Consider the following 72,089-nt stretch of genomic DNA (forward strand, 5'->3'; position numbering starts at 1 on the left):
GGCGGCGCCTCCCCATTGTTCTCCGGAGCACATTTTCTCGGCTATTTGTCGAGACGTGTATCTGGAGAACAGCGGGGAGGTGTTGCCGAAATTTTGTCTCGGAACATGGTAGAATGGAGAACATACTCAATCTACACATCCTCGGGTGGGATTAGGACCCATCTTTACCTATTAGAGATGCAGGTGGATTCAACGCGGTAGAAACTGGAAATTTGATGTGATTAATTTAATTGAATCCTTAATTATGTTGTGTGGCTTGCAAAAAAGCAGAGGATGGCAGATAATCAGTGGATGTACAATGGTTTTATCCATCAGAATCGAGTAACATCAGAGTGGATCGCGAAAACCGATGTGTATTTGAAGGAGATATTCCGTCGTCCAATGAGAATTATCCCACCATGCCCCTGTGCGAGATGTGTCGGACGTCATCGTAGAAATCAGACGGACATGAGTGAGCACCTTCGCACGCACGGATATATGCCAAACTTTGACATGCCGCCGATAAACATAGCCGAGCAGGACCGTGGTAGAGAGGAGGTGATGCGACAACACATCAATGGATATGAGGACGACGGGGTCAGGGACATGCTAGATGATGTCATTGTTGCAGAAACGGCAAATGCGACACCTTTAGAGAATGAACCGGAGGATCCAGAGGCAACCGCAAAGGCCTTCTTGGAGGTCTTGGCCTCGTCGAAGAAACCTCTTTATGCGGGTGCAAAAATATCTTAGCTGGATGCCATCTCGCAACTGATTGCAGTCAAGGCTGAGTACGGCTGTAGCCAGAAATGCTTCGAAGCATTCCTGGGAGTATGGGCTAATAGCCTCCCTGAGGGTCATGAACTGCCGAAAAGCATGTACGATACAAAGAAAATCATGAAGGCACTCTCTAGTTAAACATTTTCAATTATACCTAGTTCAACATTTATTAGTTAACTAATGCACGCAACAATTTCAAGTATACTTGTAGGGAAAAGATCTGAACATATCTATGGATGATGAATTGAGATGGGTTTCCATGGGTTTTGACCCTGTCGTCATGACATGTTAAAAGTATGATGTGAATGGGTATTACTTCCATACAGAGGAGCACCAGAACAACCGGACTGATCCCAAAACTATAAATACCGGAGTGTACACCCCTGGTCAAAATTCAGTAGACTACTACGAAAGGGTACAAAATATATACGAGATTAAATTCCACTAGGGGTGCGAGACCCTAAGTCTGTCTGTGTTAAAATGTCGATGGTTCGATCCGCAGGAGGGGGTAAAACATATGCCTTCCATTGGTTTGGTCGAAGTTAAACCATGAACTGTCTATGCCGGAGCCGATCTCTTCATTGCGGCTACCCAAGCTACACAAGTATATTATCTGCCTTACCCATGCCAGAAAGAGTACCTAAAGGGTTGGGAAGTTGTGTTCAAGGTGTCGCCACATGGTAAGCTACCGAACCCGAATGAAGACGATTACTACAACATTAACCCCATGACATACGAGGGAGTGTTCTATCAAGAGCAACCTGATGATGATGATGTGGTTAGAAACGATGACGCTAGACCATTGGGTGATGATGATGTGGATCCAAATGACGACAATGCACGGAATGATGGTGAGACCATTGTCAATGAAAATGACATACTTATGCTAGAAAAGTTAAATGAAGACGCTGACGACGAGGAAGAGCCTCCACCTCCGTCAGACAACGAAGATGATATGATTGATAGTGATGATGAAACAGACCGAGAAAGAGGTTACAACAGTGATGATTCATATGGTTTCTAGCAGATGTACGCTTCAAGTCTTTTTTTCTATAGTTTAGGAATATGCCTTTTTATGCATTTTTATTAATGTGTTTATTATCATGCCTTTTCCTTCATTTCATTACTTTACTAATTGCTTATTCTGTTTTCAATGGGCAAGGGGAAGGCCGACGGCGTGGGTTTCCTATGCAAGGTCGTCGGCCTGCCTAGTCGGAGTGGTCGAACACGTAATCCTCCCCCCCCCTAGCTACTTGATGATGACTCCTCACAGGGAGGTCGAGGGAGAGGTGCCCCTAGAGGAGGAGGGGGCGGGGGGAGAGCCCCTAGAGGGCGAGGTGGTGTGGGGAGAGCCACTACAGGGGGTCGCGGCCAGAAAGAGCACACCCTCACCGACTTAGGGGTGTTGTCTTCGAGGCCCTCCTCTAGTAAGGTACCCTCCTCTAGTGAGGTATCCTCTGGCAAGGAGGAGGAGGACGACGAGGTAGGCGAGGAGGAGGAGGAGGTTCAGGATGGGGCCGAGGAGGAGGTGGAGGAGGAGGACGAGGAGGAGGAGGAGGAGGAGGAGGTTGGGGAGGGGGAAGCAGGCGAGGAGGAGGGTGGTGGCGGGGATGATGGTGGTGGCGGGGAGGGGTTTGACAACAAGGGGTGGCTGCGTGGTAACGCAAAGATACCAAAGCAGGTTCCTGCTACTAAGGAGCGGAAGTGGCTCATTGAGCTCAACGGGAAAGAGTAAGTGCCACTTTATAATAATTTCATTATTTTGCTTGTCACATGCTCATTCCAGTTGTTAATTATTTTGCTTCTCACATGCTAATAGTTCATTCTTTTGCATCAACTAGATATATTCTAAAGGGGTCCGTATTCCCAATGACCTCATCACCGTCTTGCTGAAGTTACACTGGCCGGGGTTGTACTATCCGGATCTAGTCAGTCACCTGGACCATCGGGTCTTGGCCATGAGTTGGGAGCACTGGGAAGCGGCCCTCCACGCGGACCATGGGACCCATGCCAAGGCCGTGATCACCACTTTCTGGGTGAGTTCTCTTCAGAAGAACAAGTCCATTCTAGTTTCATGAATGATTTAACTCATGGCTTCTTCCATCCTTGTTTCATGCATGATTGTAGAAATTCTATCGAGTTCTTCCGGAGCACAGGGCCAGAGCGGACCAGATCGTGTTGCGCCAATGCAAGAAGAAGGCCTGCCAGATGCAGTACGAGGTGCGCTATGTGGCCATCTCGACATACTATCACGACTATCTTGTTGTGAAGATGACCAAGGAAGAAGCGCGGAGGATGGGCATTACCTTGGAGAGGGACGAGTGCTTGAAGGTAAGTATAAAAGATTTTTCATTATGATTTCATTACCTTGTGGTACATTTCACCGTTTCGTGTTGACATGCCATTATGCTTTCATTATGTAGGTGTGTCCAAATTGGTGTTATGGAAAAGACGAGTCCTGGGCGGCATTGGTGGATCTTTGGTGTGATGAGGCTCGAGCCTGGTGATGACCCACAAGTATAGGAGATCGCAACAGCTTTCGAGGGTAGAGTATTCAACCCAAATTTATTGATTTGACACAAGGGGAGCCAAAGAATATTGTTGAGTATTAGCAGCTGAGTTGTCAATTCAACCACACCTGGATAACTTAATATCTGCAGCAAAGTATTTAGTAGCAAAAGTGGTATGATAGTAATGGTAACAGTAGAAACAGTAAAGATAAATGTTTTTGGGTTTTTGTAGTAATTGTAACAGTAGCAACGGAAAAGTAAATAAGCGAAGAACAATATATGAAAAGCTCGTAGGCAATGGATCAGTGATGGATGATTATGCCGGATGCGATTCCTCATGCAATAGTTATAACATAGGGTGATATAGAACTAGCTCCAATTCATCAATGTAATGTAGGCATGTATTCCGTAAATAGTCATACGTGCTTATGGAAAAGAACTTGCATGACATCTTTTGTCCTAACCTCCCGTTGCAGCGGGGTCCTAGTGGAAACTAAGGGATATTAAGGCCTCCTTTTAATAGAGAACCGGACCAAAGCATTAACACATAGTGAATACATGAACTCCTCAAACTACGGTCATCACCGAGAAGTATCCCGATTATTGTCACTTCGGGGTTGTCGGATCATAACACATAATAGGTGACTATATACTTGCAAGATAGGATCAAGAACACACATATATTCATGAAAACATAATAGGTTCAGATTTGAAATCATGGCACTCGGGCCCTAGTGACAAGCATTAAGCATAGCAAAGTCATAGCAACATCAATCTCAGAACATAGTGGATACTAGGGATCAAACCCTAACAAAACTAACTTGATTACATGGTAAATCTCATCCAAGCCATCACCGTCCAGCAAGACTACGATGGAATTACTCACGCACGGCGGCGAGCATCATGAACTTTCTCTCTGATTTTTTTCTCCCCGAGACGGTATATATGGAGTTGGAGTTGAGGTCGGAGGAGGTCCGGGGGGCCCACGAGATAGGAGAGCGCGACCCTAGGGGCGGCGCCCCCTGTCTCGTGGACAGCCCGTGGGCCCCCTGAACTTGATTCTTTCGCCAAAAATTCTTATTAAATCTGAAAAGTGCCTCCGTGGATTTCCAGGATGTTCTGAGAACTTGTCTTTTCTACACATAAAACAACATCATGGCAGTTCTGCTGAAAACAGCGTCAGTCCGGGTTAGTTTCATTCAAATCATGCAAGTTAGAGTCCAAAACAAGGGCAAAAGTGTTTGGAAAAGTAGATACGTTGGAGACGTATCAACTCCCCCAAGGTTAAACATTTGCTTGTCCTCAAGCAATTCAGTTGACAAACTGAAAGTGATAAAGAAAAACTTTTACAAACTATGTTTGCTCTTGTTGTTGTAAACTTGAAAAGCCAGCATTCAAGTTTCAGCAAATATTATGAACTAACCATACTCACAATAACACATAGGTCTCACAATTACTCATATCAATAGCATAATCAGCTAGCGGGTCATAATAATAAAACTCGGATGACAACACTTTCTCAAAATAATCATAACATGATATAACAAAATGGTATCTCGCTAGCCCTTTCTGAGACCGCAAAACATAAATGCAGAGCATCTTTAAAGATCAAGGACTGACTAAACATTGTAATTGATGGTAAAAGAGATCCAGTCAAGTCATACCCAATATAAACCAATAATAATGAATGCAAATGACAGTGTGCTCTCCAGCGGGTGCTTTTAATAAGAAGGATGATGACTCAACATAAAAGTAAATAGATAGGCCCTTCGCAGAGGGAAGCAGAGATTTGTAGAGGTGCCAGAGCTCGATTTTAAAATAGAGATTGAATAACATTTTGAGCGGCATACTTTCGCTGTCAACGCAACAACTATGAGATGGATGTATCTTCCATACTACATGCATTATAGTCAGTTCCCAAACAGAATGGTAAAGGTTTATACTCTCCCAACCACCAACAAGCATCAATCCATGGCTTGCTCGAAACAACGAGTGCCTCCAACATACAATAGCCCTGGGGGAGTTTTGTTTAATTATTTTGATTTGCTTTGATCTTTTTGGATCAGGGGACTGGGCATCCCGGTTACCGGCCCTTTCTCGTGAATGAGGAGCGGAGTCCACTCCTCGTGAGAATAACCCACCTAGCATGGAAGATATAGGTAGCCCTAGTTGAAACATGAGCTGCTCGAGCATACAAAACAGAATTTCATTTGAAGGTTTGGAGTTTGGCACATACAAATTTACTTGGAACGGCAGGTAGATACCGCATATAGGAAGGTATAGTGGACTCATATGGAACAACTTTGGGGTTTAAGGAGTTTGGATGCACAAGCAGTATTCCCGCTTAGTACAGGTGAAGGCTAGCAAAAGACTGGGAAGCGACCAACTAAGAGAGCGACAACAGTCGTAAGCATGCATTAAAATTAATTCACACTGGATACAAGCATGAGTAGGATATAATCCACCATGAACATAAATATCGTGAAGGCTATGTTGATTTGATTCAACTACATGCGTGAACATGTGCCAAGTCGACTCACTCAATTCATTCAAAGGAGGATACCATCCCATCATATCACATCATAATCATTCTAATAGCATGTTGGTATGCAAGGTAAACCATTATAACTCATAGCTAATCAAGTGTGGCACAAGCAACTATAATCTCTAAGTGTCATTGCAAATATGTTTATTTCATAATAGCTGACTCAGGAACGATGAATCATCATATTTACAAAAACAAGAGAGGTCGAGTTCATACCAGATTTTCTCATCCCAATAAGTCCATCATATATTGTCATTATTGCCTTTCACTCGCACGACCGAACGAAGTGTATAATAATAGGAGTGCACGTGCATTGGACTAAGCTGGAATCTGCAAGCATTCAAGTCAAGAGAGAAGACAAGTAATATGGGCTCTAAATATAAATAATCAATCATGCATATGAGAGCCACTAAGCATTTTCAATATGGTCTTCTCGACCCCCGGAAGAAAGAAAAGAAAATAAAACTATTTACACGGGAAAGCTCCCAACAAGTAAAAGAAGAACGAGAAATCTTTTTGGGTTTTCATTTTAATTTATACTACAAGCAAGGAAATTAAACTAACTATTTTTTTGGTTTTTCTTAAGGTTTATCAAACACACAAGAAGAAAACTAGAAAAAGAGATTTAAACTAACATGGATAATACAATGAAAGAGTATGAGCACCGACGACTAGTGTGTGAACATGAATGTAAAGTCGGTGAGAAATACGTACTCCCCCAAGCTTAGGCTTTTGGCCTAAGTTGGTTTAATACCAAGGACCGCCTGGCTGATATCCATAAGTGAAACTGGGATTGTACTGAGATGCAGAGGCAACAGCCTCCTGGGCAGCAGCGTGTTGGCGAGCTGCCTCCATTCCCCTCTCATATTCAATGGCTTCTTTCCTGGTGATAACACATCCTCCTCTTGCGGAGCTATATTAAGAAAATTTGACACACGGGTTGCATAAATTCCTCCAAAGAAATTTCCCTTTTTACTATTATTATGCAACCTACGTGCAACTATTGCCCCCAAGTTATAACCTCTGTAACCAGACACAACACTCTTGAGGACACAAAGGTCAGGGGCACACAAGTGACTTACTTCGTCCTTACCGTTAATGCATTTACCAATAAAGAGAGCAAAGTAATGTATAGCAGGAAAATGAATGCTCCCTATGGTAGCTTGTGTTACGTCCCTAGATTCTCCCACAGTAATACTAGCAAGAAAAATTCTAACTTTAGATTTGGGAGGATCAATAATATTACCCCATTGCGGGAGTTTGCAAGCAGTTGTAAAATACTCTAAATCCATGGTATAAGATGTATCATAAATATCAAACATAACACTAGGAGAATTACGCGAAGAAATATACTCGAACCTCTGCACAAAGGAATCAGTCAAATGATAATATTGAGGACACTTATCTTGTAAGAAGTCCTCCAGCTCGGCATTACGCACATACGTGTCAAATTCCTCCTTGAAGCCTGCTTCGACCATAAAATCATCAGATGGCCACTCGCAAGCCCGTACATTTGCGTCCCTTGGCAAGTTAACATCTTGTTCATGTATAGCAATCATGGGCCCTTTCTTTGCCGAGGAACCTCCTTGGTACATTCTTCTAAGCATATTTCTTTTTCTGAAAAAAATCTGAAATTTTAGTAACTCCAAAATAAAAGTGGATAAAACTAAACAAGATTGATAGCAACTACTCCTACAAGTGCCTAGAGCCTATATCATGCATTGGAATTGCTTGGGACCTCAAAAATTTAACATGCAAGCTCAAGAACAGGGTCACCAAGGCAGCAAGGATTTGCAATGAATAAAGCACTAGAACAAAAACTAATTGGACCAATGGAGGAGTCACATACCAAGCAACAATCTCCCAAAGCAGTTTTGCGAATGGAGCTTTGAGCTAAGAGATCGAAAATCGCAGCAAAATGAGCTAGAACTCGGGCTTGAGCTGGATGGGGATTTTTTGGGTAGAGGATGAAGTGTGTGGGTGCTGGCATAAGTGGAGGCGAGTCACCAGGGGCCCATGAGACAGGGGGGCGCACCCTCCTCTCTCGTGGCCTGGTGCTTGGCCCTCCTGCAGTGTTTTCAGTGGCTAAAATCCTCAAATATTCCAGAAAAAATCATACTAAATTTGCAGGGTATTTGGAGCACTTTTATTTTCGGACTATTTTTTTATTGCACGGTAAATCAGAAAACAGACAGATAATACTATTTTTTCTTTATTTATTCTAAATAACAGAAAGTAAAAGGAGGGTAGAGAAGGTTGTGCCTTCTAGTTTCATCCATCTCGTGATCATCAAAATGAATCCACTAACAAGGTTGATCAAGTCTTGTTAACAAACTCATTCCGAATAACACGGAACCAGAGAAATTTCAAATAACACTAAGTTACCTCAACGGGGATATGAAAATCCCCAACAATAAGAATATCATACTTTTTCTTGACAGTAGGGAGAGGAAATTCAAAACCTCCAAAAATGATAGTTGGAACTTTTTCAATAGAATTGATGCTATGAACTTGAGATTGTTTCCTCGGAAAGTGTACCGTATGCTCATTACCATTAACATGAAAAGTGACATTGCCTTTGTTGCAATCAATAACAGCCCCTGCAGTATTAAGAAAAGGTCTACCAAGGATAATAGACATACTATCGTCCTCGGGAATATCAAGAATAACAAAGTCCGTTAAAATAGTGACATTTGCAACCACAACAGGCACATCCTCACAAATACCGACAGGTATAGCAGTTGATTTATCAGCCATTTGCAAAGATATTTCAGTAGGTGTCAACTTATTCAATTCAAGTCTACAATATAAAGAGAGAGGCATAACACTAACACCGGCTCCAAGATCACATAAAGCAGTTCTAACATAATTTCTTTTAATGGAGCATGGTATAGTTGGTACACCCGGATCTCCAAGTTTCTTTGGTATTCCACCCTTAAAAGTGTAATTAGCAAGCATGGTGGAAATTTCAGCTTCCGGTATCTTTCTTTTATTTGTGATGATATCCTTCATATATTTAGCATAAGGATTTACTTTCAGCATATCAGTTAAGCGCATACGTAAGAAAATGGGTCTAATCATTTCAGCAAAATGCTCAAAATCCTCATCATCCTTTGACTTGGATGGTTTAGGAGGAAAGGGCATGGGTTTCTGAACCCATGGTTCTCTTTCTTTACCGTGCTGCCTAGCAACAAAATCTCTCTTATCATAACGTTGATTCTTTGATTGTGGGTTATCAAGATCAACAGCAGATTCAATCTCTACATCATTATGTTTGCTAGGTTGAGCATCAACATGAACATTATCATTAACATTATTACTAGGTTCATGTTCATCACCTGATTGTGTTTCAGCATCAGAAATAGAAATATCATTGGGATTCTCAGGTGTGTCTATAGTAGGTTTACTAGAAGCATGTAAGGTCTATCATTTTTCTTCTTCTTCTTCTTAGAAGAACTAGGTGCCTCTAAATTATTTCTCTGAGAATCTTGCTCGATTCTCTTAGGGTGGCCTTCAGGATACAAAGGTTCCTGAGTCATTCTACCAGTTCTAGTAGCCACTCTAACAGCAAAGTCATTTTTATTATTCAATTCATCAAGAAAATCATTTTGAGCTTTGAGTAATTGCTCAGCTTGAGTAGCAACCATAGAAGCATATTTGCTAACGCGGTGAAGTTCATCTTTAACTCTAGCCAGATTATCACCTACGCGTCCTATCTCGAAAGCATTATTCTTTAACTCTCTACCAACATAAGCATTAAAACTTTCTTGTCTAGCCATAAAGTCATCAAATTCATCTAAGCATGGGCTATGAAATTTAGTAGAGGGTATTTCAACTTTATCGTATCTATAGAGAGAATTTACCTTCACTACCTATGTCGGGTTATCAAGACAATGTAGTTCTTCAGGCGGTATATTCAGACCATGTATTTCTTCAATAGGAGGTAAATTCTTAACATCTTCAGCTTTAATACCTTTTTCTTTCATTGATTTCTTTGCCTCTTGCATATCTTCAGGACTGAGATATAAAACACCTCTCTTCTTCGGAGTGGGTTTAGGAATAGGCTCAGGAGTTGGCTCAATTGGTTCAGGAATTACTTCAGGAATTGGCTCGGGAAGAGTCCAATTATTTTCATTAGTCAACATATTATTCAATAGTATTTCAGCTTCATCGACTGTTCTTTCCCTGAAACACAACCAGACAACTATCCAAGTGGTCCTTGGAAGCATCGGTTAGTCCATTATAAAAGATATCAAGTATTTCGTTTTTCTTAAGAGAATGATCAGGCAAAGCATAAAGCAACCGGAGAAGCCTCCCCCAAGCTTGTGGGAGACTCTCTTCTTTGATTTGCACAAAATTATATATTTCCCGCAAGGCAGCTTGTTTCTTATGAGCAGGGAAATATTTAGCAGAGAAGTAATAAATCATATCCTGGGGACTACGCACACAACCAGGAGCAAGAGAATTATACCAAGTCTTAGCATCACCCTTTAATGAGAACGGAAATATCTTAAGGATATATAAATAGCGAGACTTCTCATCATGAGTAAATAGAGTGGCTATATCATTCAACTTGGTAAGATGTGCCACAACAGTTTCAGATTCAAGGCCATAAAAAGGATCAGATTCAACTAAAGTAATAATATCAGGATCAACAGAGAATTCATAATCCTTATCAGTAACACAGATAGGTGAAGTAGCAAAAGTAGGATCGGGTTTCATTCTAGCATTAAGAGACTGCTGCTTCCATTTAGCTAATAATTTCTTAAGATCAGATCTATCATTGCAAGCAAGAATTTCCATAGCAGCTTTTTCATTCATAACATAACCCTTAGGAACAACAGGTAAAACATAATCATTGGGGGAACGTTCATCATCACTATCATCAATAGCATCTTCAATATTTTCATTCCCCCTAACTCTAGCAAGTTGTTCATCAAGAAATTCACCTAATGGCAAAGTAGTATCACGCACAGAAGTAGTTTCATCATGTATAGCAGAAGTGGCATCATCAATAACATACGACATATCAGAATTCATAGCAGTAGCACGTTTAGGTGTCGCAAGCCTACTAATAACGGAAGGAGAACCTAGTGCAGAGCTAGATGGCAGTTCCTTACCTCCCCTCGTAGTTGAGGGCAAAATCTTGGTCTTAGCATCTTTCAAGTTCTTCATAGTGATCAACAGATATAAATCCCAAGTGACTCAGAAAATAGAGCTATGCTCCCTGGCTACGGCACCAGAAATTAGTCTTGATGACCCACAAGTATAGAGGATTGCAACAGCTTTCAAGGGTAGAGTATTCAACCCAAATTTATTGATTCGACACAAGGGGAGCCAAAGAATATTCTTGAGTATTAGCAGTTGAGTTGTCAATTCAACCACACCTGGATAACTTAATACCTGCAGCAAAGTATTTAGTAGCAAAAGTGGTATGGTAGTAATGGTAACAGTAGCAACAGTAAAGATAAATGTTTTTGGGTTTTTGTAGTAATTGTAACAGTAGCAACAGAAAAGTAAATAAGCAAAGAACAATATATGAAAAGCTCGTAGGCAATGGATCAGTGATGGATGATTATGCCGGATGCGATTCCTCATGCAATAGTTATAACATAGGGTGATATAGAACTAGCTCCAATTCATCAATGTAATGTAGGCATGTATTCCGTAAATAGTCATACGTGCTTATCGAAAAGAACTTGCATGACATCTTTTGTCCTACCCTCCCGTTGCAGCGGGGTCCTAGTGGAAACTGAGGGATATTAAGGCCTCCTTTTAATAGAGAACCGGACCAAAGCATTAACACATAGTGAATACATGAACTCCTCAAACTACAGTCATCACCGAGAAGTATCCCGATTATTGTCACTTCGGGGTTGTCGGATCATAACACATAATAGGTGACTATAGACTTGCAAGATAGGATCAAGAACACACATATATTCATGAAAACATAATAGGTTCAGATCTGAAATCATGGCACTCGGGCCCTAGTGACAAGCATTAAGCATAGCAAAGTCATAGCAACATCAATCTCAGAACATAGTGGATACTAGGGATCAAACCCTAACAAAACTAACTTGTTTACATGGTAAATCTCATCCAACCCATCACCGTCCAGCAAGCCTATGATGGAATTACACACGCACGGCGGTGAGCATCATGAAATTGGTGATCGAGGATGGTTGATGATGACGACGGTGACAAATCCCCCTCTCGGGAGCCCCGAACGGACTCCGGATCAGCCCTCCCGAGAGAGATTAGGGCTTGGTGGCGGCTCCGTGTCGTGGAACGCGATGAAACTTTCTCTTTGATTTTTTTCTCCCCGAGACGGTATATATGGAGTTGGAGTTGAGGTCGGAGGAGGTCCGGGGGGCCCATGAGATAGGAGGGCGCGCCCCCCTGTCTCGTGGACAGCCTGTGGGGCCCCTGACCTTGATTCTTTCACCAAAAATTCTTATTAAATCTGAAAAGTGCCTCCGTGGATTTCCAGGACATTCCGAGAACTTTTCTTTTCTACATATAAAACAACATCATGGCAGTTCTGCTGAAAACAGCGTCAGTCCGGGTTAGTTTCATTCAAATCATGCAAGTTAGAGTCCAAAACAAGGGCAAAAGTGTTTGGAAAAGTAGATACGTTGGAGACGTATCACCTGGGCGGCTATGAGTGTCAAAAACAAGGCTAACCGAGGGAAGGAGGGAGTACATGCTCAGGGAAACCAAAACCACTATCTCCACAAGGCAGTTAATGTATGACTAACCCCATTAAACATTCTTCTTCTTCTATTTACCATCACTTTCTTATGTATGACTAACCTATGTTTGGTGGTGCAGGAGGAGAAACTGAAGCGGCCGCTCTCACACATGCAGGCGTGGGAGATCGCCCATACGCGGAAGGACCCCAAGCCTGGCGAGCCCAAGTACTATGGCAAGAAGACCACGCATAGGAAGAAGGCCTACTCTGATGGGTATCTGAGGTTACATCCTGACACACCTGACCCCATTGCGGCGGATCTGGACGAAAGGGTGGTGGTGGGCATGGGGCCGAAGGAGCACGATCGGGAGGCGGTTCTCGATGCTGTGATCACTCCTACTATCTCCTACAGACAGCTCTGTCGGATCGACCCAAGCCTGAGCCAGCGCACGAGCACGCCCATGAGCAGTGCACCGTCACAGTCCCTCTTTCAGGAGCGGCAAACTGTAAGTATTTTCCCTCTTATCTTCATTTCTCACTTTATTTTCCACATTTAGTAGTTTTATGAGTTCCATCATGTCATATTGTAGGCCTACATGGAGTACACACGCCAGGAGACCATGGCGTTGTTGGGGAACGTAGCAATAATTCAAAATTTTCTATGCATCACCAAGATCAATCTATGGAGATTCTAGCAACAAGAGAGGGAAAGGATGAGTGTATCTTCATACCCTTGAAGATCGCGATGCGGAAGTGTTACAAGAACGCGATTGGTGGAGTCATACACGCAGTGATTCAGATCACGGTCGATTCCGATCTAAGAGCTGAACGGACGGCGCCTCCGTGTTCAACACACGTACAGCCCGGGGATGTCTCCTCCTTCTTGATCCAGCAAGGGGAGAGGAGAAGTTGAGGGGAAACTTCAGCAGCACGACGGCGTGGTGGCGATGGAGCTCGTGGTTCTCCGGCAGGGCTTCGCCAAGCACTACGGAGGAGGAGGAGGTGTTGGAGGAGGGAGGGGCTGCGCCAGGGGAAGGGGTGCGGCTGCCCTCTCTCTCTCTCACTATATATAGGGGGAAGGGGGTGGAGGAGGCGCCCTAGGGTTCCCTAGGGGAGGGGTGGCGGCCACAGGGGAAACGCTAGATGGGTTTGGGCGCCCCCAACCCTAGGAAACTTGCCCCCCAAGCCGGGAGGGGTGGCTGCCCTAGGGGAGGTGCCCCCACCTCTCCATGTTACGTGAGATGGGGTGGGAGGGGCGGGCAGCCCCTTAGTGGGCTGATGTGCCCCCTCCCCTTGGCCCATAAGGCCCCCCAAGGCTTGCTGGGGCCTCCGAAACACCTTTCGGTCACGCTGGTCGTCACCCGGTACTCCCAGAACAATTTCGGACTCGAATACCCTTCGTCCAATATATCGATCTTCACCTCTGGACCATTCCAGAGTTCCTCTTCACGTCTGGATCTCATCGGGGACTCTGAACAACCTTCGGTAACCACATACTATTTCCCATAACAACTCTAGCGTCACCGAACCTTAAGTGTGTAGACCCTACGGGCTCATGAACCATGCAGACATGACTGAGACACCTCTCCGGCCAATAACCAACAGCGGGATCTGGATACCCATATTGGCTCCCACATGTCCCATGATGATCTCATCAGATGAACCATGATGTCGGGGATTCAATCAATCCCGTATACAATTCCCTTTGTCAATCAGTATGTTACTTGCCCGAGATTCGATCGTCGGTATCCCAATACCTTGTTCAATCTCGTTACCGGCATGTCACTTTACTCGTTCCGTAATGCATGATCCCATGACTAACTACTTAGTCACATTGAGCTCATTATGATGATGCATTATCGAGTGGGCCCAGAGATACCTCTCCGTCATACGGAGTGACAAATCCCAGTCTCGATTCATGCCAACCCAACAGACACTTTCGGAGATACCTGTAGCTCACCTTTATAGCCACCCAGTTACGTTGTGATGTTTGGTACACTCAAAGCATTCCTACGGTATCCGGGAGTTGCACAATCTCATGGTCTAAGGAAATGATACTTGACATTAGAAAATCTCTTAGCAAATGAACTATACGATCTTGTGCTATGCTTAGGATTGGGTCTTGTCCATCACATCATTCTCCTAATGATGTGATCCCGTTATCAATGACATCCAATGTCCGTGGTCAGGAAACCATAACCATCTATTGATCAACAAGCTAATCAACTAGAGGCTCACTAGGGACATGTTGCGGTCTATGTATTCACACATGTATTACGATTTCCAATTAATACAACTATATCATGAACAATAGACAATTATCATGAACAAGGAAATATAATAATAAACATTTTATTATTGCCTCTAGGGCATATTTTCAACAGTCTCCCACTTGCACTAGAGTCAATAATCTAGTTCACATCACTATGTGATTATAATGAATCCAACACCCATGGGGTTTGATCATATCTCGCTTGTGAGAGAGGATATTAGTCAATGGGTCTGAACCTTTCAGATCCGTGTGTGCTTTACAAATCTCTATGTCATCTTCTAGATGTAGTTACCACACACTATTCGGAACTATTCCAAATGACTGCTCTACTATACGAATCCGGTTTACTATGCAGAGTCATCTAGATTAGTGTAAAAGTTTGCATCGGCGTAACCCTTTACAACGAACTCTTTTACCACCTCCATAATCGATAAAATTCCTTAGTCAACTAGTTACTAAGGATAAGTTTGACCGCTGTCATGTGATCCATTCCTGGATCACTCATGTACCCCTTGATTGACTCATGGCAAGGCACACTTCAGGTGCGGTACATAGCATAGCATACTGTAGAGCCTACGTCTAAAGCATAGGGGGCGACCTTCGTCCTTTCTCCCTCTTCTGCCGTGGTCAGGTCTTGAGTCTTACTCAATACTCACACCTCATAACACAGCCAAGAACTCCTTCTTTGCCGATCTATTTTGAACTCCTTCAAAATCTTGTCACGGTGTGCAGGGCCGTACCCGAGAATTTGGGGGCCCAGTGCAAAATCTGAGTCTAGGTCCTAGTCATTAAGAAGACTAGTTAATATGACCTTTTGCATTTTTAACATACAGGCAACAGTTTTTTAGAACTAATCTTAAACTTTTTCAAAAAGTATATGTCAAAAATATGTAAAATTGTGAATGCTTAGTTTTTAAGTGATATATTGTATTCCCTCTACCCGGATTTGTAAAGTGTGGGCACTGAGTCTTTAGGTCTTCAGTTTATCTACTGCGGAAATGTGTTAGTGAAAGATGAATTATGCCACCAAAAATACATTATTGGACTCGTCGTCGGATGAATATTCGTCTCAATGCAAAAGACATGCAACTTTTAAATTTAGAGACACATTTGTATGCCAGCACATCATTACCCAAACTACTGATGTACTCCCTCTGTCCCATAATATAAAAGCGTTTTTATATTATAGGACGGAGGGAGTACTTAACACGTGAATCAGTATTTAATTGACTCCGCCCCCAAGTAGTCATACTCCGTAACTAATGTTGTGATATAGATTTACTACTTTGTTTTAGAGGCAAGTGCTGCCATTGGGAATACCAAAGGTAGCATGTGAAAAGACATGCATCTCTTTGTAACTAATGCTGAGCAGAGTCCCCAACTCCCCAAAAATAATTTGCGAAGGAGAGATGAGGGAAAGACAGTGTGGAGTAGGGAGACTCCCACGGAGTACATGCTCTCTGTACATAGTTTTCAAACGAATTTGCCTACTCTTTATAAGTTTGGGGGCCCCGTAAACATAACTTCAAGAACTAATTTGGGGGCCCCATTTTTTGGGGGCCCTGTGCCAGTGCACACCCTGCACATGCCTCCCATACGGGCCTGACGGTGTGTATTCGTTTGAAAGTACTATCAAGCGATCTTGATCTATCCTTATAGATCTTGATGCTTAATGTTCATGCAGCTTAATCTAGGTTTTCCATTGGAAAACACTTTTTAAATAACCCTATATGCTTTCCAGAAATTCTACGTCATTTCTGATCAACAATATGTCAACAACATATACTCATCAGAAATTCTATAGTGCTCCCACTCACTTCTTTGCAAATACAAGTTTCTCATAAACTTTGTATAAACCCAAAATATTTGATCATCTCATCAAAGCGTATATTCCAACTCCGAGATGCTTACTCCGGTCCTTAGAAGGATTGCTGGAGCTTTGCATACTTGTTAGCATCTTTCAGGATTGTCAATACCTTCTGGTTGTATCACATACAACCTTTCCTCGAGAAAATCGTCAAGGAAACAATGTTTTGACATCCTATATGCAAGATTTCATAAATAATGCAGTAATTGCTAATATAATTCCAACAAACTCTTAGCATCGCTACGAGTGAGAAAGTCTCATCGTAGTCAAGTCCTTGAACTTGTCGGAAAATATCTTAACGACAAGTCGAGCTTTCTTAATGGTGATACTTACCATCATTGTCCGTCTTCCTTTTAAAATCCATCTGCACCCAACAGCCTTACGACCATCAAGTGGTTCTTCCAAAGTCCATACTTTGTTTTCATACATGGATCCTCTCTCGGATTTTATGGCCTCGAGCCATTCATCGGAATCCGGGCCCACCATCGCTTCTCCATAGTTCGTAGGTTCATTGTTGTCTAGAAACATGACCTCCAAGACAGGATTATGTACCACTCTGAAGTAGTACGTATCCTTGTCAACCTACGAGTTTTGATAGTGACTTGATCTAAAGTTTCATGATCAATATCATCAGCTTCCACTCCAATTGGTGTAGGCGCCACAGGAACAACTTCCTGTGCCCTGCTACACACTAGTTGAAGTGACGGTTCAATAACCTCATCAAGTCTCCACCATCCTCCCACTCAATTCTTTCAAGAGAAACTTTTCCTCGAGAAAGGACCCGTTTCTAGAAACAATCACTTTTGCTTCCGGATCTGAAATAGGAGGTATACCCAACTGTTTTGGGGGTCCTATGAAGATGCATTTATCCGCTTTGGGCTTGAGCTTATCAGGCTAAAACTTTTCCACATAAGCTTCGCAGTCCCAAACTTTTAAGAAATGACAGCTTAGGTTTCTCTAAACCATAGTTCATACGCTGTCATCTCAGCGGAATTACGTGGTGCCCTATTTGAAGTGAATGCGGTTGTCTCTAATGCCTAACCCATAAACGATAGTGGCAATTCGATAAGAGACATCATGGTATGCACCATATCCAATAGGGTGCAACTATGATGTTCAGACACACCATCACACTATGGTGTTCCAGGCAGTATTAGTTGTGAAACAATTTCCACAATTTCTTAATTGTATACCAAACTCATAACTCAGATACTCATCTCTATCATCATATCATAGACATTTTATCCTCTTGTCACGACGATCTTCAACTTCACTCTGAAATTACTTGAACCTTTCAATAATTCAGACTTGTGTTTCATCAAGTAAATATACTCAGCATCTACTCAAATTATCTGTCAAGTAAGAACATAACGATATCCACTGTGTGCCTCGGCACTCACTGGACTGCATACATCAAAATGTATTACTTCCAACAAGTTGCTTTCTTGTTCCATCTTACTGAAAACGAGGCTTTTCAGTCATCTTGCCCATGTGGTATGATTTGCATGTCTCAAGTGATTCAAAATCAAGTGAGTCCAAATGATCCATCTGCATGGAGTTTCTTCATGCGTACATACTAATAGACATGGTTCGCATGTCTCAAACTTTTCAAAAAACGAGTGAGTCCAAAAGATCCATCAACATGGAGCTTCTTCATGCGTTTTATACCAATATGACTCAAATGGCAATGCCACGAGTAGGTGGTACTATCATTACTATCTTATATCTTTTGGCATGAACATGTGTATCACTATGATCGAGATTCAATAAACCATTCATTTTAGGTGCAAGACCATTGAAGGTATTATTCAAATAAACAGAGTAACCATTATTCTCCTTAAATGAATAACCATATTGCGATAAACATAATCCAATCATGTCTATGCTCAATGCAAACACCAAATAACAATTATTTAGGTTTAACACCAATCTCGATGGTAGAGGGAGTATGCGATGCTTGATCACATCAACCTTGGAAACACTTCCAACACATATCGTCATCTCGCCTTTAGCTAGTCTCCGTTTATTCCGCAGCTTTTATTTCGAGTTGCTAACACTTAGCAACCGAACGGGTATCTAATACCTTGGTGCTACTAGGAGTACTAGTAAAGTACACATTAATATAATGTATATCCAATATACTTATGTCGACCTTGCCAGCCTTCTCATCTACCAAGTATCTAGGGTAGTTCTGCTTCAGTGACCGTTCCCCTCATTACAGAAGCACTTAGTCTCGGGTTTGGGTTCAACCTTGGGTTTCTTCACTAGAGCAGCAACTGATTTTCCGTTTCATGAAGTATCCCTTCTTTCCCTTGCCCTTCTTGAAACTAGTGGTTTTACTAACCATCAACAATTGATGCTCCTACTTGATTTCTACTTTCGCGGTGTCAAACATCGTGAATTGCTCAAGGATCATCATGTCTATCCCTGATATGTTATAGTTCATCACGAAGCTCTAGTAGCTTGGTGGCAGTGACTTTGGAGAACCATCACTATCTCATCTGGAAGATAACTCCCACTCGATCAAGCGATTGTAGTACTCAGACAATCTGAGCACATGCTCAATGATTGAGCTTTTCTCCCTTAGTTTGTAGGCTTAAGGAACTTATCGGAGGTCTCACACCTCTTGACGTGGGCACGAGCCTGAAATCCCAATTTCAGCTCTTGGAACATCTCATATGTTCCGCAACGTATCAAAATGTCTTCGGTGCCTCAATTCTAAACCGTTTAACATTACGCACTGAACTATCACGTAGTCATCAAAACGTGTATGTCAGATGTTCGCAACATCCACAAACGACGCTCGAGGTTCAGCACACCGAGCGGTGCATTAAGGACATAATCCTTCTGCGCAGCAATGAGGACAATCCTCAGTTTACGGACCTAGTCCGCATAATTGCTACTGTCAACTCTCAACTAAATTTTCTCTAGGAACATATCTAAAACAGTAGAACCAAAGCGTGAGCTACGACATAATTTGCAAAGACCTTTTGACTATGTTCATGATAATTAAGTTCATCTGATTATTTAATGAACTCCCACTTAGATAGACATCCCTCTAGTCATCTAAGTGATACATGATCCGAGTCAACTAGGCCGTGTCCGATCATCACGTGAGACGGACTAGTCATCATCGGTGAACATATTCATGTTGATCGCATCTGCTATACGACTCATGTTCGACCTTTCGGTCTCTTGTGTTCCGAGGCCATGTCTGTACATACTAGGCTCGTCAAGTCAACCTAAGCGTTTTGCATGTGTAAATCTGGCTTACACCCGTTGTATGCGAATGTTAGAATCTATCACACCCGATCATCACGTGGTGCTTCGAAACAACGAACCTTCACAATGGTGCATAGTTAGGGGGAACACTTTCTTGAAATTTTATGAGGGGTCATCTTATTTATGCTACCGTCGTTCTAAGCAAATAAGATGTAAACATGACAAACATCACATGCAAATCATAAAGTAACATGATATGGCCAATAACATCTTGCGCCTTTGATCTCCATCTTTGAGGCGTGGCATGATCACCTTCGTCATTGGCATGACACCATGATCTCCATCATCATGATCTCCATCATCGTGTCTTCATGAAGTTGTCTCGCCAACTATTACTTCTACTACTATGGCTAACGGTTAGCAATAAAGTAAAGTAATTACATGGCGTTTTCAATGATACGCAGGTCATACAATAAATTAAGACAACTCATATGGCTCCTGCCGGTTGTCATACCCATCGACATGCAAGTCGTGATTCCTATTACAAGAACATGATCAATCTCATACATCACATATATCATTCATCACATTCTTTTGGGCCATATCACATCACATAGCATACCTTGCAAAAACAAGTTAGACGTCCTCTAATTGTTGTTGCATGTTTTATGTGGCTGCTATGAGTTTCTAGCAAGAACGTTTCTTACCTACGCAAAGCCACAACGGTGATATCCAATTGCTATTTACCCTTCATAAGGACCCTTTTCATCGAATCCGATCCGACTAAAGTGGGAGAGACTGGCACCCGCAAGCCACCTTATGCAACAAGTGCATGTCAGTCGGTGGAACCTGTCTCACGTAAGCGTACATGTAAGGTCGGTCCGGGCCGCTTCATCCCACAATGCCGCCGAATCAAGATAGGACTAGTAACGGTAAGCAAATTGTACAAACCATCGCCCACAACTACTTGTGTTCTACTCGTGCATAGAATCTACGCAATAGACCTAGCTCATGATGCCACTGTTGGGGAACGTAGCAATAATTCAAAATTTTCTACGCATCACCAAGATCAATCTATGGAGATTTTAGCAACAAGAGAGGGAGAGGATGAGTGTATCTTCTTACCCTTGAAGATCGCGATGCGGAAGCGTTACAAGAACGTGGTTTGTGGAGTCGTACACGCAGCAATTCAGATCGCGGTCGATTCCGATCTAAGCGCCGAACGGACGGCGCCTCCGCGTTCAACACACGTACAGCCCGGGGACGTCTCCTCCTTCTTGATCCAGCAAGGGGAGAGGAGAAGTTGAGGATAAACTCCAGCAGCACGACGGCATGGTGGCGATGGAGCTCGTGGTTCTCCGACAAGGCTTCGCCAAGCACTACGGAGGAGGAGGAGGTGTTGGAGGAGGGAGGGGTTGCGCTAGGGGAAGGGGTGCGGCCGCCCCCTCTCTCCCTCACTATATATAGGGGGAACGGGGGTGGAGGAGGCGCCCTAGGGTTCCCTAGGGGAGGGGTGGCGGCCACAGGGGAAACCCTAGATGGGTTTGGGCGCCCCCAACCCTAGGAAACTTGCCCCCCCCCCAAGCCGGGAGGGGTGGCTACCCTAGGGGAGGCGCCCCCACCTCTCCATGTTACGTGAGATGGGGTGGGAGGGGCGCACAGCCCCTTAGACGGCTGATGTGCCCCCTCCCCTTGGCCCATAAGGCCCCCCAACGCTTGTCGGGGCCTCCGAAACACCTTCCGGTCACGCTGGTCGTCACTCGGTACTCCCAGAACAATTCCAGACTCCAATACCCTTCGTCCAATATATCGATCTTCACCTCTAGACCATTCCGGAGTTCCTCGTCACGTCCGGGATCTCATCCGGGAGTCCGAACAACCTTCGGTAACCACATACTATTTCCCATAACAACTCTAGCGTCACCGAACCTTAAGTGTGTAGACCCTACGGGTTCGGGAACCATGCAGACATGACTGAGACACCTTTCCGGCCAATAACCAACAGCGGGATCTGGATACCCATATTGGCTCCCACATGTCCCATGATGATCTCATCAGATGAACCATGATGTCGGGGATTCAATCAATCCCGTATACAATTCCCTTTGTCAATCGGTATGTTACTTGCCCGAGATTCGATCGTCGGTATCCCAATACCTTGTTCAATCTCGTTACCGGCATGTCACTTTACTCGTTCCGTAATGCATGATCCCATGACTAACTACTTAGTCACATTGAGCTCATTATGATGATGCATTATCGAGTGGGCCCAGAGATACCTCTCCGTCATACGGAGTGACAAATCCCAGTCTCGATTCATGCCAACCCAACAGACACTTTCGGAGATACCTGTAGCTCACCTTTATAGCCACCCAGTTACGTTGTGATGTTTGGTACACCCAAAGCATTCCTACGGTATCCGGGAGTTGCACAATCTCATGGTCTAAGGAAATGATACTTGACATTAGAAAATCTCTTAGCAAACGAACTATACGATCTTGTGCTATGCTTAGGATTGGGTCTTGTCCATCACATCATTCTCCTAATGATGTGATCCCGTTATCAATGACATCCAATGTCCATGGTCAGGAAACCATAACCATCTATTGATCAACGAGCTAGTCAACTAGAGGCTCACTAGGGACATGTTGTGGTCTATGTATTCACACATGTATTACGGTTTCCAATTAATACAATTATAGCATGAACAATAGACAATTATCATGAACAAGGAAATATAATAATAACCATTTTATTATTGCCTCTAGGGCATATTTCCAACAGACGTGGCACGAGAGCCTTCATGCATACCATCAGCAGAGGGATCGCCAGATGCAGCACGCTTTTCAGGAAATGGCGGCCGACAGGTGTCCTCAATGGCCAGCAGCAGAGGGTTCTCCAGCACAACCAACGTTGTTGACCTTTGAGGAGTTTGTGGCACAGAACGTTGGCCCCTCGCCGGTTAGTTCATCCCCAATCTATTCACTCAAAGCATATCATGCCTTTCAACACAGTCATATATCCCGTTAATATGTCTTTTCAACATCCAGGGAACCGGTGGATTAACCGTTGGCGGTGGTCTTCGCAACACTCCGGAGTCACAGAGCCCGACCACTCTGATCCACAGAGGCGGAGGCGGAGGTGGAGGCGGTCTTGGCGGTACCGCTGCCGCTAGCAGTGATGACCTGGGCTTCGGTGGTCTTGGCGGTGACGACCTCCGCGGTGCTCGACGTCCTGGCGCTTAAGCCTTTGGGTCACATTGTGGCGGTCTTGGTGGTGATGATACTTATATGCTTGTGATGTTTCTTATCTTATTGTTGTTTGTGAGATTCTTATATGCTTGGTGGTGATGATACTTATATGTTCATGCTTTGCGATGCTTCTTATGATGTGTGATGATGAATTTGTTGTGTGATGCTGCTCCTTATTGTTACGTGATGCATATATTGTTGTATGATTCTTATATATGTTGTATATATTCAAATGAATTAAGCTGAAAAAAACAGAAAACAGAAAAAATAAATAGACATAAACTATGCCGACGGCAAGGCCGTCGGCATAGACCTGGCGTGAGCTCCTAGTGGCTGACATGTGGCACGTCTATGCCGACGGCATAGTTCCAAACTAAGCCGACGGCTAGGCCGTCGGCATAGACCTGCCCCAGGAGCTCCCAGTGGCTGCCGCGTGGCAGGGCTATGCCGACAGCCTAGCCGTCAGCTTAGTTTGGATCTATGCCGACGGCTAGGCCGTCGGCACAGACCTGCCTCAGGGGTGACGCCTGCTTGCCACGTGGCAAGCAGGCATTGGACAGCACTTGACGGCGGCCGCCGTTAGGTGATGACATTGCCGACGGCCAGGGCCGTCGGCATAGATGCACGGCCACCGTCGGGATAGGGCCTATGCTGACGGCCTTTCTATGCTGACGGTCATCCTGGCTACGCCGACGGATATGTTGCCGACGGCCCTATGCCGACGGGGGCCGTCGGCATAGATGTACGGTCACCGTCGGGATAGGGCCTATGCCGACGGTCATCCTGGCTACGCCGACGGATATGTTGCCGACAACCCTATGCCGACGGGTCCCGACTGCTAGTCAGGGCTATGCCGACGGCCCTGGCCGTCGGCATAGGGTGCGATTCCGGTGGTGATTGATCTTGCCCTGATTTTATGCATCAGGTAGATTTATTTGTTATCTCCTTCTGGATTGGCTTTTCCATGTAAGTTACAGCATATGCAGAGGGTATAAAGAAGGCTTAATTTCCTTTATAAAGCTTGCATGGTTTTTCCATTGATGGTATCAAACAGTCTCCAGCTTTACACACCCACTGGAGAATTTAGTTCAATCGAGTCATAGTTACATATGCTTGTGTTTCCAATTCTTGTTTCGATTGAGCTGTATCCATGCCTCCATGGTGGTGTGAATTGTACCCTCCCATGCCCAGTCCTCGCTGCATACCGCCAAACACGTCAATGCTTACTGCTAGTCTACTACCGGAATTATGTTGCATCTGAATTTCTTTGCATTGCCTGGCAATGAAGCTCCGTCCTCCTGAATGGGGGCTGGAAACCTTCTACCTGCCAATGAAGCTTAAGAACAAAAGAGTGGGTTGGCTATATATACATCTGAATTTTAAGAGATACTGGGAGACTAATATTTCTTGACACCAGTCAGAGTTGAGGTGTTGCGCATATTATTCAAATTGAGCTGCTGCGACTAAATGATGTGAGACGGTGGCATATATGTCCAGCTGTACCTGTCAATAGTGGAGGATATTCGCTTCACTGGAAGAACGTGTTTGTTGTTGCTTTGATCTTTGACGTGCCGGTTCTCCTAATGAAATGGTGTTGTGTGATGTGTACGTAAAACTGTCGATGAGCTCTTCTTTTGCAAAATAATCACTCTTAACTCACAAAATAGTCAATTTGATTGGTATGTCTCTAAATATGCAAAATTGCCAGCTACTGGTGCTTTTTTTTTTTTTTGACATCTTGCCAGCTACTGGTGCTAGTGCTACCAACTCAGTCTGGTACTAGCGGTGCATGTATATAGTGCACCTGAGCAATTATGAGCTGGGAAGATTTTGCATATGGTTAATGGTTTCACGAATTACATGATGCAGATGAGAGAACCAAACTACTACTAGAGCTGAAAGAAAAGACTGCTTCTAGTTCATGATTATAAGTTTATAACTAGCACATGCACTGAAGATTGTCAACTTTTTTTCCTTAAAGCAAAGAACTAATTCTGCGTAAATTTCGCTCCGTCGGTTGCATATACGCACGGCAAAACTGAAGCTGCTGCACCTTGGGAAGATTAGAAGGGCAGAGCTATCAGGGAGAGTTCCAACAGCACATACAGTCTGAGAATCATATTACCAGCTACCATTACCAACGCATGCCGTCCACCTATTTTCCTGACACACAACCGATCACCCTCAGCTCTCAGGTTCAGGCGAATTTGGCCTCTCACTTGTGTGCCCCAATACCAGGTAAAATTAATCCCTCATAACAGTCAAATGGGTCAACACTAGTTCTAATATGGCATGGCATGGCGCAACACGACTTAGTTTTGTAACCATATCGGTCCTCATAAGTGTATATTTCGTCCTGCTTCTTTTTCATGGTGTGAGTTGCCCTCCTCCTTCCCCGCCGTCACCATTATCTACAATCTCTACTATTAAAGCGGAGTTTTTTTTTTTAACATCGGCCCTTTATTGACTAAATAACAAAGTCATACAAAGCCTCTTGGATACACTCCGGAGCAGAATTGAAAACACAAAGACCAGAAGAGTTTTGGTGTGTTGGTTCTATGAGGTCTTAGCACGGCGACTTCCCGACTGTCTACTACAACAAGGTTTGCCCGGCTCCGGCGAGGAAGGGACAATGACAGCGGCGCGTCTTCGGCTCTGTTCAGTGCTTGTAGTTGTCGCTAGGTGGTCTATGAATCTGGATGTAATTTTTATTATTTCTAGTGTTTATTGTACTATCCTGATTGAAGATGAATAAATTGGAAGATTTTTCCAAAAAAAAAGACCAAAAGAGTTAAAACAAAAACTAGCTATAACATGAGCCAACACATTACATTGCCGACCAACGTGCACAAACAAACTAAGGAGAAGCCTAGAATTGCCATCTTGATATCATCAATGACGGAACCAACAACAGAACGATCGTGGGCTTTGGATTTCAGCCTTTGCACCAAAGTGAGGCAATCAGTGGCAAAGATCACATGGAAAAAGTGTTCCTCACACACCATGTCAACTGCTCTGCGAAGAGCCAAAGGTTCGACCATCTCGGGTGTGAGAGAAGCAGACAACACTTCAGTACACGCCTTGATGCATTGACCCATATGGTCTAGAGCTACTACACCAGCCCCAGACTTGTTGAACTTATGAAATAAAGCCGCATCAGAAAAAAAAACATAACCGTACCTGGAGGCGGTGGAGACCAATTAGAGCTAAAAGCAATGGTCTCACATCTATTCACAGGAACATGTTTGTAAATATGCTCGAATATCATGTCCATAACCATGATTTTTGCTTGCAGTGCCTCGTGGAGTAGGAACTTCAGGAGTGTTTCAAGCCGAATTTTAAGCATCCCAGATGTGCCAAATGGTTACAGCATCACAGTTGCCTCATGATCTGTGCATCGAGACAAGAAATCAAAAAGGCACTGTTTTGGAGACCTGAATTCACGATGGCACTGCTGGACGTGAAAGAAATTCTTCACTTCATCCCACACGTTTCTTGCATAATGGCAGAAGAGCAAGCATGCTCGATACTCTCTAGTCGGCCGCAGAAAGCACATGCAGCAGAAGCAGGAACATTGCGTCTACAAAGCTGTTCTTCGGAAGGCAAACCGTTATGCGCATAACTAGTAAAGCGGAGTTGGGGATGCATTCGTCCGCCCAACTCCACCTTCCGTGACCCCTCCTCTCCACGCCCTACATTAACTCAATCGAATGAAATTAAATATTACCAAAATCTCAACTAAATAAAAAAATATCTTGTCATCCCCTACACATCCCAAATTAAATCAAATCTTTCCAATACCTCAACAAAATTAATTTTTTGTCTTTCCTACTCATACTCAAATCAAATTTTATCAAAATCTAGAATATGATGTGTGTAAGATATATGTCGGACACGATTGATGTTGAACCAGTAGAATGTGCATGCCCCGTTGCAACGCACGCGCAATTAGCTAGTATCATGTACAATTACACCACATCATCGATTGACTCATTTCACTTGTAAGACCTTAGAGATATTAAAATTGTACTAGTTTGGTATCAAGAGGACGTCGTGATCGGAATATATTACAATCAAAGGGGGCTCAAGAATTAAAGAGTTTGCGGTTTTCATGACGCCGTTTTGATCATGTGAGATTGCCAACAACATGACATGAGATTCGTAAATAGCATCTTTTTTTACCTCTTCTTTTTTAGGGATTTGTATTTTTTTTTAGGGATTTGTAAGCATCTGGTCTCCATATGACGGGCTCAATTGGGCCGACCAAGCAAGTCCACGACTCTTTCTTCTCACAATCGAGCCCAAAGAAAAAACAACCAGTGACGACACAAGTCCAACGCCGCCGCCGCTCCTTTGCTCCATTCCCCTCGCCAAACCCTCGCTCCACCAGACGACCTGTGCGGCCTGCCGGCGACCACGCTCGACGAGCCGAGCCGCAATGGCCCCCGGAGGAGGCGAGCAAGTATTCGGGGAGCAGGACAACCCACCGGCGACGGGCCACGGGTGCCGCGACGAGGAGGCCCCATCCCGTTCGCGGATGCCGTCGCCGCCGCCGCCGTTGCTTCCTGGCCTGGACGTCACTCCCGTCGCCTCTCAGGTGTGTTCCTCGCCTCTTGTATTCTTCGATCCGTGAAATCGATCCGTGACCTAAACGAAATGCCACATCTTTAGAACAAGAAGATGAGGCTGGATGATGGGCAGCAGGGGGAGGAGACGACCCCGGCGCTCTTCCCGGAGGACGTTCTCGTCGAGATCCTGTCGCGGGTGCCCTACGTCTCGCTCTTCCACTTCAAGTGCGTGTCCAAACAATGGCTCGCCCTCTGCTCCGCCCCAGACGTCCGCAAGAGGTCGCCGCAGACCTTGTCTGGTTTCTTCTACTTCAATCTCGGCTGGTGTTTCCAGAATTTGTCCGGGAAAAGCCCTCCGATCGTCGACGCCAATCTCCGTTTCTTGCGTGGCAGCTATAAGTATTTCAGTATCCAACAATGGAGCACCAGCCTGCTCCTTTGCAGATGCTGGAAATCCCGCCGTCCTAGGCAGTACGGTTGGAATTTTGTCCCGGGCCGGGGCAATGTTTTAAATGGCCTGAGGCTAAGGAGTTCGATTATGTTGTCTGCAATCCTGCTACTCATCAGTGGACTGTGTTGCCCCCTATAGAATTGCCTGACGGCCTTTCGCATTTCAGCCTAGGCAAATACTTTCTGGGTTTTGACCCGGCGACTCCTTCCGGCTTTGTGGCGTTTGTGCCCCTGGACACATATTATGAACATGGCCTGTCCGCGGCCATGATCTACTCATCGGAAACTGGAGGGTGGACTTCCATGCAGAGTCAGTGCAATGGTGGCTGTACATATCGGGTCGGTGATTTAGAAAGCACCTTCCTAAATGGCATTATGCATTTCCCTACTCGATCTTCGTCAATAGTCACAGTGGACATGAAAAGGAATGCTTGGGGGAAAATTAAAATGCCACCTGGCATGCCAAACAACTATGGCGGTGCTTCCATTGGGCAGTCACAGGGACGTCTGCATGTTTGGGAAGAGGATCAAGATGGTTGCCAACTCTCTATTTGGGTTCTTGAGAATTATGACAGTGGACAGTGGGGACCCTAAAGTGTAGCATTAACTGTTTTGAACTGTTTGGAAGGGATTGTTGCAAAAACGATGAGTACTACTCGATGTTTGCAATTCATCCAGAATGTAATTTGATTTTCCTTACTCATGGAAACGACAAGATATTATCATACAACATGGATAATCAGAAAGTCCATGTTATCTGCGCCTCTGAAGATTTCTTCAAAGGTCTGCCACTCACCCTACTGCCTTACGTACCCTGTTTTGTGGAATGGACATCAAATGGTCAGTGAATGCTTAACATACTTGGCATGGCACTAGTGTCTTAGTAAACGTGAGTTGTGGGGTATATGCTGAATCTTCTAGTTGAAGTTGTGTGATGGATAAATCAGACATGCGCTTCAATTTGTATTTTTTCTTTTCTTTTAGTGTCCAGGCGCATACCCTTCTTTTTCTTCGAGCAATGATGTAGCCATGAAGAATTGTAACGAAGCCTCTAATGGGAATGTTTAGTTCTAAGAATGAACTTGGTCATTTGATCTATTTGCTTCCATGTAATAACTATGGATGTTGCTCTTTTAGCTCCCCTATGGGGAAGATAATTATAGATGTCGCTCTTTTAGCTCCCCTATGGGGCAAATGTGAAACAATATATTATATATGCTTGAAATGTTTAATTTCCTGCAAGCAAATCTTTATTATGCAATATGCTATCCACCATTGCTAAATATTGATCTTGCCCTGATTTACGCATTAGGAAGATTTATTTGTTATCTCCTTCTGGATTGGCTCTTCCATGTAAGCTACAGCATATGCAGAGGATATAAAGAAGGCTTAATTTCCTTTATGAAACCTGCATGGTTTTCCATTGATGGTATCAAACAATCTGCAGCTTTATGCACCTACTAGAGAATATAGTTCACTCAGTCATAGTTAGCATATGCTCATGTTTCTAATTCTTGTTTTGCTTTGAGATGTCCCCATAACCATTCTGTTTGTGTTCATTGATTCTGGTTAGACTGTTGAATTTGGATTTTCTGGATCAACAACGTCAGGATGAGAACCAGCCCTCCTAGGGACGGTTCAGCTCCTAGACCTGCGGTAAAATAAAAAAGAAACTAGTTCAATCTTTGGTCAAACTGGAACAATCTTGGATCTGGTTATCCTTGTGTATGCCGGACAGCAGCAGGTGGTAACTACTCCCTCTGTCCCATAATATAAGACGTTTTTGCTAGCTATGTTAGCTTGTTAAAACGTCTTATATTGTGGGAAGGATGGAGTATTGTTTAACATGCTTCCATTTTTATGCAGTGACAACAATACTAGTGTCCCTAAACAAACTTTGCAATTAAGTGTTCAGATGGAGTATTCGGGCAAGTTCTGCCTATCGGTTCCAATTCTGAGGGTGCGGTGGCGCCTTTCATGGCTAACGGGATCTGCCAATTGAAGGCGGAGCCTAAATACAATATTTTTTTGGTTGTCTCATCCTCCATAAGACGTCTTTGATGGCAGGCGGTGCGAGTTTGGTCCCATGATCAAGCTTGCAAGCTTTGCGACATGGATTTTGATATAAATGATCAGATTTGCACGAGGCTGCCAATTCTCTCGAGGTGTTTGAGGGGATTCCAGGTGGACAATTCCAGGTGGGATTTGATTTCACAGCCCTTTGAAGGCCCATGTCGGAACAATGGCTTTTCAGTGAAATCCACATATATCTGCTTTGGAAATTGCACTGGATGGAAATAAACTGGAGGATGCAGTGATCGACTCTTATATTAGTTTGATCTACAAAAGTGAATCGAAGGTGAAGCATGATAAACTTTGACCATGATATTTGCATGTTCTTATTTTCCCCTCTTTTCATGTAAGTAGTGAATTAAAAGGGAATCAGTTTCATATACCCACACGAGTGTATTCGTTTCACACCTGGGACGGGCGCGCAGCTTTCTCAAGAGTTCCTGGCAACTCGAGAAACAGAATTTGGATGCGTGGATTTTTAACATAAACAGGTCAAAGTACTCAAATTTCATGTAGTCCGGAAAATCCAACATGTTCTTAGAATAGCGGAATGCCGGTCGAAACTAATTAAATCTCCCTCATGTTCTGGAACACGGTTGTAGTGATCTGGCCTCTCTCTTTTTCTCCAGTGCAAATTATTTATCCTGAACTAGTCCCTGGTTTACATTTTATCATGACTGGATCAAGTTTGTAGTTATTCTTGAAATTACAATGAACTTAATTCTGTAATATATAGTCAAATTCCTCTACAAATACATGGTTCAGTTATGTAAGGGAGTTGACCATACTAAAAAGAAGGATGGGGAATTTGTTTTAAATCAGATAGTTTGGAGTGTTAAACATACTTACCTCCCTTTCTTTCTCACCAACCCTAGCTGCAACCTAGATCTTCTCCACGCGGCTGCCTTGGCCCCCCTCCCCTCACCCTTCTGCCGGCCTCGTCGACAGTTATACGAGTGGGGACACGTCCCTTTCGTGTTTCTTAGTAGGCCATTGTTTCCATTGGATTTTGGCTTCCTAGCAACCTCAACGCGGTGGTGGTGGCGGTCCCTCCCTACCCCGGAGAGAGCCAACAGATTTGACATGATCTGGTTTCTTCAACCCTCTGGACTATGGTGAACAATTGTAAACCTGCGCTCCATGGGGTGATGCCCCAACTGATGTTCCTTCAACGTTACTAAATCTCATTTCTAGCGGCGAGTGGGTATTGCGCTCTCCAAATCCTGCTATGGCGGGGGCGTTTGCAGGTGTCTCTTTCTCTTACTGCCGGTTCATGTAATTTTGAAGCTTTGACGATTAGCATACAATCGAAGGAAGAAGACGACTAGTATGGTTTTCGGTGTAATTTTAATTTTTTGTGTTGGTCATTTTGTATCTTATTGTCTTTTCCATTGTACTGCTTGATGCTTTCCTTTATAATTATCAAATATGAATTCCCTTTAGTTGTCTTTTGTAGAAAATAAAAGGTTAGTGAAGTTGTTTCTGTGTCATGAGATCAACAAATGTTAGTTTCTACTTAGGAATTGCCTCTCGTTCAAATTTGAAATTATCTCCAGTTTTTTGTGGCATGTCCATGAAAATGATCTACTCATCAGAAACTGGAGGATGGACCTCCATGCAGAGTAGGTGCTTTAATGTCAGTGTAAAGTCGGTTAGTAATTTAGAAAGCAGTCGAAACACCTCCTTGAATTCAGTATGATTCTCCAGATCAACAGTGGCAGTCACGGTTAAACAAAAAAAACTGGGTCAACCGTTGATATGATCATCCCCATATGCCTGACAGGTGACAGCAGTATGTGGTAACTTACCCGCAAAAAAAAAAACAGTATGTGGTAACTATTGCTTAGCATGGTTCCATTTTTGTACACTGAGAGCAATACTAGTTTCCTAAACAAACTTTACAAAGAGTTCAGATGTCTAAATGCCTGGTACCAGAATGAGGTCGCTGCGTTGGCTTTGTCGCGGATGTTTTTGACCCTTTCTGTTTTGGTTGCGCCCATACATAAATTATTTCTGTATATCCGTGAGAAAGCTAAGCATGATAAATGTTTACCATTAAATTACTAGGTTCTTAATTCCGCTCATTTTTGGATTTTTCTACTCTCATGTAGATGCACCGCATGAGTTGTTTAAGCAACCACGAGTGTTCGTTTGCAGATCTCTCAAGAGGAACTTCCTGGCTTCAGAAACAAAATAAAACAAACAGGTGAAAGCGTCAGAGTCCACACAATCCCACGCCTTGTTATAACCGCAGAATGCCGGTCAGTTGGAACCGAGAAGATTTCCCACGCTTTCAGGTGTGACATTCGCCGCAGTCCATCCCGCATGCACTCCACACTCCACAGAACCATATCATGAATAAGCACGGCAGAAGGGGAATGGGATGTGAATTGAATGGATCTATGTATAATTTTACACTGTATTCTGTTTTGTCAGGCTATTCTCCTGCTGGCTCCTTTAATATACAACTACCAAGAACTTACAACAGCCCTTTTTTTAGTTTTTCTCCTGCATCTCTTTCTCCTCTTTTTTTGGGGGTTGCTTTTCTCTGTGGTGCTTACCTAAGAGATGATGTTAGTACACGGCGACGCGAAGCAGGCCGGGCTGAGGTTGCGTGTAATGGAGCCCTTCGTCCAGAAGGAACTGCTCGACGGCGATGGGCAGCCTCGCGGTGCGAGACCCCTTGGTGTGGTGGCCTGTTCCGACGCATACCATGACTTGCATCCTTTCGCCTGAAGCCCTCGCCATGCCCCTCAGGGAGCCGAGCTCGACCTTCAGGATATGGATTGCTTCGCTCACGTGGAGGCCGTGTAGATCAATCAGACGATCACTCCCCCGTTGCAAAGCACCAGGGTTCCTGGACAATGAAACAAAAAGTTTCAGGATGAAACAGAAGTGCTTGTAAATATGACATTCCACAGAAGCAGCGTATACATAGCTAGCTTGTAAAGGGGAGAAAGCAACCTCTGTCGATAAATAGCTTCTCTAGCTTTCTCATGAGCTGCTTTCATTTGCGAGTTATAGGCCTGACCTTTGATGCTTAGTTCCTTGGCCAGAGCTTTGTTGCCAATTAGGTAAGCTTGTCTAGCCTGCCAAGTACATCTTTCCATCAATATTCCAACTAACAAAATTAATGAGTCAAATATGCAAGACGTAGCGACTCATGGTATCCTGGATGAAATTTACATGATACTAGTAGCTATGGGGCCAGATTTGCCCTTCCCTAGAATAAGTCGCACAAATCCATCATTTTGTATGGCTTGCAAACTTGCATATGAGTAGTGGAAAGATTATACAAAAACATGAATATTCTCTGCCCCTCTTTTTTTAAATGGTCTGCCCTTCTATTTAGGAAGGAAAGGAACAAGACAAGGTTAATGTCATTGATGATTCAAAAAAGATAAACTTTCATAGACGTGTAGCCGGAACGAAGTTAAAATGGGAGACATTTTATGATTATTCTTGACTGCAGTTAAAAAAACATAAGCACATGACAATGATACACAACTACAATACATACAGCAAGACAGCAACAACCAATTTTAAAAATGCCAAATTCAACAAAAACCGATTAACAATGCCAAATTCAATGCGTAGGCCAAACCCTCAACAAATTCCTACTATGGTTCTGCCAATGTACTTTCTAATATTCCTTATGAACAGATATCTAAACAAGAAATGCAAATTAACGTGTACATTGGTTTAGAAGAATAGATACATGTACAACCAAGAATCTGGAGACAACAATTAAGCTGCTCACCTGCTCAAAACATGCATTTCGGACACGGGCAAAATCACGAGCTTCTTCCCTCGATTCCGAATACATGTTTGCTGTTGGGCCACGTACAAACATAAATCCATCAGCATATAATTGCATCTATCTAGAAGGAACACATGAAAATACACCAATACGCTTCAAATTATGCACACCCAACTATAATTTGCTTCCTGAGATCTATCCATGATCCACATCATTCTGGTTCAACCCATACATTCTAAAGCACAATGTACGAATCCTTACTTGCCTATTCTAAGATAACAACAATACAATGTGAAGAAATAACTTATAGTATTCAGATGAGTATTACCGACTGCATCGCCAGTATCAAGCCATGGAGTTGCAGCTGCACGTGCACTACTAACACTTTGATACTTGTTCCCGGAAGATGTTTTAGAACCAAAACTGTACTGCTTGGGTACAGAAACGGTAGAAACACCATTGCCGTAATCAGGACCCTTTTTGAACTTGTTGTGGCCAGAATTCTGCGATGCAAGTTTCCGAACAGCTGAAACAAAATCACCAGTACCACTAGATATGGTGGAAGAATTGCGCCCACTGAAGAAGCCAAGGATATCCATATCTCCCTTAGAGAAACCGTTTTGATCTTCTGCTGTTGGCAGGGCAGGAAAGTCGCCCGTACTAAAGTTTGGTGAGCTGGGGGTCAAATTCATTGCCTGATTGGAAGTAGGATCCACTTGCATCTGAAAAATCAAAAGAAAAAATAACCCTTGGAGATACTACTGAATGTTGCAATTGTAACATAACTGCTCGAAGCAATGTATATTACCAAATAAAGAGGAAAGAGATTTTAATATTGTCTTTCAAAGGATATGTTTAATACTGGTGCCTTGAGCAGAAAGAAAATTCATTAAAGTTTCAGCAATATACATCAAGAAGAGTCAGCTATATTAAGCAATGCTCTGATTGGACGTATAGAGGAGTTAGTGTGAAAATTACAGATAGAAAGAGATTACCTCTAGCTGGGTGAGAATTTCAATAGTATGATTGAAGTCACATCCATTTGCATAGTACAGCTCCCCAAGACTCTCTGCTGAAAATCCAGGAAACTGAGACGCTAAATACTCTAGGGGATCAAAAAGGCCATCTGATGCTGCAACGTACTCACTAGCAAAACTGTCAGTAAAGCCTGTGGTAGGATCATACTGAAGGTCCTGATTTTCATTAGCAAAGTGGAGGTCACCCACGTAATTTTGCTCCCAATTGCTTGAACCAACAGTTGAAAAGGTTGACTGTGAATTATCCTCGTAAAATAAATTGGTATGCCCAAGTTCCAGGTTGCTAGCTGAAGAAGACAACTCTTGGTGTTCTCTTGACAAGCGGCTAGCTTTTGTCCCATAGAAAGGAGGTGCATTCAAGGATAATCCAGCAAGGGACAGTTCTTCAGGTTCTTGTTCGATTTTCTCGAAAGAAGTGAAGTCTGGAATAATATCATCTGGGAGCTGCTTACGCCAGAACTGGTGTGCCTCATCGTCTGAGTTATTAGACTTGGACGACTCAGACCTATCTAGAATTTTTTTTCCAGGTGACCCCCTAAGTTCAGACTTACTTGCATCTGAAGCTGTGCTATTACCATAGGATGGTCTAATAACACATGAAGGGACAAACTCTGCTGCATTGGGATTTAATGCAGTGATTTTATTTGGCAACATTGACCTTGCATCACCATTATTTGGAACAACTTTATTCAGTGAAGTCATCTTTTAACAGAAATTACATGTACAGGAAAACTCTTCCAATAAGATTTACCCAAACCCTGAAAAGGTGGTAAACATCAAGGTTAGTATTAGTATGGTTCAGCACATTTACAAGAATTACATTTCCTATGAATAACTGAAATAGAAAAGCCATGTATCCTGTAATGGCAAGAAGCTATTTGCTAATCTGCAAAACTGTTTAGTTACTCCCATAATTTTCTGTGAGGTAGCTATAAATAATAAATTTATGCCAGATTACTGAGAATCGATTTTATTTTCGAGGGAAAAACAATTTCATGCTTATCAAAAACAGCACACGCAAATAAAAACTAATCCAATAAGGTCTGGCTCCAATTATTTGAGTCATATTTAGAGCAAACGAAATGTGAACTCTAATCTAGGTAAGCCATTTATTAATTTACATGACATATATGGATGAACTAATTGACAAGTTGTTAGAATTGCCAAACTAGTCGGTCCTTTAAATCGTACTGTTAGGCTTCAAAAAGTTTCTTTTTTGTTACTATCATGCAGACATGGCAACAGTATTATCAGCATTACTTGTAATAGAAGTTTCCAAATTTACAAGGCCTACTTGTAATAGAAGTTTCCAAATTTACACAAGGCCTAAAAGACGGTAGGTATCTTTCCAAAAAAGGGCGTTAGAATAGGGCGTCACCCATTTGCACACAAAATGGCGTGGCCTTTCTTGGCTCAGATATAACTGCCTGAGCTACTACTACAACCGCCAGCGTCACAAAAGCTGCATCTCCCCCATGCAGTTTCTATACGCCAAATTCACCGGCTAGGACGTTGAAATATCTAACGCTTCAGTCGTACGCATTGGCCCTTTTACGGCAATAACTTCGCCTCGCCGCTAAATCAGTAAATTCGCAAAAATAATACTAGTAAATTCGCATGAGCGGCAAACGTAACAGTAAAACAACAGAAAAGGAAAATAAGCTTAGGGCTACGCCACCCCGAATCGGAATCATACACAGCTCTAGCTCTAGCAGAGGCTTGAGGAGAGAGCAAGCCGACGCCGCGCCGAGATCCGGACGGGATCTACACGAGGCGAGCGTCCGCGGCAGATCTGGAGAGCTCCCGCCAACGCGAGCCGATGCCCTTCCGCCGGTCGATGAGCTGGTAGTAATATATGGCTGGCGACCGGCCCATATGGGGCGCGAAGGATAAAAAGCCTCGGCCGCCCCTCCCCGACGCGGGGCAGGGTACGGGTCGTCACCGCCCACGAGACGGAGACGGAGCCGGAGCCGGCGCGGAGACGGAGGGGATTCGGAGGTGGTGGCCGAGGCGGGGTCGGAGACGGGGTGGGTCGCCGGGATTTGTGGCGTGGTGGAGGGTGGCCGTGGGGAGGGGAGGGGAGGGGAGGAGGAGGGACGGACGGACGGGAGGGGGGAGGCGGAGGAGGAGGATAGGCGAGGGATGGTGGAGTTTGACCCGACGCGGCGGGTGGTGGGGCCGGGATGGAGCTGTGGCGTGGAGGGGAAGGATGGGTGGGTGGTGGCTTGGCCTTGGGATCGGTGGCGGGATGAGGGCAGGGCCGCGTGCGCCTGCCTGCTACCTGTCTCCGCTCCCGCGGTGCGACGCGAATATGCGGCTCGGTGATTCGACCGAGGGGGAAATATCGGCGGGGCTCCCGCCGGTGGTTCCGTGGTCTGCCTCCGCCCGTCTGCTTCACAACGTTTCGTGGTTCCTGTTTGCCATCGTCCATGAGGGCATCTTCAGCCGTTCGGCCTCCAGGGCGCCTAAATAGAGCGGCTTGGGGGCGTGCCGGCGCTAGTTCGGTCTCTGGGACGACCTAGCTCTCAGTCACGCCCCCACGCGCCGGCCCCAGAATGCGGAAATTCAAACTTGGTCGTTCCCGCTCTTAAAAGACGCCGATCGAACGGACGTAGTCTGGCGTTACAAAAAACAGAGAGCCGCCGTGCGCAACGATTCACTCGGCGGGGTCGGCGTGCGCGGCCTCGTCGTTGCCGGAGCTGCTTCGGTGCAGGGCTGCGTCGGCGCGGCTTCGGCACTGCTGGGCGGCGATGTAGAGACGTCGTTCGGGCTTGGCGTCCGTGTGGGCGTGGGCGTTGCCGTCGGCAGCTCGTTCAGGATGAGGCCGCGCTGCACCAGGTACCACGCCTTGAGCTTCTCGTCGTTGCTCTGGAGCATGTCCGCCCCGCTCATCAGAAAAGCCATGTCGGTGTTCCTCTTCTTCGCGGCGACGTTCGTCCGGAGCAGGTCGAGCTTGATGGCATTGCTCTTCATTAGCGACGACCACCGCGCCTCGGTCTTCTCTTCGCGTAGGACGGCCCGGGCCTGGGCATCGGCGAGGCAATGCTCGATGGACTCCTGCACTCGCGCGGTTGCCGCGTCGGCGCTTTTCCCCTTCTTTGCCAATTTGTGGCCGTCCGGCCGTCCCTCTGACGTGCCCGGAGTCGTCGCGTTTGGCTTGTATGTCTCCTTGGCCTTGTCGAGGGCACGTCGGACTTCCGCCCACTTCTCGCACTTGTCAATGCGCTTGTAGACGTGGAGGTGCTTGAAGTCGGCGTCTTGGTTGTCGCCCCGATACATGGCGAACATACGCAGCAGCTGCGCGGAGGGACAAACAGTTGGTGGGCGGCGGGCGTAGGGGACGAAGATATGCGTGCGAACGGCGTGCGTACCTGATCCTCAACGCTGGCGCCGCTCTCCGGGCGAGCCGCGACCTCCTCGACGATTCCATGCCATTTGTTGCACGCCAACTGGATACACCCCCAATGGTCCGCCATCGCCTTGGAGCCGTGCTGCATGTAGACGCCATTGAAGTAGGGGTCGACGAGCTTCCGCTCGTCGAACTCGGCCTTGATGCGGTCCCAGTACGTGTCCAAGCTCTGGTTCACGCCGGTGGTCGGGTCGAGGCAGACGACTTTCCATGCTTCGGCGAGGCATTCCTCCTCCTTGGACGTCCACTTGATGCGCGGTTCGCCTGACCTAGCCGCCCGCTTCTTCTTCTTCCGGCGCCCCTTCGTCGGAACAGGAGCCGACTCCTCCTCCTCCTCCTCGTCCTCCTCGGGTTCCTGCGCGTCGTCGCCGTAGACGTAGCCGAGCTCGGCCTCCATGTCACCGTTGAGGTCCACTACCTCGTCCTGGGTGGCGAACCCGGGAGACTCGGCGGCCGCAGTCGATCCTGTCGCGATGATGTCGTCCATGTCGGCTCCCGTGTCGTCGGTGTCGCCGAGGTGTGAGAAGGGGAGCGGTCCGCGGTAGAGATGGGGCGTCGGTGTGGACGCATAGGCGGCGGGCGGCGAGTAGTTGTATGGAGGGTACTGCACGCCGACGAAGGCGGGCGAAGGCGTGCGCGTAGCGGGGTGACCATGAGGGAAGGTCACGTTTGGGTTGAACCCACCGTGCGCGTCGCCGTCGGCGTAGCTGGGCGACGATGAACCCCATGGAGATCCGGCGCCTTGCTGTCCCCAGGGCGCGTACTGGGCGTGGCTGACGACAGGTGGATTCACCCCCGCCTGGTCGACCGATGAGGAAGACGCCGCCGCGCGCGCCGCGTTGTCGCGGGCCTTCTTGGCTATGGCCCTGTTCCGCCTGTCGGCGGTGACTGCTTCGCGCCGCTGAACTTCCACCCTCCACTCGGTGTTCGACAGGCCCGGTGGCTTCGATGACGGCGCCCTCGGCTTCCTCTGCTTCGGCTGGGCCACGGCGCCAGTCGCGGTTGCCGCCGTGCGCGGCATGGCGTACTTCCTCGGCGGCATGGTGTGCTTCTTCGCGGCGAGCGGGAGGGGGTTTGGCGGTAGAAAGGAAGAGAATGGCGGGAGGGAGGCGAGCGAGCGGGAGAGATGCGAGGGAAAAGCGTCAAGAAACGGCTGGAAAAGGCCCTTTGGTCGCTTCCAGGGCGGGCCCACGCGCCTTTTTCGCTTGTGCCGGCTCCCCAAGCGCCCCCCAGGGCGCCGGGTTCGGCCTGGGTCCGCCGGCACCAGTTTTGGCCCGAGCCGGCGAAAAACGGGCTTCTGGGGGCGCGACTGGGGCCTTTTTTTAGCGCCGGCGTGGCAAAATCGCCTGGGGAGGGCCTGTTGGGGGCGCGGCTGGAGATGCCCTGAGCCATGATCCCCGCTCCCCCTTCCATCAAGTTGGGGGGAATGGACCGGCATTACCCGTTGGTCGACTCGTCTGACCTAATTTTTCGGCGTCAATGGACCTTCTGGATTGGCCTCGTCTAGACTCGTCGGAACGAGTGGGTCGTCTTCACTCTCCACCCGGCGTCACCGCCCTCGCATCCGACGCCCCCCACCGCCGCTGCCTCCAAGTCTCTGGCAGTTGCTTTTGAAGTCCTCGATCGATGCCGCCGCCATCCCCGGCCGCCGTCACCGCCTTCTCTCAAGTCCATGTATATCGATGTCTATGATGACTAACGGATGTGCCGGCTCCCCAAATACGAAGCGACGACCCCATAACCTCGCCTTCATCTCGATCCCCAGTTCAGAAGTAAATTCTCTTCCCTTGGTTCTGTTATGGTTTAAGCAGGTTATTCATGGCTAGGGCAAAATCATGTGTTAGCGGTTTTCTTGATTTGGAAGGGTGGGTGTTCTTGATATGGAAGGAACTAGTGCATGCATAGTTTCAAATAGTGGAGATAGCATCCGCTATTGCGTCCGCAATAGCGCTAGCGCAATAGGGTCCGCTATTGATCAAATTAAAGTGTAATTACTTTTTGTGAAGGATCTAGAAATATACACAACAATCTAGTGTTTTTACAAATCCGCTATGTGGACATAGCGCCCGCAATATCACCCGCTATCCGCATTCCGCTACGCGGACCCCAATCCGCTATCAGCCCGCTATCCATTGTGCTTGATTTGGAAGCTAGGTGTATATGTTGCTTCAGTTGTCTATCATATTGTGTAGACCAATTCTAGTTTGTCGTTGTTTCAATGCAAATGAGCAATCAATAAGTGCATTACCTGCTCCTCCTAAAGTATTCTTATTTTAATCAAGGAGGGGGTTTCCCTTAGGGTGTGTTTGGTTCTAGAACCAAGTGAAATGTCATGGAACCGTTCCATTCCAGAGGAATGGAATGATTCCATCTTGGTGTTCGGTTAGAAGAGAATTGAGTAGGATGGAACCGTTCCTGGGTCAGAATGACAAAAATTGATGTGACGCCGGCCTTGAGGAAGAACTCCAAACTGACCACGACTGGCGCCATGACCTAGGTGTCGAGGTCAATTTGGGTAGCGGCCCGACCTGAGTCTTCGGCTCTCTCGTCCCTCCCTCCGGCGGCCCGGGTAGAGAGTGGCGGTGGCGGCGGCTTTCTGATTAATGCGACACAGTTCGACCGTTCGCTCGCTGATGCGGCACGGCGGCGGCTTGGTGGCGCAGAACCAGGAGCGGTGGTCCTCGATGCTCAAGCGTGGCGGCCTCTAGAGCGGCTGCTCCTAGCGCTTGGAGCAGCTGCTCCCGACCGCGGCTCCTGGTGCTTGGAGCGGCAGCGCACGCCTACGGCTCCCGGTGCTCGGAGCGGCTTCTCCCAATGGCGTATGAGGCTGTAGTGGTCATGGGTGAGGAGGGGAGGTCGTGGGAGCGCGCGGTTCCGCGTGATCTGCTCGAATTGGAGAGACCGCTCGGGACGACATAATCATGGAATATGTCGTTCCTGGAATCAAGTGGTTCCGGTTCCTTCGAACATCCGAACACGGGAATTGGTCTTGGGGATGGAACCGACCAGTGTCATTCCACTTGATGACATAAAACAAACACCCCCTTAGTTTCCCTGATAAAGTCGTAACTCTGTTGACCTACTTCCTACTTTCAAAGAGCTTTGGCCGAAATAAGTTTATGTGTATTATAGCAGGGAATGTTTATGATGATAAAATTTAGCATTTTCCTAGATGACTAGTATATCTAACTTTCATATTGCCTTCTCGTTACTTGAGTCAGCGCTCCTAGCATGTTACCATTTTATTGCTAGTTGGTTTGTTAACCGTGTGTATGATCCATATACTTGTAGATTCTTATTTCACTGTGTGCGTGTATTATTGTACCAGATAGTTGCCTCGCTTTTGCGAGAAAGGGGTGGATATAGAGCTCAGTTCAAGTCTCAGATCAGGTCTATAGCAGCAATGATCCAAACTTTGACAGCAGCAACATCTCTGGCGACACCAACTACGCTTGTCATCGATTCCCATGATGACAAGTTTTACCTTTTCTTGCAACTATATAAATCTTTCATGTATGTTGCTAGTTGTAGATGTGCATCCAGTTTCATGGAGTGTTAGTCATATGATTACTAGCTTGATTTCCTTACCGACGGGTCTTATCCATGAAGCTAAAGTGTTTGATGAGGATACCCATGTAACTAAATTGTTTGATGAGGATATCCATGAAATCGAATTATTTGATGAGGATTATGATGAAGAAGAAGGCGAAGGCTAGGTGATGGTGTCTAATGGCTCGAGAATTTATCACTTTTTATAAATAGTTTTGGCTTGGTTTTCACCGTGTTTTTGTTGTTTCTCAGTTATTTCTAAAGCTAATACTTCGAGAAAGAAGAAAAGTCATTTTCCCATTGTTTTGTAATCTTTCAGACTTGCATGTCGATGAGTATAATGAAGGAAATATGCCCTAGAGGCAATAATAAAGTTGTTATTTTATATTTCCTTATATCATGATAAATGTTTATTATTCATGCTAGAATTGTATTAACCAGAAACTTGATACATGTGTGAATACATAGACAAACATTGTGGCCCTAGTAAGCTTTTACTAGACTAGCTCGTTAATCAAAGATGGTTAAGTTTCCTAACCATAGACATGTGTTTTCATTTGATGAACGGGATCACATCATTAGGAGAATGATGTGATGGACAAGACTCATTCGTTAGCTTAGCATTATGATCGTTCAGTTTTATTGTTATTGCTTTCTTCATGTCAAATACATATTCCTCCGACTATGACATTATGCAACTCCCGGATACCGGAGGAATGCCTTGTGTGCTATCAAACGTCACAACGTAACTGGGTGATTATAAAGATGCTCTATGTGTATCTTCGAAGGTGTTTGTTGGGTTGGCATAGATCGAGATTAGGATTTGTCACTCCGAGTATCAGAGAGGTATCTCTGGGCCCTCTCGGTAATGCACATCATAAGAAGCCTTGCAAGCAAAGTGACTAATGAGTTAGTTGCAGGATGATGCATTACGGAATGAGTAAAGAGACTTGTCGGTAACGAGATTGAACTAGGTATGAAGATATCGATGATCGAATCTCGAGCAAGTAACATACCGATGACAAAGAGAATAACGTATGTTGTCATAACGGTTCGACCGATAAAGATCTTCGTAGAATATGTGGGAGCCAATATGAGCATCCAGGTTTCGCTATTGGTTATTGACTGGAGAGGTGTCTTGGTCATGTCTACATAGTTCTCGAACCCGTAGGGTCCGCACGCTTAACGTTCGATGACGATTTTGTATTATATGAGTTACATGATTTGGTGACCGAATGTTGTTCAGAGTCCCAGATGAGATCACGGACATGACGTGGAGTCTTAAAATGGTCGAGAGGTAAAGATTGATATATAGGATGATAGTATCCGGACACCGGAAGTGTTTCGGGGTGTATCGGGTACATATCGGAGTACGGGGATGGTTACCGAAACCTCCCCGGGGGAATATTGGGCCCTATGGGCCATATGAGGGGAGCACACCAGCCCGCAAAGGGGTGGCGCCCCCCCTAAGGAAGGAGGCCGAATAGGAGAAGGAGGAGGGGGTTCGGCCTTCCTTTCCGTCTCCCTCTCTTCTCTTTTTCCCCCTTCTGGTAAAAGGAAGGGGGGGGGGGGCGAATTGGACTAGGGAGCCCAAGTAGGATTCCTCCTACTTGGGCGGCCCAAGGTTGCCTCTCTCCCCCTCCCACCTATATATACATGGGGAAGGGGCGCCTAGAACACCCACCAATGATTGTTAGCCGTGTGCGGCGCCCCCCTCCATAGTTTACGCCTCCGGTCATATTCACGTAATGCTGATACGTCTCCAACGTATATATAATTTTTGATTGTTCCATGCTATTATATTATCATTCTTGGGTGTTCTACAATCATTTTATAGTCATATTATATCAGTTTTTGGTACTAACCTATTGACATAGTGCCCAGTGCCAGTTGTTGTTTTCTGCATGTTTTTTACATCGCAGGGAATCAATATCAAACGGAGTCCAAATGCAACGAAACTCCTGGAGGATTTTTTTGGGCCAGAAGAAAGCCAATGGGCCAAGGAAGCACCTGGGGGGCTGCTCGAGGGGAGCAGCACCCACTAGGGTGCGCCAGGCGTGGGTGCTGCCCACCTCGGGTGCCCCCTGAACCGCCTCTTCGCTCTATAAATACCATAATATTCCAGAAACCCTAGGGGAGTCGACAAAATATTGATCCAGCCGCTGCAGAGTCCAGAACCAACAGATCCAATCTAGACACCGTCATGGAGGGGTTCACCACTTCCATTGGTGCCTCTTCTATGATGCGTGAGTAGTTCTTTGTAGACCTACGGGTACGTAGTTAGTAGCTAGATGGCTTCCTCTCTCTCTCTCTCTTGATTATCAATACAATGGTCTCTTGGAGATCCATATGTTGTAAGTCTTTTTGCGGTGTGTTTGTTGGGGTCCGATGAACTTTGAGTTTATGATCAGATCTATGTTTTTATCCAAGAAAGTTATTTGAGTCTTATTTAATCTCTTATATGCATGATTGCTTATAGCCTCGTATTTCTTCTCCGATATTTGGGTTTTGTTTGGCTAACTTGATCTATTTATCTTGCAATGGGAAGAGGTGCTTTGTAGCGGGTTCGTTCTTACGGTGCTTGATCCCAGTGATAGAAGGGGAACCGACACGTATGTATCGTTGCTACTAAGGATAACAAGATGAGATCTATATCTCCGCAATAGATAAACGGATATCGTCTACATCATGTCATCGTTCTTATTGCATTACTTCGTTTTTCCATGAACTTAATACACTAGATGCATGTTGGATAGCGGTTGATGTGTGGAGTAATAGTAGTAGATGCAGGCAGGAGTCGATCTACTAATCTTGGACGTGATGCCTATATAATGATCATTGCCTGGATATCGTCATGATTATTTGAAATTCTATCAATTGCCCAACAGTAATTGTTTTCCCACTGTTTGCTATTTTTCTTGAGAGAAGCCACTACTGAAACCTAGGGCTCCTGGGTCTCTTTTCATCATATTTTCCTTTGCGATCTATTTTCTCTTGCATTTATTTTCAGATCTATTAAACCAAAAATACAAAAATACCTTGCTGCAATTTATTTGTTCCGCGATCTATTTATCCTATCTACCACTTTTACCTCACGTTATTTGCCTATCTTGAGGCACCGTACCCGGAAGGGATTGACAACCCCTTTAACACGTTGGGTTGCGAGTATTTGTTATTTGAATACAGGTGTTGTTTACGTGGTGTGAGGAGGTTCTCCTACTGGTTTGATAACCTTGGTCTCATCACTGAGAGAAATACCTACCGTCGCTATACTGCATCATCCCTTCCTCTTTGGGGAAATACCGACGTAGTTCAGGCAGACATCAAAAGGAATTTCTGGCGCCATTGCCGGGGAGGATCTTCAACATCAACCAGGTTCCTAATCACAAATCTCATCTCCTTGCAATTTACATTATTTGCCATTTGCCTCTCGTTTTTCTCTCCCCCACTTCACAAAATTTGCCATTTTATTCGCCCTCTTTTTCGTTCGCCATTTTCTCGTCAGATCTGTTTTTGAGTGCAATCTTGTTGCGTAGTCATCATGACTCAAAAGGACACCAAGTTGTGTGATTTCTCAAATACCAACTGATACGTCTCCAACGTATCTATAATTTTTGATTATTCCATGTTGTTTTATTATCAATCTTGGATGTTTTGTAATCATTTTATACCATTTTTTGGTACTAACCTGTTGACATAGTGCCAAGTGCCAGTTGTTGTTTTCTACATGTTTTTTACATCGCGGGAAATCAGTATCAGATGGAGTCCAAATGCCACGCCAATTTACGATGATTTTTATGGGCCAGAAGGAACACAACAGGCCCTGGTTGCACCTGGGGGAGTCCCGAGGAGGGGACAACCCACCAGGGCGCGCTAGGAGGCCCAGGCGCGCCCTGGTGGGTTGTGCCCACCTCGGGTGCCCCCTGGACCAACTCTTTGCTCTATAAATACACCAATATTCCAGAAACCCTAGAGGAGTCAATGAAATTTTCATCCATCCGCCGCAGAATCCAGAACCACGAGATCCAATCTAGACACCACCACGGAGGGGTTCACCACTTCCATTGGTGCCTCTCCAATGATGCGCGAGTAGTTCTTTGTAGACCTTCGAGTTCGTAGTTAGTATCTAGATGGCTTCCTCTCTCTCTCTCTCTTGATTATCAATACAATGATCTCTTGGAGATCCATATGATGTAAGTCTTTTGGCGGTGTGTTTGTTGGGATCTGATGAACTTTGAGTTTATGATCAATTATATCTTTTTATATCCATGAAAGTTATTTGAGTTCTTTGATCTCTTATATGCGTGATCTCTTATAGCCTCGTATTTCTTCTCTGATATTTGGGTTTTGTTTGGATAACTTGATCTATTTATCTTGCAATGGGAAGAGGTGCCATGTAGTGGGTTCGATCTTACGGTGCTTGATCCCAGTGACAGGAAGGGAACCGACACATATGTACCGTTGCTGCTAAGGATAAAAAGACAGGATCCATATCTGCCGCAATAGATAAACAAATATTGTCCACATCATGTCATTGTTCTTATTGCATTACTCCGTTTTCCATGAACTTAATACACTAGATGCATGCTGGATAGCGATCGATGTGTGGAGTAATAGTAGTAGATGCAGGCAGAAGTCGGTCTACTAATCTTGGACATGATGCCTATTAATGATCATTGCCTGGATATTGTCATGATTATTTGAAGTTCTATCAATTGCCCAACAGTAATTTGTTCACCCACCGTATGCTATTTTTCTTGAGAGAAGCCGCTAGTGAAACCTACGATCCCCGGGTCTTCTTTCTCATATATTTGCCTTGCGATCTACTTTTTCCTTGCGTTTATTTTCAGATCTATTAAACCAAAAAATACAAAAATACCGTGCTGCAGTTTATTTGTTCCATGATCTATTTATCCCATCTACAAATTTACCTCATGTCCTTTGCTTATCTTGAGGCGTTGTACCCCGAAAGGGATTGACAACCCCTTGAACACGTCGGGTTGCGAGGTGTTGTTACTTGTGTGCAGGGTCTGTTTATGTTGTGTTGCTTGGTTCTCCTACTGGTTCGATAACCTTGGTTTCATATCTAAGGGAAATACCTACCACCGTTGTGCCGCATCATCCCTTCCTCTTTGGGAAAATACCGATGTAGCTTCAAGTGACATCAAAAGGAATTTCTGGCGCCGTTGCCGGGGAGGATCTTCAACATCAACCAGGTTCCTAATCACAAATCTCATCTCCTCGCAATTTACATCATTTTCCATTTGCCTCTCATTTTCCTCTCCCCTACTTCACAAAAATTTGCCGTTTTATTCACCCTCTTTTTCGTTCGCCTTTTCCCGTCAGATCTTTTGTTTGCTATGTTTGCTTGTGTTGCCATGTGCCTTCTATTTGCTTGCATCTTCGCTTGCTAAAAAACTATTGATATGGATCCTCATCCACTAGCTAATCTTTTTAAGAGATCTAATTATGTTGAACCAGTTGATAGTGATTTGAGTGCACTTGATTATCTTTATGAAGTTTTGCTTGAGATTCGTGAATCTAAAAATCGTGATGAAGAAATTTATGAAGTGATTCATGATAGCTCTTTGAATGAAAAGCATGATTGCAATGATTTTACTATAAATTCTATTAATGTCAATTGTGCTAATAATATGCAAAACCCCAAGCTTGGGGATGCTAATTTTGCTATGTCCAGTACTTATTGCAATGATCATGATTAGGGTGCTTCTTCTTATGATCTTGAAAATTTATTTAAGCCTCGTGATGAATATGAGATTGATAATAGCGTTTGCAATAATATTGAAAGTGGGTTTGGAAGAGTGTTTGTCACATGTTAGACTTAAGTATGTTTGTCACATGTTTTATGACGCTCTCTTTGTGTTTCAGTTATTATTTTTCATGTGAGCATCAATAAAATATTATGCCTAGCTAGGGGCGTAAAACGATAGCGCTTGTTGGGAGGCAACACAATGAATAAAATTTATTTTTTACTTTTTGCTTTCTGTTATTGTGTGTTAACACAATTATGCTACTGGTATGATTGTGTTTTTTGTTTTAATTAGTGTGTATGCCAAGTAAAGCCTTTAGGAACTTCTGGGGTGATAGTTGTTTGATCTTGCTGAAAAAGACAAAAACTTCGTGCTCACGAAAATAATTATCATAAATCACAGAAAAGAGCTTTTGACCTGATTCTTTTTTCAGAATATTAATATACAAATTACTCTGGTCGTCCTAATTTTGTAGAATTTTTGGAGTTACAGAAGTATTCTAAAGTTCCATATTACTACAGACTGTTTTGTTTTGTCAGATTCTGTTTTATTTGTGTTGTGTGCTTATTTTGATGGCTCTATGATTTTTTTGATGAGTTTTTGCCATAGAAAAGTTTGAATACAGTATATATAATCACTGTTCAAGATATCTTCTGATATTCTGATAAATCGGCCAATTTATCACTTATCGTTGTCTAACCGATAAGATAAATCGGCCGATAATTCAGTCGATATGGCGATAAATCGGCCGATATGCCGATAAACTGGCCGATTTACCCCTTATCATGGGTCGACCGATAAGTTCCCGATAAGGCGATATCCCCAACATTGTATATAATATAAAAACAAAATAAGAATTGGTTTGACACAACACTTATAGTAATGGTTTGCTTTCTTTTACTAACGGATCTCACAAGGGTTTTGTTGAGTTTTGTGTGATTGAAGTTTTCAAGTTCTGGGTTATCTTACGATGGATGAAAGAAGGATAGAAGAGCCTAAGCTTGGGGATGCCCCGATATCCCGAGCTATTATCCAAGAATGAGCAACCAACTAAGCTTGGGGATGCCCCCGAGCGGCATCCCCTCGTTCTTATAACGACCATCGGTATTTTACTCGAGACTATATTTTTATTCGTCACATGATATGTGTTTTGCTTGGGGCGTCTTGTATGATACGTGTCTTTGCTTTTTTTATGTTGTGTTTTAAGTCATCAATCCTTGCTGGACACACCTATTTGAGAGAGCCAAAATTATGCCATGACTTGTTAGAATTGCTCTCTATGCTTCACTTAAATTGTTATGAGCAATGGGCTTGCTCTAGTGCTTCACTTATATCTTTTTGAGCATGGTGAGCTTAGTATTTTTGAAGAATGCTCTCTTGCTTCACTTAGATTTATTTGGGAGTTAGTAAAATTTTGAAGAAATTCTTTCTTGCTTCACTTAAATTATTTTGAGAGAAAGAAAATATGTTATGCTCATGATCTTCACTTATATTTGTTTGAGATCATGGAAAGCAACACATGAAAATTAGTCCCAAAGTGATAAATATCGAAGAAGGATAAAGAAAGAAAAAAAATATGTCATGAAGATCGTTGGAAAAAATAAACTTGATTCTTAGTAATAGTTTTGAGATATGATGGTGTGATATGTGAGTTATGTTGATGAGTAATTGTGCTCAAGTAAGAATATTGGTTAAGGTTTGTGATTCCCTATGCATGCACGAAAGTCAATAATCATGCAATGAAAATTATATCCTACTCGTGATGCATTATTCGGTGTTAATTATGCTTAATGCTTTCTTATGAGATTATGCATTTCTTGGTTGGTCGCTTCTCAATCTTTTTGCTTGCCTTCATTTTGCACCAAGTATGACCTCTACTTGTGCATCCAATATCCTTTAAACCAGTTTTGCCACATAAGTCCACTATATCTACCTATATGCGGTATTATTTTGCCGTTCTAAGCAAATTTGCATGTGCCATCTCTAATTTTCAAAATGAACTTCTCTTTTGTGTGTTTGTTTCGCTCGCAGAATGGTAACTTGTAGCTAATATTTTCCATGCTAGATGTGTTATCCTCATGATGAGTGTTTATTCACTTGTCATTGCATGAGAGTAAGGCAAAGGTATCAGGGATGCCCAGTCCCGAAATGCAAAAATGAATTTACTTTATGCTATAAAATAATAAATTCCTTGGAAAGTGTTGGTTTGGAGGGTGGATACGGCTAGCCATGGAAAGTGAAAGTTATGGTGGAAAAAGGATAAACTTTATTTTCTATTTGGGAACCGCCTATGATATATCTAGCAGGGGAAGTGTTGGGATGCTCCAAGTTCGTTTTCGTTGGTGGGATGGATACACCTCCCAAAATATTTTTATCTCTAATTTTTTGCTTTGAGCTCTGGCACCTCTACAAATCACTACTTCCCTCTGTGAAGGGCCTTTCTTTTTTACTTTATGAAATTTTTATTTTGGATTCTGAGTCTCCATCCTCTCTTATAAAAGCACCAACTGGGGGACAATATGATCGTACTTAAGTATTGGGTGTAGCTAATATTCAAGTGTGTTTCAGTAATGGATCAATGTTTGAGCATGATGGGCTAGGGATAACTTGTTTTAGCATTGATATTTTGAAAGACATGGTTGCTTGTTGATATGCTTGAGTATCTAAATTATTATGTCAAAACTAGACTATTGCTTTGAATCACATAAAAGTCCAAATGTCCATGTTATGAAGAAAAGAATATGATATGACATGATAAACAACACTCCACATCAAAAATTCTGTTTTATCACTTACCTACTCGAGGACGAGCAGGAGTTAAACTTGGGGATGCTGATACATCTCCAACGTATCTATAATTTTTGATTATTCCATGTTGTTTAATTATCAATCTTGGATGTTTTATAATCATTTTATAGTCATTTTATATCATTTTTTGGTACTAACCTATTGACATAGTGCCAAGTGCCAGTTGTTGTTTTCTGCATGTTTTTTACATCGCAGGAAATCAATATCAGATGGAGTCCAAATGCCACGCCAATTTATGATGATTTTTTATGGGCCAGAAGGAACACAACGGGCCCTGGTTGCACCTGGGGGGAGTCCCGAGGAGGGGACAACCCACTAGGGCGCGCCAGGAGGCCCAAGCGTGCCCTGGTGGGTTGTGCCCACCTCGGGTGCCCCTGGACTGACTCTTTGCTCTATTAATACCCCAATATTTCAGAAACCCTAGAGGAGTCGACGGAATTTTCATCCAGCCGCCACAGAGTCCAGAACCACGAGATCCAATCTAGACACCATCACGGAGGGGTTCACCACTTCCATTGGTGCCTCTCCGATGATGCGTGAGTAGTTCTTTGTAGACCTTCGGGTCTGTAGTTAGTAGCTAGATGGCTTCATCTCTCTCGCTTGATTATCAATACAATGATCTCTTGGAGATCCATATGATGTAAGTCTTTTGGCGGTGTGTTTGTTGGGATCTGATGAACTTCGAGTTTATGATCAGTTATATCTTTTTATATCCATGAAAGTTATTTGAGTTCTTTGATCTCTTATATGCATGATCTCTTATAGCCTCGTATTTCTTCTCCGATATTTGGGTTTTGTTTGGACAACTTGATATATTTATCTTGCAATGGGAAGAGGTGCCCGGTAGTGGGTTCGATCTTACGGTGCTTGATCCCAGTGACAGAAAGGGAACCGACACGTATGTATCGTTGCTACTAAGGATAAAAAGACAGGATCCATATCTGCCGCAATAGATAAACAGATCTTGTCTACATCATGTCATCGTTCTGATTGCATTACACTGTTTTTCCATGAACTTAATACACTAGATGCATGCTGGATAGCGGTCGACGTGTGGAGTAATAGTAGTAGATGCAGGCAGAAGTCGGTCTACTAATCTTGGATGTGATGCCTATGTAATGATCTTTGCCTGGATATCGTCATGATATTTGAAGTTCTATCAATTGCCCAACAGTAATTTGTTCACCCACCATTTCCTATTTTCTCGAGAGAAGCCACTAGTGAAACCTACGGCCCCCGGGTCTTCTTTCTCATACATTTGCCTTGTGATCTACTTTTCCTTGCATTTATTTTCAGATCTATTAAACCAAAAAATACAAAAATACCTGGCTGCAATTTATTTGTTCCGTGATCTATTTATCCCATCTACAAATTTACCTCACGTCCTTTGCTTATCTTGAGGCGCCATACCCCGAAAGGGATTGACAACCCCTTTAACACGCCGGGTTGCGAGGTGTTGTTACTTGTGTGCAGGGGTTGTTTACGTTGTGTTGCTTGGTTCTCCTACTGGTTCGTTAACCTTGGTTTCATATCTAAGGGAAATACCTACCACCGTTGTGCTGCATCACCCCTTCCTCTTTGGGGAAATACCAACGTAGCTTCAAGCGACATCAAAAGGAATTTCTGGCCCCGTTGCCGGGGAGGATATTCAACATCAACCAGGTTCCGAATCACAAATCTCATCTCCTTGCAATTTACATTATTTGCCATCTGCCTCTCATTTTCCTCTCCCCTACTTCACAAGAATTTGCCATTTTATTCACCCTCTTTTTCGTTCGCCTTTTTCCCGTCAGATCTTTTGTTTGCTATGTTTGCTTGTGCTGCCATGTGCCTTCTATTTGCTTGCATCTTCGCTTGCTAAAAAACTATTGATATGGATCCTCATCCACTAGCTAGTCTTTTTAAGAGATCTAATTATGTTGAACTAGTTGATAGTGATTTGAGTGCACTTGATTATCTTTATGAAGTTTTGCTTGAGATTCGTGAATCTTGTCGGATACCGGGTTCCGGCAAAACCCTTAAGGTTCGAACTTTGGGGTGCACACGAAGATCTCCTCCTATCGATTCACGCCCTCAGCCTCGCCGCGATCCCTAAACTAGATCGATGAACTCACAGCACAAGAGACACAAGGTTTACTGGTTCGGGCCACCGTTGTGGTGTAATACCCTACTCCGGTGTGGTGTGGTGGATTGCCTCTTGGGCTGATGATGAACAATATAGGGGAAAATAGCCTCGCAAGGAGAGGTGTTCTTGTGGTGGCGTGATGTTCTGCTTGGCCAGGATCTGATCCGGGTCTCGACCAGCTTCGATCCAATCAGATCAGGTTCAGGTTGCTTCTATGGTGGTGGCTAGCCCTATTTATAGAGGCCCTGGTCCTCTTCCCAAATATTGAGTGGGAAGGGATCCAACAACGGCCATTTTGAAAGGGGACAACTAGTACAAGCTATCTTGACTAAAGGTGGTCTTCATTTGTGATAACCCACAAGTATAGGGGATTGCAATAGTTTTCGAGGGTAGAGTATTCAACCCAAATTTATTGATTCGACACAAGGGGAGCCAAAGAATATTCTTAAGTATTAGCAGTTGAGTTGTCAATTCAACCACACCTGGATAACTTAGTATCTGCAGCAAAGTATTTAGTAGCAAAGTAGTATAATAGTAACGGTAACAGTGATAAAAGTGACGGTAGCAGTTTTGTAGTAGTTGTAACAGTAGCAATGGTAAAGTAAATAAGCAAATCACAATATGTGAAAAGCTCGTAGGCATTTGATCAGTGATGGATAATTATGTCGGATGCGATTCCTCATGTAATAGTTATAACATAGGGTGACACAGAACTAGCTCCAGTTCATCAATGTAATGTAGGCATGTATTCCGAATATAGTCATACATGCTTATGGAAAAGAACTTGCATGACATCTTTTGTCCTACCCTCCCGTGGCAGCAGGGTCCTAATGGAAACTAAGGGATATTAAGGCCTCCTTTTAATAGAGTATCGGACCAAAGCATTAACACATAGTGAATACATGAACTCCTCAAACTACGGTCATCACCGAGAAGTATCCTGATTATTGTCACTTTGGGGTTGTCGGATCATAACACATAATAGGTGACTATAGACTTGCAAGATAGGATCAAGAACTCACATATATTCATGAAAACATAATAGGTTCAGATCTGAAATCATGGCACTCGGGCCCTAGTGACAAGCATTAAGCATAGCAAAGTCATAGCAACATCAATCTTAGAACATAGTGGATACTAGGGATCAAACCCTAACAAAACTAACTTGATGACATGGTAAATCTCATCCAACCCATCACCGTCCATCAAGCCTACGATGGAATTACTCACACACGGCCGAGAGCATCATGAAATTGGTGATGGAGGATGGTTGATGATGATGACAGCGATAAATCCCCCTCTCCGGAGCCCCGAACGGACTCCAGATCAGCCCTCCCAAGAGAGATTAGGGCTTGGCGGCGGCTCCGTATCGTAAAACGCGATGAAACTTTCTCTCTGATTTATTTCTCCGTGAAAGCAAATATATGGAGTTGGAGTTGAGTTTGGTGGACATCCAGGGGGCCCACGAGGCAGGGGGCGCGCCCAGGGGGAGGGGGCGCGCCCCCACCCTCGTGGACAGGGTGTGGGCCCCTTGGCCTTGATTCTTTCACCAGTATTTTTTTATATTTTCCAAAAATAATCTCCGTGGCTTTTCAGGTCATTCCGAGAACTTTTGTTTCTGCACAAAAATAACACCATGGCAGTTCTGCTGAAAACAACGTCAATCCAGGTTAGTTCCATTCAAATCATGCAAGTTAGAGTCCAAAACAAGGGCAAAAGTGTTTGGAAAAGTAGATATGATGGAGACGTATCAACTCCCCCAAGCTTAAACCTTTGCTTGTCCTCAAGCAATTCAGTTGACAAACTGAAAGTGATAAAGAAAAACTTTTACAAACTCTGTTTGCTCTTGTTGTTGTAAATATGTAAAGCCAACATTCAAGTTTTCAGCAAAGATTATGAACTAACCATATTCACAATAACACTTAGGTCTCATGTTTACTCATATCAATGGCATAATCAACTAGCGAGCAATAATAATAAAACTCGGATAACAACACTTTCTCAAAACAATCATAATATGATATAACAAGATGGTATCTCACTAGCCCTTTCTGAGACCGCAAAACATAAATGCAAAGCACCTTTAAAGATCAAGGACTGACTAAACATTGTAATTCATGGTAAAAGAGATCCAGTCACGTCATACCCAATATAAACTAATAGTAATGCATGCAAATGACAGTGTGCTCTCCAGCGGGTGCTTTTTAATAAGAAGGTGATGACTCAACATAAAAGTAAATAGATAAGCCCTTCGCAGAGGGAGGCAAAGATTTGTAGAGGTGCCAGAGCTCAATTTTGAAATAGAGATGAATAACATTTTGAGCGTTATACTTTCACTGTTGAAAGATCGTGGATGTCGCCTAGAGGGGGGGGGGGGGTGAATAGGCGCTTTAAAATAATTACGGTTTAGGCTTGAACAAATGCGGAATAAACCTAGCGGTTAATTTGTCAAGCACAAAACCTACAACAACTAGGCTCACCTATGTGCACCAACAACTTATGCTAAGCAAGATAAGCAACTATGTGATAGCAAGATATATGACAAAGAACAATATGGCTATCACAAAGTAAAGTGCACAAGTAAAGGGGCTCGGGTAAGAGATAACCGAGGCACACAAAGACGATGATGTATCCCGAAGTTCACACCCTTGCGGATGCTAATCTCCGTTTGGAGCGGTGTGGAGGCACAATGCTCCCCAAGAAGCCACTAGGGCCACCGTAATCTCCTCACGCCCTCGCACAATGCAAGATGCCGTGAATCCACTAAGGGACCCTTGAGGGGGGTCACCGAACCCGTACAAATGGCAACCCTTGGGGGCGGTCACCGAACCCGTACACTTTGGCAACCCTTGGGGGAGGTCACCGGTACCCGTCAAATTGCTCGGGGCGATCTCCACAACCTAATTGGAGACCCCGACGCTTGCCCGGAGCTTTACACCACAATGATTGAGCTCCGAACACCACCAACCGTCTAGGGCGCCCAAGCACCCAAGAGGAACAAGCTCAAGGGTACCAAGCGCCCAAGAGTAATAAGCTTCTCAACTTGTAACTTCGACGTATCACCGTGGAGAACTCAAACCGATGCACCAAATGCAATGGCAAGGGCACACAGAGTGCCCAAGTCCTTCTCTCCCAAATCCCACCAAAGCAACTAATGCTAGGGAGGAAAATGAGAGGAAGAACGAAAGAAGAACACGAAGAACTCCAAGACCTAGATCCAAGGGGTTCCCCTCACTTAGAGGAGAAAGTGATTGGTGGAAACGTGGATCTAGATCTCCTCTCTCTTTTCCCTCAAAAACTAGCAAGAATCCATGGAGGGATTGAGAGTTAGCAAGCTCGAAGAAGGTCAACAATGGGGGAAGAACACGAGCTCAAAGGATAAGGTTCATTGGGGAAGAAGACCCCCTTTAATAGGAGGGGGAAAATCCAACCGTTATCCCACTCACCAGCCCCGCACAGAGCGGTACTACCGCTAGGGAAGGGCGGTACTACCGCTTCGGGCGGTACTACCGCTCAACCCAGCGGTACTGCCGCGCTGCGAGGGCCCTGACCCCAGGGTGGTACTACCGCTAGGGAAGAGCGGCACTACCGCTTAGGGTGGTACTACCGCTCCTACTACCTTCCTTAGTGCCGCAAAACCCGACACGAAAAACTTCGTTCGAGAATCGAGGCAGAAGTAGCCCAGACGCACAGCGGTACTACGGCCGAAACTCCCAAGCGGTACTACCATTCGGAGAGCGGTACTACCGCTTGGAGTGGTACTACCGCTAGGGAGCTTCGGCGGTACTACCGCTGAGGGTTGCGGTACTACCGCTGGCACCAACCTTAAGCCACAACCACGAAAACAAAGAATACTCCAAGGAAAACCAGAACTGCCGTAACTTCTTCATATGAGCTCCAAATTGAGCAAACTCAAGCTTGTTGGATAGAGCAAGATGAGTAGCATCAAAACAACGACAGTAAGAAGTGGCAGGGAAGGTATGCTTAGCAAACAAAGGAGTGAAACCTCCAACCGAGAAGAACCGGCATACCCTCCAACATCAAAAACATCATAGAAGATGCATGAGAACTCCGTTTTCGATGAACTCGAGCTTGTCATCAAGATGACCAAAAGCTCCAAATCTCACAAGGAGAAGAACCAAACAAGAACCAATAAAGATGATGCAAGGATGCAATGGTTTGAGCTCTCTACGAACGATATGATCAAGCAACTCATCGAGAGCCCCCCTTGATAGTACGACAAACGATCCTATAACCCGGTCTCGCACAACTACCATGAGACCGGTAAAATAGAAAACCTATCAAGGGCAAACCTTTGCATTGCACATGGTCCACTTGAGCTAGATGATGACGATCTTGACTCCCTCAAGTTGGACCACCTTTCTTGATTGCGTTGGCTTGATGAAGACTAGTTGATTGCTCCCCCATACTCCACTGTGGGTGAGCCTCTCTTCCGCTCATCTTCACAAGTCCATTGTCACCACAATGGACGGCAAACTTCAAGCACTTGATCTCTTCGTGATGCATCACTTGAACCTGCACACCGCAATCTAACCCCACAAAGAACTCTCACGAAGACCATGGGTTAGCACACAAAGCGTAATGGACAATGCTTACCATACCATGGGATCACTTGATCCCTCGATACATCTTGTGTGCTTTGTGTATTGAATCTTTCCAACTCTCTTCATTTGGATGATTTCTTGAAGGTGGACATGAATGATCACACAATCTTATTCTTCAAGACATGCTTATAATAAGCTCAACACTCACATGACCAATCTTTGGATAATTCCTTAATAGCACCTTGGTCAACTCCTAAACTCCTTGAAACCAACACATGGAATTCAATAAAAGCCTATGGACAGATCCTTCAAATATAACTCAAGACAACCATTAGTCCATAGAGATTGTCATCAATTACCAAAACCAAACATGGGGGCACCACATGTTCTTTCAACTGTCAACATAACAACTACGAGATGTCGATATCTTCCATGCTACACACATTATAGGCGGTTCCCAAACAGAATGGTAAAGTTTATACTCCCCCACCACCAACAAGCATCAATCCATGGCTTGCCTGAAACAATGGGTGCCTCCAACTAGCAACAATCCTGGGGGAGTTTTGTTTAATTATTTTGATTTGCTTTGATCTTTTTGATCATGGGACTGGGCATCCTAGTTACCAGCCATTTTCTCGTGAATGAGGAGCGGAGTCCACCACCTAGAATGGAAGATACAGACAACCCTAGTTAATACATGAGCTGCTCGAGCATACAAAACAAAATTTCATTTGAAGGTTTGGAGTTTGGCACATACAAATTTACTTGGAACGGCAGGTAAATACCATATATAGGAAGGTATGGTGGACTCATATGGAATAACTTTGGGGTTTATGGAGTTTGGATCCACAAGCAGTATTCCCGCTTTGTACAGGTGAAGGCTAGCAAGAGACTGGGAAGCGACCAACTGAGAGAGTGACAACAGTCATAAACATGCATTAAAATTAATCAACACCGAGTGCAAGCATGAGTAGGATATAATCCACCATGAACATAAATATCATGGAGGCTATGTTGATTTCGTTTCAACTACATGCATGAACATGTGCCAAGTCAAGTCGCTCGAATCATTTAAAGGAGGATATCACCCTATCATACCACATCACAACCATTTTAATAGCATGTTGGCACGCAAGGTAAACCATTATAAGCTCCTAGCTAATTAAGCATGGCATAATAAACTACAGTCTCTAATTGTCATTGCAAACATGTTTATTCATAATAGGCTGAATCAGGAACGATGAACTAATCATATTTACAAAAACAAGAGAGGTCGAGTTCATACCAGCTTCTCTCATCTCAATCAGTCCATCATATATCGTCATTATTGCCTTTCACTTGCACGACCGAACGGTGTGGATAATAATAATAGTGCACGTGCAATGGACTAAGCTGGAATCTGCAAGCATTAAATTCAAGGGAGAAGACAAGGTAATATGGTCTCTTGGTCAAATTAACAATCATGCGTATTGGAGCCACTAAACATTTTCATTATGGTCTTCTCCTCTCGCCCCAAAAGGAAAGAAAAGAAATAAAACTATTTACACGGGAAAGCTCCCAACAAGCAAAAGAAGAACGAGAAATGTTTTTTGGTTTTCTTTTAATTATCACTACAAGCATGGAAATTAAACTAACTAGTTTTTTTGGTTTTTATTAAGGTTTAACAAACACACAAGAAGAAAGCTAGAAAAGGAAATTAAACTAGCATGGACAATACAATGAAAGAGTATGAGCACCGACTACTGGAAAGAGTGTGTGAACATGAATGTAATGTCGGTGAGAAATACGTACTCCACCAAGCTTAGGCTTTTGGCCTAAGTTGGTCTATGGCCATAGATAGCCTGACTGATGTCCGAAGTTGTAACTGGGGTCGTACTGAGATGCAGCAGCCAATGCCTCCTGAGCCGCGGCATGATGGCGAGCTGCCTCCGCTCTCCTCTCGTATTCGGTTGCCTCCTCCCTGGTTACAACATATCTTCTTTTTGCCTGGTAATCAAAAAGGGCAGGAGCAGGGAGAGTAACATGGACAGAGCGACGTCTGTCAAAAATTAGTTGATACTGGAGGAATTGTTCATTCCTCACAAGAAAATGATGACTGACCATAGCATTATAATCTAAATAGACGGGAGGCAACTCCCTATCACCCTCACGTGGAGGTATACCAAGATAATTAGCAACACGGGTCGCATAGATACCTCCAAACAAATCTCCAACTAAACCATTACTGTGCAACCTACATGCAACAATTACCCCCAAGTTGTAATCTTTATTACCTAGTATAGCACTCTTGAGAACACAAAGATCAGGAACACACATGTGACATGCTTCATCCTTACCGTTAATGCATCTACCAATGAAGAGAGCAAAATAATGTATAGCAGGAAAATAAATGCTCCCTATGGTAGCTTGTGCTATATCTCTAGATTCTCCCACAGTGATACTAGCAAGAAAATCTTTATATTCAGATTTACGGGGTTTGTCGTGGAATTATCACGTCAGATGTCCTAGTGTGAGGACTTAGTCATGAGGACAACGCATCTATGTGGTAGCTTGAGAGGGGTTGATCGATACGAGAGACGCAACACAAAAGACAAGGATTTAGACAGCTTTGGGCCCCGGGAAACATCATCCGGTAATAGCCCTACATGCTGTTTGTGGCTAGGTATCATTATGCTCATGAGGGAGTCGCCGTAAACCAGCTCTCCTAGTTGTGTCTAGCCCTAGAGATTATTGCTCCCCCCTCTTGGGGTGCCCTGCCCCTCCTTATATAAGTTAGAGGGGCGGGTTACATGTGGAGTCCTATTTGGATTAGGACTAGTCTACCTTCTAATAAAAACCGGATACAAGTCGGGGTCTTAACTCCTTGTAAGGTAAATATTCCTCACGCCTTTCCTCTTAAACCGGCCCACCATTAACATAAACCGGCCTTCTGGGCCTTGGGCCTTGTCATCTGTCTGTCCCGCCCACCGGGTTACCAGCGAGTCATAATGTTTAGGTAGGTTGCTTGTAAACCGTCTGGTCAGGGCGGGTCGCCAGTGAATCGCCAAGTGTAAACCGGGTCTCAAGTAAACCGCCAAGCCCGGCCGGGTCATATTTCTGGCCGGTTCATACCGCGGGGTATATCCCCGACATTAGCCCCCAGTTTTTTGGATTTATCCATGTTAAACTGGTCCTGTAAAACAAACACAAGAACAAATTTGACAGATTGTGTTCTGGGTTAAAAATTCTTGTAAACCGACATCTGATCATCCTTAAGTCCTTGTCATTTTCTTCTTGATACAGGCCCATTAACTCATAGCAAATCTCCTTTAGTAGATATGTTCAAACTTTGTGAATGCAAAAAAAAAATCCAGATACTTTTCTTGAGAAATCTGGGTCAATAAGCCAGCTTCAGAGTCAATTTGCTGACATTGGTCTCTTGTAGAGAAATATTGTAAGAAATAATCCACTTGAATCGGTTTCCAAAGCACCGGCTTAAACAATATTGGTCTTGAAATACTCATTTGACTTTCAACTGGCTTGAAGATGTAAAATTTGCCGCTTTATCATTACCAAAATTGCCGGGTTATAAACTGATGATGCCGAGTCATAATTGTAGTTAACATCAAGCTTGAAAATATACCTCCTTTGTATGCATATCACTTGTAGTCCCCAAGTCTTAAGAAGGGAGCGTAGTAACTTCTTAAGACTTGCTTCAATATAAATGTCACAAGCTTGAAGAAATCCAGGTTGTTCATCTCAACCATTAGTCATAAACTGAGTATTCCACATATGTAGCCCCCAAGTGCGGGGTTGTCATGCTTGCAGCAACCTGGGACTTGTAATTGCCTGATGCTCATAAAAACTTCAACCAGTGTAGCCCCCAAGGGCTGGGTCATTATGCAAATAAATGAGCAGGGACTTTGAAAATATGATCATGTAAATTTTAACAGCAACGTGTAGCCTCCAAGGGCCGACTCAGTAAGATAATACTGAGTGGGACTTTTATATATACTTCTTTGAAAAGAACATCTTATGATGTAACCCACATCATGGGGCTTGAACCCACGTCCACAAGGTTAAGAGCTTTGTGCTTTACCAAACGAGCAGTGGACCCTTCAATATAATGGATATAAAACTTGTGTACCTTGAATTGTTGACAGGAGCAATTAGTAGCCCCCAAGGGCCGGCTCATTATGATGTAATGAATCGGGTCTTCAATAAGGCCAGTAAAATGACTTTGCATTAGCCCCCAAGTGTCATGGTGCATGCTTGCAGCGACATGAGACTTGCATATTTGATGTAATCTCAACTTGAATAATGTAGCCCCAAAGTGCCGGGTTGTAAGCCTGTAGTGACTCGGGACTATTCCTTCTATTGTAGAATAAATCATATCCATTGATAATATGATAGCTATTGCGCTAAAGCGACTTTGAAAACCTTGATCATAATACTGGTTATTGATAACCATAATAAAATCCAGCCATGTTGGCTATTAAAGATTTGAATAATATACCCAATGATTTTATAAGCACATGATTCCAATGGCGCAATCCAAATATATACTGGCGACTTATAGTCCAAAGCCAGGCCAGGTTAATAAACGCTGGTGATTTATAGTTATGCTTTATTCAACCTGTTTCTGCATACAACAAGTTTAAAGCGTCCTGGCGGTTTATCGCCGGACGGGTCATAATGCCCAACATATAACCCAGGTTTATAACCAAGGCTGCAAGGATAATAAAATATGAAATATATCATACCTATGATATTGAATCACATCGTTGGTTTACCAACTTTGTTGTAGTAAGGGTGATAACCCAAATCTGGAGTACTCATAACTCCCACCATGCTTTGCTGGTAACCCCCACCATGCCTTGCCAGTTTATAATGAAGCCATGCCGGGTTATAATAAACACCGGATGATCATCCTAGCGACTTATAGTCAAAGCCAGGCCGGGTTAACAAGCACCGGTTTATAGTTGGTTGTGTACTAACAACTTATAGTTGAAAGTCAAGCCGGGTTAACAAACACCAGATTATATTGATGACTTATAGTCAGGCCGGGTCAATAGACGCCGGTTTATCATAAAACCTTATCAAAGGAGAAGAGACTTTGACAAATAAAAACAAATGAAAACTTGTAGTCGAGGCTTTTCAAGGGCTGCCAGGCCCAAATTCGAGGCTTTTCATGGGCTGCCAGGCCACTGAGTTAAACCATTTTACAAAGCCTTTTAAGATGGACCTTAATCTTTAACCAATCGTCGTTTTAACTTTGACAAGTTCAGGGTCTATGAGATTGACTTGTCAAAAGTTCGGCGGGTCATACCAGGTTTACCTGGACGGAGTGTCTTACTTGATGAAGGCAGGTTAATCCGGGGTTTTAGGTGAATACACATGGCTTCCAAGCCTGGCTTGATAGCCTATTACAAGGGTCCTTTCAAACTCTTTGTTGCTATGCACAAAGAGCCCCTGTCGATGTCAAAACCGGTGGATCTCGGGTAGGGGGTCCCGAACTGTGCGTCTAGGCAGATGGTAACAGGAGACAAGGGGCAAGATGTTTTTACCCAGGTTCGGGCCCTCTCGATGGAGGTAAAACCCTACTCCTACTTGATTAACATTGATGATATGGGTAGTACAAGAGTAGATCTACCACGAGATCAGAGAGGCTAAACCCTAGAAGCTAGCCTATGGTATGATTGTTGTTCGTCCTATGGACTAAACCCTCCGGTTTATATAGACACCGGAGAGGGTTAGGGTTACACAGAGTCGGTTACAATGGGAGGAGATCTACATATCCGTATCACCAAGCTTGCCTTCCACGACAAGGAAAGTCCCATCCGGACACGGGACGAAGTCTTCAATCTTGTATCTTCATAGTCCGGGAGTCCGGCCAAAGGTCATAGTCCGGCCATCCGGACACCCCCTAATTCGGGACTCCCTCAGTAGCCCCTAAACCAGGCTTCAATGACGACGAGTCCGGCGCGCAAATTGTCTTCGACATTGCAAGGTGGGTTCCTCCTCCGAATACTTCATAGAAGATGTTGAACACAAGGATAGTGTTCAGCTCTGCAAAATAATTTCCACATACCATCGTAGAGAGAATAATATTCGCACAAATCTAATCTGCTAACGTATTCCGTAGCGTGACATCATGCCACAGCCAAGCCTTTATTCAAATCGTTTTACTGTCCCACCTCAGCACGTTTAGCGAGGCGGTTTCCTTGGCACGTCTTGTCAAAGCAGAGATCGTGTCCCCTTATTCCGGATTCTCATCAATACGGGCGTGGGTAACCTAACCACGCCATTAATCATGACGCTTGGGAGATAAGCGAGTTTTACTAGGCTGGTGGGGGCACATAGTTTCGGCCGCCCATATAAGGGGATAAGGATCCACCCTTCCCATCTACGCCTTCCTCCTCCTTCGCTTATCCATTCCTGCGCACTCGAGCTCCAACGCCCAAGTCCGCACTCCCCACCTCGCCCTTCTCCAACCATGTCCGGAGCGGGAGGTAGGTGGATGGCCTCCTCCGTCACGGAGGGGCAAATCAAAAAGCTGAGGAAAGCCGGATACTTGTCCAATGACATCGCGCACCGGCTCCCAGATGAGGGGCAGCTCATCCCCACCCCCAGGCCCCATGAGAGGGTCGTGTTTCTCCCCCATTTCCTCTGCGGACTGGGCTTTCCTCTTCACCCATTTGTCCGGCGGCTCATGTTCTACTACGGCCTGGATTTCCATGATCTGGACCCGAACTTCATCCTCAACATCTCGGTGTTTATCGTCGTGTGCGAGGTCTTCCTCCGCATCCAGCCCCACTTCGGCTTATGACTGAAGACCTTAAATGTCAAGCCAAAGGTTGTGGGCAGCCGACAAGTGGAGTGCGGAGGCACCATGGTGGGCAAGATGGCCAACGTCACATGGCTCGAGGGCTCCTTTGTGGAAACCATCAAAGGATGGCAATCGGGGTGGTTCTACATCACCGAGCCGCGTGACCCTGAATGGGCAGCGGCCCCCGAGTTCCGATCTAGCATCCCCACACGGCTGACCTCATGGAAAGAGACGGGCCTGTCATGGGGTAATCCGGAAGAGGCGACCGGACTCCAAACCTGCGTCCAGAACCTGATGGACAAGAAGGTTAAACTCATCAACGTAGTCCAGGTCATGCTCTTCCGCCGGATCCTCCCGTGTCAACGGCGGGCTTTTAATCTGTGGGAATACGACCCGGCCCAGCACCAAACTCTGTCCAGGCTCTTCAACACAACGCACGAAGATGCTTGGAAGGTGCTTTTCAAGAGCTCCGAGGTTCACCCTCCCACTACCGAGGATCGCGGATTCTGCATGAAGCGCCAAGCCAGTGCGGTAAGCTTAGTTTACCCATTATAGGGTACTTGTTTTTCATAGTTTGACTCTATGCGGGATCTAAACTCCCATTCCTTTAACAGGACTGGCAGAAGAAGGCCGGACAGATCGACTGTCCGGCTCCTTTGCCTGAAAGCCCAGCAGACGCACGCTTGACGAAGCTGCTGGTCCCGGCACCTCACGTGGTGCCGGAGAAGAAGGCCAAGAAGAAGGCCACGGGAACTCAAAGGAGCTCCCGGCGCCTGGTGGTGTCGGACTCATCGCCCGACGACCCCGAAGCGCACTCCTCCTCTGAAGACGAGGAGGAGGAAGAAGAAGCCTCTCCCCCTCCAACGGGGGGGAGGAAAGAAAAGGAAGGCCGCCCCAACTGGGGAGGCCAGAGGGTCCAAGAAGGGGAAGACCCTTCTTCCGGACTATGCCTCCGACGCCGAAGACGGCGAAGAGGAGTGGCCAACCAGGGACAAGCCCCTGGCAACATCGTAAGTATTTGGATACCAGAATAACTCATGGCGTTCCTTTAGTGCACAGTACCTTCTAACGCCGAATATAATTATGCAGTCCACCCAGGGCCCAGCTCGATGCTTGATTGAGCGGATCCCTGGATTCGTCGGATATGAATAGTCTTTCACTCCCGACCGCTACCTCCCCTCGCCCCACGAACGATGCCGAGGTGGAGTCCCAAAAGGGGATGGGCCAGGAGGAGGCAACCCCGGAGGCACCACATGGCGACCTCCCTGAGTCCAGGTGCAAAGGGGGCAAAAACCCCAAAGGGCTCTAAGTCCGGTCCTGGGCCGGACGCTGCACCGGAACCTTCAGTGGTTCCGGAGTCCTGCAGGCGGCCCCTTCATAAGAAGGGCAAGCCTACGACGCCGGCGGCCTCCGTCCAACCGGAGGCGCCGGACAATTTGCTGGAGGTGCTTAACGGCACCTCCATCGACGAGGGGCACCACACTGTTATGAGGGCGGTGATCCAGAAGGTTCAATCTGCCGAATGCGGGCTGACAGAAGCCTGTGCTAGCCTCCTAACAGGCTTTGAGGTATGTATTTAAAACATGTAAAAATGTTACCGCATAGACAATAGCCCCTGATGCTCAGTTTGGTTTTCGGAAAGAAAAGCTGGACTGAGGATCTAAAAAGATATACGCAAGAGTCTAACATAAATATGTCAATATGGGAATGCAGGCTGCGTTGCTGACCTCTGCCGCACTGACTGCGGAGGTCGATGCATTGAAGCAGAGCCTCGAGCGGTCCGAGAACGAGCTCGGCCTTGCCAAGAAGCAGCTCGAGGACAAGGAAGGTAGGTAGTGCCTTATGTAAGTATATATAAAAATACCTGGTTGCAAATAGTGAAGGACCAACGTGAATGTTACAGGGGCCACAACCGAGGTGGCGACCCTGAAGGAAGCGCTGTCCAAGGCCGAAGATAATGCGGCCATGGAGCGCACCGAGCGAGAGAAACAAGAGGTGCGGGTGGCGGAGGTGCGGCGAGAGCTCAATGCTCTCGTGAAGAAACACGAGAGTTTAGAGCTTGACTCAAAGACGCGAGAGTCCGAGCTTGCGTCGGCACTTGAAAGCGCCAAATCTGCCAAGGCCGAAGCCCAAAAAGCCCTCCAGGAGATTGAGGCGATGAAAAAGATAGCGGCGGGTAAGACATTCTTTATGCAAAGAAAGCATGTGAAAGTGAATTACGTGTTACTTACCCGAATCCGGAGCTCTCCAGGAGCATTCCCAGATCTGCCCCGCAGTGTCTCCACCGCCGCCGCATTCTACCGAGCCAAAGAAGGGAGCTCGATGGAGAAGGTGTTCTGGTCCCAGTATGCTGAGGCCGGACACCCAATGCCCTTGAGCGACCAGCTGAAGCAGCTGGTCGAGCTCCATAAGGTAGCCGAACAGGCCATGAAGGGCCTTATAGGTCTGCTGTGGCCTGGGGAGGTCCTGCCTGAGAGCTACTTTGGGCTGGTTAGGCGGCTAGTGGATGCCTGTCCGTGGCTTGAAGTCATCAAGTGCTCCGTATGCATCGAAGGCGCCCGTAGGGCCCTTGCCCGTGCCAAGGTGCACTGGGGCAAGCTGGATGATGAGAAGCTGGTGACGGAAGGACCACAGGAGGGGAAGGAGCATCGCAGGCCCGAGATGTACTATGAGGGCGTCCTCAAGGGTGCCCGCCTTGTGGCGAACGAATGTTCCAAAGATTTAATTTTTGAGTAAACTCGCTTGTGTTTTTATCCTGTGCGCTGAAAACTTGTTCATATGCGCTAAGCAATGCTTTTTGAATTTAAAATATTACCTTCTGTGCGGCCGTTTATTAAATCTGAGAGATGCAATCGTCGGCTTCTGCCCCCATGCCACGAGTGCTGGGGTGTTAGGGATAAACCTGAGCACTCTTGTTCCCATTCTTGGGTCCTTCGAGGGAGGCGCTCAGCACAACGAACAAGGCAATCGGACTTATAATGCTTTATCACTCTCACTTAGCCATAGAATTCTATAATTTTAAATTTCGGCGAAGCCCCTAGTATTCGGAAGACCGAGTTCGGGGCGCTATTAACGCCTAGGCCGGACAAAGCCAGCTCCTCGCTCTAAGCGGCATAAGTCTTTAAGGACTCGAAAAACCTCTCAAACAGCGACCGACTCTCGCCCAATCATGACGGTCAGTTTTAGCTTTCTCTATTGAGGTGTTAACCCAGCTCAACTGCGGCACAATCATAGTAGTTCTCCCAGCGCTACCTTAGCCGATATAGCGGAACGTAAGGTACCAAAACATGGGAGCCGGGCAAACCCAACTATTGACCCAAGACATGATTCGGAGCCGATGCATATAATGCTATAAGTTCGGGGTGCCGCACTCATGAGAGTGTTCGGTCTTCTCACATCGTATTCTAGGGAACTTAAGCCCCTGGTGTATTGGCCGTGCCAAAGTGTACGGTTGCATAATGTCATAACTGAACATATGTACATAAAAAATGAATGCAATAATAGACAAGAGCTATGTATTGTTTATTAAAGGGCTGCTATGAAAGCAGAATGATACAAATAGTGCGATAAGCAAGAGATGGGATTATTTGACATGTCCCCCTCTAGGGGCAAGCTGCGAGACTTTAAGTAAGACAGGTATTTAGCTCGTTATAGAGACCACCTGGACGTTCGACGTGGCTTGCTGTCTCCCTGGCTGTTGCATCGTGTGTTCGATGATTGTACTGCCGGTCAGGCCTTCCTGAAAGTGGAGTCCTGAAAGTAAAAAAAAGAAATGACAAAATCGGGAGCCCCTAGTGCGGTTGAGCCGCATTCTGGGCGTGCCGTGGTTGTGCCCCTCCCCTTATGCCCATGGTATTTCCAGAGCGTAATTATGTACGCGTGGTACTGGTTTTGCAATCTCGCGAGGGCTGGGGTTGGGGCCGCACTGCTATGCTAGCTCAGAACGTGCCAGACGGTCTTGTTGTAGGTTACTCCGGGCGCGCTTGACGGTGTCCGGATGCTTAACAGCCGGACTGGAGAATTGCCTTGAGAGGCTACTTTGTACTTCCACCGCCAGGGCCGCCGTGTGCTCCTCTGTTCGAAGAGAGCGTTCGGTGTTTCCATTGACCGTAATGACTCCGCGAGGGCCTGGCATCTTGAGCTTGAGATATGCGTAGTGCGCACCGCATTGAACTTTGCAAATGCGGTTCGTCCGAGCAGGGCATGATAGCCACTGTGGAACGGGACTATGTCGAAGATTAACTCCTCGCTTCGGAAATTATTCGGGGATTCAAAGACCACTTCGAATGTAACTGAGCATGTACAACTGGCCTCTACACCTGGTATGATGCCTTTAAAGGTCGTCTTTGTGGGTTTAATCCTTGAGGGATCTACGCCCATTTTCCGTACTGTATCCTGATAAAGCAGGTTTAGGCTGCTGCCGCCGTCCATGAGGACTCTAGTAAGGTGAAATCCATCAATGATTGGGTCTAGGACCAATGCGGCGAATCTGCCGTGACGAATGCTAGTGAGGTGGTCCCTTCGATCAAAACTGATCGGGCAGGAGGACCATGGGTTGAACTTTGAGGCGAATGGCTCCAACGCATATATGTCCCTGATTGCACGCTTCCATTCCCTTTTGGGGATGTGGGTTGCGTATATCATGTTCACTGTCCGCACTTGTGGGGGGAAGCCCTTCTGTCCTCTGTTGTTCGGCGGCCGGGGCTCCTCCTTGTCATCGCTATGCAGCCCCTTATCTCTGTTTTTGGCACTTAACTTGCCTGCCTACTTGAACACCCAACAATCCTTGTTGGTGTGATTGGCTGGTTGTTCGGGGGTGCCGTGTATCTGGCATGAGCGATCGAGTATCCGGTCTAAACTGGACGGGCCCGGAGTATTTCTTTTGAATGCCTTTTTTCGCCGACTAGGTTTAGAGCCTCTGAATCCGGCATTAACTACCGTATCCTCGATATTATCGCCGTTAATGCGGCGCTTGTGCTTGTTGCGACGCGACCTACCATTGTTGTCCTTGGTATCCGAATTACCAGGGCTCTTGGTCATGTTATTGCTACGAGCTAGCCAGCTGTCTTCTCCCGCGCAAAAGCGGGTCATGAGTGTCGTGAGGGCTGCCATGGATTTCGGCTTTTCCTGTCCTAGGTGCCGGGCAAGCCATTCATCTCGGATTTTATGCTTGAAGGCTGCGAGGGCCTCTGCGTCCGGACAAACGACTATTTGATTTTTCTTGGTTAGGAACCGTGTTCAGAATTGTCTGGCCGATTCCTCTGGCTGCTGAATTATGTGGCTTAGGTCATCGGTGTCTGGTGGTCGCACATAGGTGCCCTGGAAATTGTCAAGGAATGCAGATTCCAGGTCCTCCCAGCAACCAATTGACTCTGCTGGCAAGCTGTGCTCAGTGGGTGCCTATGTTTGAGCTGTGCTTGGCAACAAGCTCTCTTTGCCCCCTTGGGTGTGAAGCCCCCAAGCTTTGTTGTGGCTTTGTAAGCTAGTTTAATGGATAACCGGAATTCCGCTTTATAAGCAGAAGCCCCCATGTGATATATTTCTGAGTTGTGCTCGTCGGGTGCCTATGTTTGAGTTGTGTTGTGCGACAAACTCTCTTTGGCCCCTTATGATAATATTGGCTTGATAACCGAATTACCGAAATAACCAGAGCTGTGCTCTTATGATGATATTGGCTTGATAGCCGCATCAACAGGGTAGTAACACCATGTTCTCTTTGTGAATACACCTATCTTTGAATAGGAAGCCCCCAAGTGATCATATAAAGATGAGCCCATAAGGCAGGATACCCATGTTTGAACCGCGCGTCAGGGCAGCTGGTCCCCTTCGACAACCTTTAACTTATTGCATGAGATAAATTCTTCTTGAACCGGGATTTTGAACCGGATATTGACAGCTTCAGATATTTGTGCGAGATAGATTTCCCCTCGAACCGGATTTTGAACCGGATTTGAGAGCTTCAAAGCTTCATGATAGATAAATTTCCCTTGAACCGGATTGTAAACCGGACATTTGGAGAGCTTCAGTGAGACTGACTTCCTTTGAGCCGGATTTTTAAACCGGATATTTGAGAGCTTCAATGCTTTATGAGAGAGAAATGTCTCTTGAACCGGATTTTGAACCGTAATCCTTTCTGATGACCTGGAACTTCTTCATTGAGCCGGGATTTTGTAACTGTCATATACTTTTTAAGCCGGAAATTTTCTGACGGCCTTTAAATTTTTATCAATATAGCAATAGTCTCCGGGACCAGGTTATCTTTCCTTCCATCGTCCTGGGGTTCTTGAATTTGCTAAAACTGGCAAGACTTGCTGAGTCATGTCATCGTAGCCCCGAGTCTTAAGACAACTCAAGGAGTTGGCTTGAGATTCTTCATACTTGGTCGTGATATAAACCGGCATATAGCTGAACAGCGGAACATTGTCATATGTTGAAGTTGTAAGCAAGGTGGCGAGTTAATGACCTTTGCCAAACTCATTGTATACTCTTGGCGTTTGATAACACGATGTGAATCCATGGAAACTTGAGGTCGACCGTGGCGGGTTATAAATGACCCCATATGATTTGTGCCAGTAATTCGGCCAGCGGTTCATCCCAGCTGGCTGTTGAAGTTTAATCAAACTGTAGTGACGGCGATTTGTGCGCCTGCCAATTGGATCATCCAGTATAAACAAAAGCTGATATCATTATTTGCTCCAGATTTTGTTGGAATAAACCGCACCGCAGGGCGGCGGTTTACAAACGTTCATCGGGTAACTTGTATGAGCGGGTGTAACCCTGATGTGCTGTTAAAGATTGGTCCTACTTATAAAAATATATAATCCAATGTAAATGTTCTTTGACAAAAGCAATATGTGTCAAACAAAATAAACTTGAATGGATATCACCTGATTTATTCAGACGATGAAAGATCCACGTCTGTGAATAACCTCTGGTAATTTCAACGGTGTTCTAGCCACTCTCTTCATTAGAGGCAAGGCGGCATTGACGAGACTGTAACGAAGGTGGAGGCCTTAAAGCGCTGGAACCGGGCGGCTTAAAACAGATCCTCCGAGTCATGTTAACTTTGTCTTTGCTTAAATCCCACGGATAATTGAAGCAGTACGTGCCACACCCTTGTGATTGAAGTGGCACCTAGGCTGCGCGTGCATGCATTGTTCCCTGACGATGTGGAGCCCTCGGTCTCCCGATCGATAGATCTTGTTGTCAAGACATTTGCTGTATTATCTCCAAACACTAGCACCCAGAGTGGCTGGTTTTTGTCTTCACTGAAGCCAAATAAATAATTAATCTTGTACCCGCTTTGGTTATTGATGTGAGGGCCAGTACAATCCTTGGTGATGTGAGTACATGCTTTCCTTTGTTGATCTCCTAGCCTCCACATTTTTTTGAAACCCACTTGAGACCAGCGTTCGAGCAACTCACCCGTGCTTTGCATGTAGCACTAGTAAATATACATCGCTGTCCAGGAACTTGTTGCATATACAGTAGCCTTGTTTTTCTTAACAAACAAGTACGCGGCGACTGACAGAGCGAGGCCTGCTTGGCACGGCCAGTAGTGACGATCTTGTAAAAGAAGCGAGGCATCTTGAGGTGGAGACGGCGCCGCGAGACCCGGGCGACAACGATTTGAGGTGCGAGCGACGGAAACAGAGACCACAACCGCAGCCACGGGAGCAGTAACGGTAAGGCCAACTCCACCGCGCTACCCCATCCGGACGTCCGCGCGCGTCCGTTTGGGGAGCGATTTGGCGGACGTCCGGGGGGCGGACAGGCGGATGGGGCAGCTGCACCCAGCGTGCACAAGCGTCTCTGGACCCAAACGGTCCGCCCCGGACGAGGACGGGCGCGGGGAGCGTGGCGACGAGCGCAGGAGTGTGGCGACGGGCGCGGGAGCGCGGCCACGAGCGCGACGAAGGGAGCGGGAGCGCAGCGACGGGCGCGGGGTTGGTCGCGGGAGCGCGGCCACGAGCGCGGCGACGGGCGCGAGAGCATGGCGACGGGCGCGGGAGCGCGGCCACGAGCACGGCCATGGGCGCGGGGCTG

The 72,089-nt window shown here is 45.2% G+C and overlaps 1 protein-coding gene and 1 pseudogene across 1 annotated transcript; one reads left to right on the plus strand and one right to left on the minus strand.

Moving 5' to 3' along the window:
• Nucleotides 1–27,439: 27,439 nt before the first annotated feature.
• LOC123163171 (putative F-box protein At1g30920) lies at nucleotides 27,440–29,428 on the plus strand (annotated as a pseudogene).
• A 3,153-nt stretch (nucleotides 29,429–32,581) lies between these two features.
• On the minus strand, nucleotides 32,582–37,106 carry LOC123163172 (polyadenylate-binding protein-interacting protein 7). Its single transcript, XM_044580925.1, has 6 exons — nucleotides 36,705–37,106; nucleotides 34,967–35,766; nucleotides 34,300–34,693; nucleotides 33,972–34,042; nucleotides 33,176–33,300; nucleotides 32,582–33,068 (listed from the first exon to the last, which is right to left on the minus strand). The coding sequence occupies exons 2-6, from the start codon at nucleotides 35,708–35,710 to the stop codon at nucleotides 32,786–32,788; spliced, it is 1,617 nt and encodes a 538-aa protein (XP_044436860.1). The 5' UTR covers nucleotides 35,711–35,766; nucleotides 36,705–37,106; the 3' UTR covers nucleotides 32,582–32,785.
• Between the last annotated feature and the right edge of the window lie 34,983 nt (nucleotides 37,107–72,089).

Source organism: Triticum aestivum, chromosome 7B, assembly GCF_018294505.1.
Source record: "Triticum aestivum cultivar Chinese Spring chromosome 7B, IWGSC CS RefSeq v2.1, whole genome shotgun sequence".
NCBI lineage: Eukaryota > Viridiplantae > Streptophyta > Magnoliopsida > Poales > Poaceae > Triticum > Triticum aestivum.

Bases quoted from the DNA above. Each gene is read 5' to 3' on its own strand.
- LOC123163172 (XM_044580925.1), bottom strand. From the start codon at position 35,710: ATGACTTCACTGAATAAAGTTGTTCCAAATAATGGTGATGCAAGGTCA. The intron at 34,694-34,966 runs GTAATCTCTTTC...TTGATTTTTCAG, and splicing joins AAATTCTCACCCAGCTAGAG to ATGCAAGTGGATCCTACTTC. The intron at 33,301-33,971 runs GTGAGCAGCTTA...TGTACTTGGCAG, and splicing joins GAAATGCATGTTTTGAGCAG to GCTAGACAAGCTTACCTAAT.